At 47.8% G+C, this 72,089-nt stretch overlaps 2 protein-coding genes and 1 non-coding gene across 4 annotated transcripts; 1 reads left to right on the plus strand and 2 right to left on the minus strand.

Annotated features, from left to right (window-relative positions):
- Nucleotides 1–30,110: 30,110 nt before the first annotated feature.
- LOC109780838 (stromal processing peptidase, chloroplastic) lies at nt 30,111–41,360 on the plus strand. 2 transcript variants are annotated; one of them, XM_020339423.4, is made up of 25 exons: nt 30,111–30,467; nt 30,569–30,764; nt 31,199–31,425; nt 32,014–32,212; nt 32,459–32,506; nt 32,835–32,942; nt 33,049–33,237; nt 33,341–33,637; nt 34,010–34,111; nt 34,586–34,720; nt 35,380–35,604; nt 35,723–35,926; nt 36,045–36,212; nt 36,306–36,455; nt 36,829–36,966; nt 37,074–37,301; nt 37,396–37,548; nt 37,867–37,990; nt 38,170–38,278; nt 38,689–38,809; nt 38,887–38,967; nt 39,330–39,431; nt 40,289–40,439; nt 40,619–40,735; nt 40,847–41,360. In XM_020339423.4, the coding sequence occupies exons 1-24, from the start codon at nt 30,262–30,264 to the stop codon at nt 40,699–40,701; spliced, it is 3,744 nt and encodes a 1,247-aa protein (XP_020195012.1). In that variant the 5' UTR covers nt 30,111–30,261; the 3' UTR covers nt 40,702–40,735; nt 40,847–41,360. The 2 variants fall into 2 exon arrangements, with proteins under 2 accessions (XP_020195012.1, XP_020195013.1); XM_020339424.4 differs by having other exon boundaries at nt 30,181–30,467; nt 38,173–38,278.
- Nucleotides 41,361–42,227: 867 nt separating this feature from the next.
- Nucleotides 42,228–42,308, minus strand: TRNAL-CAG (transfer RNA leucine (anticodon CAG)). The gene has a single exon. It is a non-coding gene; the product is annotated as a tRNA-Leu (tRNA).
- A 377-nt stretch (nt 42,309–42,685) lies between these two features.
- Nucleotides 42,686–43,591, minus strand: LOC109780830 (uncharacterized). The gene has a single exon (XM_020339417.4). It carries the CDS (start codon nt 43,528–43,530, stop codon nt 42,934–42,936), a length of 597 nt encoding a protein of 198 aa, XP_020195006.1. The 5' UTR covers nt 43,531–43,591; the 3' UTR covers nt 42,686–42,933.
- Nucleotides 43,592–72,089: the final 28,498 nt, after the last annotated feature.

The following is a 72,089-nucleotide window of genomic DNA, read 5'->3' on the forward strand; positions in this document are numbered from 1 at the left end:
CAAGATGTGAGTGAGTTGCAATCTCGTGTATTTAGATTCATCCAAGTACCTACAAGGGCTAGATACCATGCAAGGGTGCAAAGACATATGAATAGCATCATGAAGGAAATATCAAGGATTAGTCATAGGCTCATGCCTTGCATGTATCCAAATGGAGTTCCTACTCCAAGTTTGAAGCATCAATGATGTTCAATTCTCCTCTCAACCGGCAAAAGATTTTCTCATCAAGCAGTTTGGCGAATATATCCGCCAATTGCTTATCGGTACGAACATGCTTAAGATCAATATCCCCTTTAGCAACATGATCTCGAATGAAATGATGAGGAACTTCAATATGCTTAGTCCGGGAATGTTGCACGGGATTATGAGCAATCTTAATGGCACTTTCATTGTCACAAAGCAAAGGAACATGTTTCACATATATCCCATAATCTTTAAGAGTTTGGGTCATCCAAAGTAACTGAGCACAACATGAACCGACGTCAATGTATTCCGCTTCGGCGGTGGATAAGGATACCGAGTTTTGTTTCTTGGAAGACCAAGACACAAGAGATCTACCCAGAAATTGACAAGTACCTGAAGTGGACTTTCTATCAACCTTGTCTCCGGCATAGTCTGAGTCGGAATAGCCAACAAGATCAAAAGAGGACCTCTTAGGATACCAAATGCCAAAGTTTGGTGTATGTATTAAGTATCTCACTATCCTTTTCACAACCTTAAGATGACATTCTTTGGGGTCCGCTTGATATCGTGCACACATGCACACGCTTAGCATAATATCGGGACGAGAGGCACATAGATATAACAATGATCCAATCATAGAGCGATAAACCTTTTGATCAACTGGTTTACCATCCTTAGTCAAGTTAAGATGTCCACTAGTAGGCATGTGAGTTTTCATACCTTTGCTTTCTTGCATGTTGAACTTCTTGAATAAGTCCTTGGTGTACCTTGTTTGAGAAACAAAGGTGCCTTCCTTAGTTTGCTTGATTTGCAAACCAAGAAAGAACTTGAGTTCACTCATCATAGACATCTCAAACTTCTTTGACATTAGCATTCCAAACTTTTCACTAAAATGAGGGTTAGTTGAACCAAATATGATATCATCAACATAAATTTGGCATACAAATAATTCACCATTAACCCTTTTAGTGAAAAGAGTAGAATCTATCTTTCCAATCTCAAAGCCTTTTTCAATAAGGAACTTGGTCAAGCATTTATACCACGCTCTAGGAGCTTGCTTAAGACCATAAAGGGCTTTGTGAAGTTTGTAAACATGATCGGGTTTCTTGGGATTTACAAAGCTGGGAGGTTGTTTAACGTAAACTTCCTCCTCAATTTCACCATTTAGAAAAGCACTTTTAATGTCCATTTGGTATAAAGTGATATCATGGTGATTAGCATAGGCAAGTAAGATGCGGATGGACTCAAGTCTAGCAACGGGGGCATATGTCTCACCGTAGTCCATACCTTCGACTTGAGTGTAGCCTTGGGCGACTAGACGAGCTTTGTTGCGGACGACTTGACCATCTTCATCTTCCTTGTTGTGAAACACCCATTTGGTACCGATGATGTTATGGTTGTTGTCGGGCTTCTCGACCAATGTCCATACTTGATTTCTCTCAAAGTTGTGTAGCTCTTCATGCATGGCATTTATCCAATCCGGATCTTCCAATGCTTCTTCAACCTTCATAGGTTCAATGCTAGAGATGAATGAATAATGTTCACAAAAGTTGGCCAAACGAGATTTAGAGCGAGTGATTCTCCCGGTTCGAATGTCATTGTAGATTTGCTCGACGGGATGGTCTCTGGCGACTCTTGCTCTAACTCGTGAGAGCTTTTGCTTGGGTCGGGGTGGAACATCTGCTTCTTCTTCTTCTTGGCCTTCTTCATTGTTGGCGTTGTCGTTCTCTTGTCGCGGTGGAGAAGGAGGTTGTTGATGTTCATCTTGGTGTACTTCCTCGTTTTCTTCGTCTTGGTGTGTCCCACTTGTGGATGCTTCCGTATCAACTCTTGGTTCACCTTGTCGTGAGGTAGAAGCTTCCACTGGACGGACGAGGTACTCTCCTTCACCTCCGTTGGATGAATCTTGCCAATAGACAAGTCTTGGATTGCTTCCGAAGGATCTTTATCTCCTACATCAATTGGCAATTGCTCTACTTGCGAGCCGTTAGATTCATCAAACTTCACATCTACCATCTCTTCAACCTTTCGGGTGAAACTGTTGTAGACACGGTAAGTGTGAGAGTTTGAGCCATAACCAAGTAGGAAACCCTCATGAGATTTAGGAGCAAATTTAGAACGATGTTGCTTATCAAGAATGTAATACTTTGAGCCGAATACCCGAAAGTATCCAACTTGGGGTTTGTTACCGGTAAGAAGCTCGTATGCCGTCTTGCCGAGTAGCTTGTGAAGATACAAGCGATTTGTTGCATGACAAGCCGTCTCAACCGCTTCCGCCCAAAAGTGTTTTGGAGTCTTGTACTCATCAAGCGTCGTTCTTGCCATCTCAATAAGAGTCCGGTTCTTCCTCTCAACAACTCCATTTTGTTGAGGCGTGTACGTAGCCGAGAACTCGTGTGAAATCCCTTCTTCGTCAAGAAAGGTATCCACATTTGCGTTCTTGAACTCCGTTCCGTTGTCGCTCTGAACCTTTTTGATCTTCACTTCAAATTGGTTTTGGGCCTTCCTAGCAAATTTTTTGAAGATCTTTTGGACCTGCGATTTATCATCAAGAAAGAACACCCACGTAAACCACCGAGACTCTTGTAGGCATTGGGACCAAAGAGATCCATATGAAGTAGCTCGAGCGGTCTTCTTGTGGTCATAATGTTCTTCACGGGGTGGCTTCCTCCAACTTGTTTTCCTGCTTGACAAGCACTACAAAGTCTATCCTTGTCAAATATAACATCTTTTACTCCAAGGATATGATCACCCTTAATAAGCTTATCAAGATTTCGCATGCCCACATGACCTAACCTTCTATGCCACAACCAGCCTTTTGAGGATTGAGCAATTAAGCAAGTTCTAGGTTGAGCCTTTTTAGTGAAATCAACAATGTAAAGATCACCTCTACGGATACCGGTAAAGACCATTTTATGATTATCTCTACGAAACACTTGGCAATCTACTTCAGTAAATAGGACGTTGAAACCAAAGTCAGCAAGTCTAGATACGGAAAGTAAATTGTAGCCAAGCGATTCAACGAGCATAACATTTTGTATGGAGCTGTCATGTAAGATGGCCACCTTACCAAGGCCAACCACCTTACCCTTTGAGTTATCACCGAAAGTGACGTACTTTCGAGGGCCGTCGTTTTTAGCAAGCTCGCGAAACATATCTTTGTCTCCGGTCATATGATCAATACATCCACTATCAAGGACCCATTCCTTTCCTCCAGCCATGTAGCCGCGAAGATTTGCCATAAGCCCAAAGTGTCTCATAGCATCATCAAGATCATAGTCACTATCATCATCCTCATCATAGTATCCATGTTCCATATTGTCTTGTGATTGATCAACTCCTAGAGAGGGTAATTCATTAGAAGTATGACCGTAACAATGTTCATCTCTATGAATTCTAATGACTTCAGAGTGATAAACCACTTGAGTTGTTCTTGTTGAAGTTGGGCCTTGTGTTCTTCTTGCTCCAAAATTGCCTTGAAGCAAGAGCCATGTGTTCATGATAAGCATACTTTGTATCTTCGGGATTGCTCTCCTCTTCTTCCTCTTCGTCCTCTTCTTCCACACTAACCTTGGCCTTCAAGGCAAGATTGGGCTTCTTTGCTCTTTGAGAACATAACACCGCATTGTCGGCAGTCTTGTCCAAGATACTCATTGCCACAAACTCATCCAACACTTCACTTGAGGACAAGGTGTGGAAATCCGGCCTTTGATGAATGACGGAGGACATGGCCTTGTGGTAAGGCATCATGGCCTTGAGGAATTTGCGCTTGATCCAATTGTCATCCTGTGACGCCCCCGATTTGACCGTACACTAATCATGCACGCAAATGTGTACGACCAAGATCAGGGACTCACGGGAAGATATCACAACACAACTCTAAAACATAAATAAGTCATACAAGCATCATAATACAAGCCAGGGGCCTCGAGGGCTCGAATACAAGTGCTCGATCACAGTAGCGTCAGCGGAAGCAACAATATCTGAGTACAGACATAAGTTAAACAAGTTTGCCTTAAGAAGGCTAGCACAAACTGGGATACAGATCGAACGAGGCGCAGGCCTCCTGCCTGGGATCCTCCTAACTACTCCTGATCGTCGTCAGCGGGCTGCACGTAGTGGTAGGCACCTCCAGTGTCGTAAGTGTCGTCGTCGACGGTGGCGTCTGACTCCTGGACTCCAACATCTGGTTGCGACAACCAGATAGAAAGGAAAGGGGGAAAAGAGGGAGAGAAGCAACCGTGAGTACTCATCCAAAGTACTCGCAAGCAAGGAGCTATACTACATATGCATGGGTATATGTGTAAAGGGGCATATCAGTGGACTGAACTGCAGAATGCCAGAATAAAAGGGGGATAGCTAGTCCTGTCGAAGACTACGCTTCTGGCAGCCTCCATCTTGCAGCATGTAGAAGAGAGTAGATTGAAGTCCTCCAAGTAGCATCGCATAGCATAATCCTACCCGGCGATCCCCTCCTCGTCGCCCTGTTAGAGAGCGATCACCGGGTTGTATCTGGCACTTGGAAGGGTGTATTTTATTCAGTATCCAGTTCTAGTTGTCATAAGGTCAAGGTACAACTCCGGGTCGTCCTTTTACCGAGGGACACGGCTATTCGAATAGATAAACTTCCCTGCAGGGGTGCACCACATAACCCAACACGCTCGATCCCATTTGGCCGGACACACTTTTCTGGGTCATGCCCGGCCTCGTAAGATCAACGCGTCACAGCCCCACCTAAGCACAACAGAGCGGTCAGCACGCCGGTCTAATCCTAAGCGCGCAGGGGTCTGGGCCCATCGCCCTATGCGCACCTGCACGTTGCGTACGCGGCCGGAAGCAGACCTAGCCTAGTGGCGTTCCAGTCCAATCCGGCGCGCGCCACTCAGTCGCTGGCGTCAAGAAGGCTTCGGCTGATACCACGACGCCGGGATACCCATAACTACTCCCGCGTAGATGGCTAGTGCGTATAGACCAAATGGCCAGACTCAGATCAAATACCAAGATCTCGTTAAGCGTGTTAAGTAACCGCGAACGCCGACCAGGGCCAGGCCCACCTCTCACCTGGGTGGTCTCAACCTGCCCTGTCGCTCCGCCACAAAGATCCACTTGCGGGTACTCCTACGAGCCGACCCGACTTTAGTCATCACATGTGTCATGTATAAAGTATATAAGTATATACCCGTGATCACCGACCAGGTGATCACGGCCCGATAGTATAGCACAGCAGACGGACAAGAATGTAGGGCCACTGATGGAAATCTAGCATCCTATACTAAGCATGTAGGATTGCAGGTAAAGGTAACAACAGTAGTAGCAAGGATAGGCTATGCATTAGGATAGGATATCAGCAAACAGTAACATGCTACACTACTCTAATGCAAGCAGATTAGAGAAGAGTAGGCGATATCTGGTGATCAAGGGGGGGCTTGCCTGGTTGCTCTGGCAAGTAGGAGGGGTCGTCGACTCCGTAGTCGAACTGGGCAGCAGCAGTGTCGGTCTCGTAGTCTACCGGAGAGAAGAGGGGGGAAGAAACAGTAAATACAATGCAAACATAAGCATGACGATGCGTGACATGACAATGAACGGTGCTAGGTGTGTCCTAACGCGACAGTAGGTGGTACCGGCGAAGGGGGGAACATCCGGGAGGTATTCCCAATGTTTCGCGTTTTCGGACAGATGGACCGGAGGGGGAAAGTTGCTAGTTCGATAGGTTAGGGGGTTGTGGTGGACGAACGGACTGCGTATTCGGATTCGTCTCGTCGTTCTGAGCAACTTTCATATAGAAAACATTTTCATCCGAGTTACGGTTTAAAAGATATGAATTTTCAAAGTTTATTTGAATTTCTGGAATTATTTAAATTAAGCAAAAATGAATTATGACGTCAGCATGAGGCAATGCTGACGTCAGCAGGTCAACAGGTCGGCTGACCAGTCAAACCAGACAGGTGGGTCCAGTGGGACCCACATGTCAGCCTCTGTTAGTCTAATATTAATTTAAACTAAACTAACAGTCTAATTAGAGGGGTGGGCCCCATATGTCAGTGAGTGATTAGTTAATCTAATTATTTTTATTTATAAAACATTTTTCTTTTTCTCTTTTTTTTTTAATTTTGCGGCGGGGCCCGCATGTCAGTGGCTGGGCCTGCCCAGTCAGCAGTTGACTGGGTCAACCCAGTCAACTGGGACCCACGGGGCCCACTGGCAGTGGCCCTGGGGTGGCCCCAGGCCGGCCACGTCGGCGGCCGGCGCCGGAGCAACTCCGGCGACCAAAACAGCGGCGGCCCCTCGCCGGAGTTGGCCGGAATCGCGCTACGGGGCTCGGGGAGGAGCGGGGCTAGGCCCATTCGAAAGGGCTCGCAGCGCCGCATCCAGGGGTGGCCGGGGCTTCGCCGGACTTGGCCGGAATCGGCGCCGGCGAGCGGCGGAGGCGGCGGCGCGCACGGGTGCCCGACGGAAACGAGGCTACGGCGGGCTATCGAGCAAGCGGAGGGGCTGGGGGGCATCTACGCGAGGTGGGGAGTGCAACGGGCTTGAGCCCGTGACCAACAGGTCGCCGGAGCCTCGCCGGCGGCGAGCTCCGCGGCGCGGCGTTCGGGCGCGCGTGGGGAAGCAGCTAGGGGGCGCGCGAGAGAGAAAAGACAGGGGAGGAGGGGGGAAGGCTCACCGCGCGGCACACGGAGGCCGGTGAGAGGCTTAGGAGCAGCAGGTCGGCGCCGGGGAAGAAGGGGGTCGCCGGCGTCCGAAGTTGAAGACGAGCTCGGTGTGCTCGTTGTAGGGGCTCCAGTCTCCAACGGGCTGCACCAGACAAAGCAGCGGGCGACGGCGGTCCTTGGAGACAACGTGGGGCGGCGAGGTGGGCACGGTGGCCGTGTGAACGACGGGAACGGCGGCGACCGCGTCGGGCGTGGGGAAGGAGAGAGCGGCGCGGATCTGGGGGGGGAGAGAGAGGCGCAGGGGCCGAGAGGAGAGCGGGGCGAGTGGGAGAGAGGCCCGAGGAGGCGGGGGTGCTGGCGCCCTTATCCTCCCCGTCGCCAGCGAGGTGGTGCGGCGGGGACTGCCCCTGTTCCGACCCCGGTCGGGGGAACAGGGAAGGGGGCGAGCGGGAGAGGTGGGCTGGGCCGGGGGTCGGCCCAGTCGGGCCAGGGGTCCAGTGGGGGGGGAGGGCCTTCTCCTTTTTTTCTTTTTTTTCTTTGTCTGTGTTCTTTTGCATTTTCTTTTTATTTGTTTATTTTCTTTTTTGTTTTATTTCATTTAAAGGTATTTAGGTATTTTATAAAAATGTGTTTTCTCCACCATAATTACCAGTGTAATTTCTGGCAGGGCCCGAACATTTTTGTTTAAATTTTTGAAAACTTTTATTTTCCACTTTTAAATTTAATTGAAGTTTGAATTAGGAGTTTGAAAAGGAATGTGATTCAAATGTGATCAAGCCCTGTTTAGCAACATGATTAGCTTAATCACAGGGAGTTACTGTAGCATGATTCTCGGGGTGTTACAAATCTCCTCCACTACAAGAAATCTCGTCCCGAGATTTAGGAGGTAGAAGGAAACAGTGCGGGGTATTCTTCGCGCAGACGATCCTCTCGTTCCCAAGTGGCCTCATCTTCAGAATGGTGCGACCACTGGACTTTGAGAAACTTGATCGCCTTCTGACGTGTGCGGCGTTCAGCTTGGTCGAGAATGCGGACCGGATGCTCCTTATAGGAGAGGTCTTGCTGCAATTCGAGCACTTCATGATCCACAGCTCGGATTGGGTCCTTGAAGCAACGGCGGAGCTGTGACACATGGAACACATCGTGAACCTGAGAAAGGTTCGGCGGTAGCTCCAGTTGGTATGCCACTTTTCCACGCCTTTCGAGAATAGTGAATGGGCCAATATAGCGAGGAGCTAGTTTGCCCTTGATCCCGAAGCGGTGAGCACCCTTCATAGGTGTGACTCGAAGATAAGCCTTTTCGCCAGGTTGATAGACCATGTCTTTATGATGACGGTCATACTGACTCTTCTGACGTGACTGAGCAGTCTTGAGATTCTCGCGAATAATGCGGACTTGTTCTTCGGCATCTTGGATAATATCCGGGCCGAAGAGTGGACGTTCCCCAGTTTCTGACCAGTTCAGAGGGGTTTGACACTTTCGTCCATATAACACTTCGAAGGGGGCCATCTTCAGACTAGCTTGATAGCTATTATTATAAGAGAACTCAGCATACGGGAGAGATTCCTCCCATTTCTTGCCGAAGGAAATAACGCAAGCTCGTAGCATGTCTTCGAGAACTTGGTTGACGCGTTCAACTTGTCCTTGCGATTGAGGATGAAACGCAGTACTGAATGACAGATGAGTTCCCATAGCTTCTTGGAAACTTGCCCAGAATCTTGAAGTGAATAAGCTGCCACGGTCTGAACTGATAACCAATGGAATACCGTGGAGTGAAACAATCCTGGACATATAGAGTGTTGCCAACTGGCTAGCAGTGATCGTTTCTTTGACTGCCAGAAAATGTGCAACTTTGGAAAGCCGGTCAATGACGACAAGAATAGCATCATTACCTTTCTGTGATTTGGGAAATCCAGTGACGAAGTCCATCTCAACATGGTCCCATTTCCATTCAGGAATAGAGATAGGTTGCAGAGTTCCAGCAGGCCTTTGATGTTCTGCTTTGATACGACGGCAAACGTCACACTCAGCAACATAACGAGCAATGGCTTGCTTCATATTAGGCCACCAGAATCTCTGACGGATGTCTTGGTACATCTTTGTACTACCAGGATGGATACACAGAGGTGTATCATGAGCTTCTTTCATAACTTCCTGTGTCATATCCAGGTTTTTCTCTGCACATGGCACCACTAGGCGGCCCTTGAAGTATAAGGTGCCATCTTCAGCAATAGTGAAGAATGAGGGCTTTCCTTCTGCGAGGTAGCGCTTAATCTTGTGGGCTTCAGAGTCATACTTCTGTAGCCTTTTGATGTTGTCCTCGAGATCTGGTTTAGCAACTAGGGTATTGAGGGAACCCTGGGTAACAACGTGGAGGTTCACCTTGCCAAACTCCTTAGGAGGGGGAGCGAGTGCACCCGGAGGAACAATATGGAGGTTCAGCTTCCTGAATTCTTCAACAAGCGAGGGCTGAACTTTGTGAACCTGGAGGTGGTTGCAGTAAGACTTGCGGCTCAAGGCATCAGCCATTACATTAGCCTTGCCTGGCGTATAGGAAATACCCAAGTCAAAGTCTGCAACAAGCTCCATCCATCTCTGCTGACGGAGGTTCAGATCTGGCTGAGTAAACAGATACTTCAGACTTTGGTGGTCAGTGAAGATCTCGCAACGATTACCGAGAAGGTAATGTCGCCACTGCTTCAGCGCATGAATGACAGCAGCAAGTCCGAGGTCGTGAACTGGGTAGTTCTCTTCGTGAGGGCGCAATTGCCGAGAGGCATAAGCAATCACTTTGCGGTCTTGCATTAGGACACAACCTAATCCTTGACGGGAAGCGTCGCAGTAAATGATAAAGTCCTTCTTAGTATCAGGTGGAGCTAGAACTGGAGCAGAAGTCAACTTGTCTTTGAGTGCCTGGAAACTTTCCTGACATTTGTCTGTCCATTGGAACTTGACACCCTTATGCAACAGGTTAGTCAGAGGCCTGGCGATCTTAGAGAAGTTCTCGACGAATCGACGGCAATAGCTGGCGAGACCGAGAAAACTTCTGACTTGCTTAACGTTCTTGGGAGGAGTCCAATCAAGAATAGCCTGAACTCGCTCGGGGTTGACGGCAATACCATCCTTAGAGATGACATGCCCAAGATAGGTTACTTCCGGTAGCCAGAATTCACATTTGGAGAACTTGGCATATAGTTGATGCTCTCGTAGCTTCTCCAGCACAAGTCGAAGATGTTCGGCATGTTCTTCTTCGTTCTTGGAAAATACCAGGATATCATCCAGATAAACCACGACGAACTTGTCGAGGTAATCCATGAATATATAGTTCATCAGACGAGAGAAGGTGGCTGGAGCATTGGTTAAACCGAAAGACATGACGGTGTACTCGTATGAACCATAGCGAGTCACGAAGGCGGTCTTTGGGATATCCTCTTCTCGAACACGGATCTGGTGGTAGCCCAACCTCAAGTCGAGCTTAGAGAACACTGACGAACCCGCCAGTTGATCATACAGATCATTGATCCGAGGAAGAGGGTACTTATTCTGAATGGTAGCTTGGTTTATAGGACGGTAGTCTTGAACTAACCGGTTTGTCCCATCCTTCTTCTTGACAAAGAGAGAAGGTGCTCCCCAAGGAGAGCAACTTGGGCGAATGAATCCTTTGCGAAGAGATTTGTCGATTTCCTCCTTAAGCTCAAGGAGTTCATGCGGCGGCATTTTGTAGGGTCGCTTGGCTATAGGAGTGGTGCCTGGTTTCAAGTCGATGATGAATTCGACAGCTCTAGCAGGGGGAATCCCTGGAAGTTCTTCAGGGAAGACGTCGAGGAATTCACGCACGACGAGAATGTCCTCAATGCCCTCGAGTGGTGCAGTGTTCAATGCATTCAATGCATAGAGCCTTGCCTCGGCATTTTGCACCAGATGAGCTTGGTAAGCAACTATTTCATCTGAAGGGTGTAGCAGATGGACGGTCTTAGTGGCGCAAACTATAGAAGCAGTATGCGCTTTCAACCAATCCATACCCAAAATGAGGTCGATGTTAGACGACTTCAGGATAATGGGAGAGGCATAGAATTCCAGCCCTTCGATTTCCACGGGGACATCGATGCCAACCAAGGAGGTTTGACACTGTCCCACGGGGGTTTTGACCAATACAGAGGTGTTCATCTCCTCACATTTAACGTCGTGCTTGTATGCAAAATCTTCTGACATGAATGAATGCGATGCACCTGTATCAAATAAAACGGATGCTGGTACTGAATTTACGAGGAGTGTACCCATCACAGTAGCAGGCTGGTCTTGAGCTTCATTGAGATCAACGTGGTTGGCATGAGCACGACCATAAGACTTAGCATTGTTGTTGCGGGGCTGATTGTTACCACGGCCAGTTGCTGGAAGGGCCAGTTGATTCTGGTTCTGGTTGCATTCTTTAGCACGGTGTCCTGGTTGACCACACCTGAAGCACAAGCCATTATTCGGAGTGGGAACAGGAGCTTGGGATGGTGGAGCTGGAAGTCTTGACTGCCTAGATGGTGGTGGAGGCAGACGAGGTGCGGCATATGTCTGCCTTGGGGCAGATGCATTTGGACGGTACATGCTGTTCGGGATCCATATCTTACGCTTCTGTGAGGGCGGGCCCGAAGATGAGCCCGTGTCACGGTTGCGCCTGTGAGAGCTCTGGTATTCCTGCAGACCAGTTTCGACATTGATGGCCTTGTTCACCAAGGTGGAGAAATCAGCAAAGTCATGCACTAGAAGTGCGAGCTTGATGTCAGCTTGAAGGCCATCACGGAACTTCTCCTGTCTGCGTGCATCAGTTGCAATGTCTTCTTCAGCATAGCGGGACAAGTCCAGAAACTCCCGCTGATAAGCTTCGACAGTTTTGTTGCCTTGGGTGAGGTTGCGGAACTCACGCTTCTTCCGGTCCATGACTCCTTGAGGAATGAAGCGGGCACGGAAAGCAGCTTGGAAGTCTGGCCATGTGATGATTGTTCCAGCTGGCAGAGTACGCCTGTGGCTGTCCCACCATTGAGCTGCGGGTCCCTTCAAGAAGAAGGAAGCAAAGGTGACATAGCTGGCAGGGGCTACATCAGCAGACTCCATCTCATAGGTGATGTCACGGAGCCAGTCATCAGCATCCAGAGGCTGAGTTGAGCTGCGGTAGATGGTTGGGTTGAGGCGTATGAAATCTTGAAGAGTCACTTGAGCTGGCTGCTGGTTCATATTGGGGCGAGGAAACTGGGCCATCATATTTTCCATGAATTGGCGGTTCAGTTCAAACTGTTGGATCATACCAGCCATGTACTCAGGTGGTGGTGGGGCATCGCCACCACGACCACGACCACCTGGTCTAACCATCATGCTAATATATAACAGGGGTAGATCAGCATTGAGAATATGTGCTAAGACAAGAATCATTCATGATGAAACATGCATAACGAAAGGAGCACGATAGCTACTACATAGTAGTCGGCATAGCTTACAAAAGGGGTCATGCACAGAGTTCAGTACACAGAGTTCAGTACATAGACTAATACATCATAGGCGGCACACAGGCTCGCGGCGACTGCAACTAATACAACTAGCAAGCCTACATCAGTCCCAAGAGGTACTGTGGAGGTAATCGTAGCCCGACAGCTGGTAGTGAGGCAACGGATAGCCCTCCACGTCAGCAGACTGGGGGCCGCGGATACTCAGGTGTAGAGCCCGACGCTCAGGTGGCAGAAGAGGACCAAGTGCGGGGGAGTAGCCTCCCACCTCTGGCCAACCGACACCGTGGGGCATCACGGTCCTGGCTGGGTAGATCGCAGTACGCGGTACCTGTCCAGATCGGACAAAGGGGTGCAGCAGCGTCAGAGCACGGTAAAGGTGCTGACGGGTGGTGTACATCTCGTGGCGAAGAGCTCGGTTAGCTCGATCCAGCCCATCAGCATGCAGAACCAGGTTCTGATGGTAGAAGGACTCTCGGGTGACAGTGGAGTAGGCAGCAGTATAGTATCCCTCCGCACCATCATCGGATGCGATAGCAATGTGCCTGAAAGGGGAGGTGTCCAACTCCCGATACTCTCCACGAAGACGTGTCAGAGCAGCATAGGCAGCATCGTGGACAGCCATATCGATGGTCACACCAACTCCATGTGCGGTGTGAAGCACAGTAGTGGAGTCATACTCCCGAGAGTAGAGGTGGACGATGGCACGGTACTGCTCCTGGTTAAAGTCCTGGTACTCCTCGTAGACGGTGTACTCAGGGTGCCAGCGATAACCCAGATAGGTCATCATCTCAGCTAGCACCGCAGGTGATCCCGAGGCACCAATGGCCGTCGTGTGGCGAACGACCTGCCTCGTGGGTTCCATCTGAAAGCAAAGACGTTTCAAAGGAGTCAAATGACAGTGTGTGAATTGTTCAAAATACTATTCTAAGAAACAACTATGGCTTATCCAACTTTGGGGTGAATGTGGTCACGGGATCCTAGTGTTAGAGTTAGTAAATTCGTTTAACCCGAGTAGAAGAGAGTTCAGAGTCCCAGAGTAAAGGTCGAGGAGTAAAAGATCCTAGTACCACCCAATGGCGACGTGGGCCTGTAAGACACACAGCCATGTTTGTAAAAGTTTTGTAATGTCTAGACTCGACTTCGGCCAAGGAGTGTGGAAAGGGGGATTCCTACAGGCAGTCGGCTCTGATACCAACTTGTGACGCCCCCGATTTGACCGTACACTAATCATGCACGCAAATGTGTACGACCAAGATCAGGGACTCACGGGAAGATATCACAACACAACTCTAAAACATAAATAAGTCATACAAGCATCATAATACAAGCCAGGGGCCTCGAGGGCTCGAATACAAGTGCTCGATCACAGTAGCGTCAGCGGAAGCAACAATATCTGAGTACAGACATAAGTTAAACAAGTTTGCCTTAAGAAGGCTAGCACAAACTGGGATACAGATCGAACGAGGCGCAGGCCTCCTGCCTGGGATCCTCCTAACTACTCCTGATCGTCGTCAGCGGGCTGCACGTAGTAGTAGGCACCTCCAGTGTCGTAAGTGTCGTCGTCGACGGTGGCGTCTGACTCCTGGACTCCAACATCTGGTTGCGACAACCAGATAGAAAGGAAAGGGGGAAAAGAGGGAGAGAAGCAACCGTGAGTACTCATCCAAAGTACTCGCAAGCAAGGAGCTATACTACATATGCATGGGTATATGTGTAAAGGGGCATATCAGTGGACTGAACTGCAGAATGCCAGAATAAAAGGGGGATAGCTAGTCCTGTCGAAGACTACGCTTCTGGCAGCCTCCATCTTGCAGCATGTAGAAGAGAGTAGATTGAAGTCCTCCAAGTAGCATCGCATAGCATAATCCTACCCGGCGATCCCCTCCTCGTCGCCCTGTTAGAGAGCGATCACCGGGTTGTATCTGGCACTTGGAAGGGTGTATTTTATTCAGTATCCAGTTCTAGTTGTCATAAGGTCAAGGTACAACTCCGGGTCGTCCTTTTACCGAGGGACACGGCTATTCGAATAGATAAACTTCCCTGCAGGGGTGCACCACATAACCCAACACGCTCGATCCCATTTGGCCGGACACACTTTTCTGGGTCATGCCCGGCCTCGTAAGATCAACGCGTCGCAACCCCACCTAAGCACAACAGAGCGGTCAGCACGCCGGTCTAATCCTAAGCGCGCAGGGGTCTGGGCCCATCGCCCTATGCGCACCTGCACGTTGCGTACGCGGCCGGAAGCAGACCTAGCCTAGTGGCGTTCCAGTCCAATCCGGCGCGCGCCACTCAGTCGCTGGCGTCAAGAAGGCTTCGGCTGATACCACGACGCCGGGATACCCATAACTACTCCCGCGTAGATGGCTAGTGCGTATAGACCAAATGGCCAGACTCGGATCAAATACCAAGATCTCGTTAAGCGTGTTAAGTAACCGCGAACGCCGACCAGGGCCAGGCCCACCTCTCACCTGGGTGGTCTCAACCTGCCCTGTCGCTCCGCCACAAAGATCCACTTGCGGGTACTCCTACGAGCCGACCCGACTTTAGTCATCACATGTGTCATGTATAAAGTATATAAGTATATACCCGTGATCACCGACCAGGTGATCACGGCCCGATAGTATAGCACAGCAGACGGACAAGAATGTAGGGCCACTGATGGAAATCTAGCATCCTATACTAAGCATGTAGGATTGCAGGTAAAGGTAACAACAGTAGTAGCAAGGATAGGCTATGCATTAGGATAGGATATCAGCAAACAGTAACATGCTACACTACTCTAATGCAAGCAGATTAGAGAAGAGTAGGCGATATCTGGTGATCAAGGGGGGGCTTGCCTGGTTGCTCTGGCAAGTAGGAGGGGTCGTCGACTCCGTAGTCGAACTGGGCAGCAGCAGTGTCGGTCTCGTAGTCTACCGGAGAGAAGAGGGGGGAAGAAACAGTAAATACAATGCAAACATAAGCATGACGATGCGTGACATGACAATGAACGGTGCTAGGTGTGTCCTAACGCGACAGTAGGTGGTACCGGCGAAGGGGGGGAACATCCGGGAGTTATTCCCAATGTTTCGCGTTTTCGGACAGACGGACCGGAGGGGGAAAGTTGCTAGTTCGATAGGTTAGGGGGTTGTGGTGGACGAACGGACTGCGTATTCGGATTCGTCTCGTCGTTCTGAGCAACTTTCATATAGAAAACATTTTCATCCGAGTTACGGTTTAAAAGATATGAATTTTCAAAGTTTATTTGAATTTCTGGAATTATTTAAATTAAGCAAAAATGAATTATGACGTCAGCATGAGGCAATGCTGACGTCAGCAGGTCAACAGGTCGGCTGACCAGTCAAACCAGACAGGTGGGTCCAGTGGGACCCACATGTCAGCCTCTGTTAGTCTAATATTAATTTAAACTAAACTAACAGTCTAATTAGAGGGGTGGGCCCCATATGTCAGTGAGTGATTAGTTAATCTAATTATTTTTATTTATAAAACATTTTTCTTTTTCTCTTTTTTTTTAATTTTGCGGCGGGGCCCGCATGTCAGTGGCTGGGCCTGCCCAGTCAGCAGTTGACTGGGTCAACCCAGTCAACTGGGACCCACGGGGCCCACTGGCAGTGGCCCTGGGGTGGCCCCAGGCCGGCCATGTCGGCGGCCGGCGCCGGAGCAACTCCGGCGACCAAAACAGCGGCGGCCCCTCGCCGGAGTTGGCCGGAATCGCGCTACGGGGCTCGGGGAGGAGCGGGGCTAGGCCCATTCGAAAGGGCTCGCAGCGCCGCATCCAGGGGTGGCCGGGGCTTCGCCGGACTTGGCCGGAATCGGCGCCGGCGAGCGGCGGAGGCGGCGGCGCGCACGGGTGCCCGACGGAAACGAGGCTACGGCGGGCTATCGAGCAAGCGGAGGGGCTGGGGGGCATCTACGCGAGGTGGGGAGTGCAACGGGCTTGAGCCCGTGACCAACAAGTCACCGGAGCCTCGCCGGCGGCGAGCTCCGCGGTGCGGCGTTCGGGCGCGCGTGGGGAAGCAGCTAGGGGGCGCGCGAGAGAGAAAAGACAGGGGAGGAGGGGGGAAGGCTCACCGCGCGGCACACGGAGGCCGGTGAGAGGCTTAGGAGCAGCAGGTCGGCGCCGGGGAAGAAGGGGGTCGCCGGCGTCCGAAGTTGAAGACGAGCTCGGTGTGCTCGTTGTAGGGGCTCCGGTCTCCAACGGGCTGCACCAGACGAAGCAGCGGGCGACGGCGGTCCTTGGAGACAACGTGGGGCGGCGAGGTGGGCATGGTGGCCGTGTGAACGACGGGAACGGCGGCGACCGCGTCGGGCGTGGGGAAGGAGAGAGCGGCGCGGATCTGGGGGGGAAAGAGAGAGGCGCAGGGGCCGAGAGGAGAGCGGGGCGAGTGGGAGAGAGGCCCGAGGAGGCGGGGGTGCTGGCGCCCTTATCCTCCCCGTCGCCGGCGAGGTGGTGCGGCGGGGACTGCCCCTGTTCCGACCCCGGTCGGGGGAACAGGGAAGGGGGCGAGCGGGAGAGGTGGGCTGGGCCGGGGGTCGGCCCAGTCGGGCCAGGGGTCCAGTGGGGGGGAGGGCCTTCTCCTTTTTTTCTTTTTTTTCTTTGTCTGTGTTCTTTTGCATTTTCTTTTTATTTGTTTATTTTCTTTTCTGTTTTATTTCATTTAAAGGTATTTAGGTATTTTATAAAAATGTGTTTTCTCCACCATAATTACCAGTGTAATTTCTGGCAGGGCCCGAACATTTTTGTTTAAATTTTTGAAAACTTTTATTTTCCACTTTTAAATTTAATTGAAGTTTGAATTAGGAGTTTGAAAAGGAATGTGATTCAAATGTGATCAAGCCCTGTTTAGCAACATGATTAGCTTAATCACAGGGAGTTACTGTAGCATGATTTTCGGGGTGTTACACATCCGTATCCTTGCTCCCATGATCTCGGAGTGAGACCGCGAGAGTAGTTAATCTCCGATAAAGCTCACGAGATTCTTCATCTTCTTTCATTGCAAACTCATCGGCTTCATCTTGCACCACTTCATAGTTGGAGCGTTGAATGCTTGCGCTTCCCCTCTAGAGGGACACAACATGGCGCCATGCATCCTTGGCCACGGTGAAGGGCCGGAGATGAGCAAGATCTTCGGGTGGAATTGCATCTTGGATGATGAAGAGAGCATTCTCATTGAATTGATTATTCGCGGCTTCTCTAGGGGTGAAGTTGCATCGGTCATGTGGATAAAAACCTTCTTCAATGATTCTCCAAAGAATAGTATTAACATGGTTTAAATGACACTTAAAGCGATAAACCCAAGAATCAAAGTCCTCATTTTTCACAATCTTAGGGGGAGGACCGGCATGATTCAAATGAGTGGAAGGAATCGGTCCACCATAAGTAAGCGGAGGTTCCACATGGGCAAAGATGTCGTTGCCATTTTTACCACTAGATGAAGGAGCCTTTTCACTAGTAGCTTCCCCCTTGTCGGAGTTAGCATCCGTCACCTTGTTAGTGGGATCACCCACTTTCATCGATGCGGTGGATAATTTAAGCCCTTCTAAGAATTTGTTAAACATGCTTTCAACCTCGGTCGTCATGGAGGTTTTCAATGTGTCCAAAGCCACATTGAATTCCTCACAAGAGACCGCGGTTCCCCCATCGGCCGTAGACGAGACCAGATTCACACCGGAGAGCTCCTCCCCACCGTCTACGGTGTCAACCATACTCTTCGGACGGCAAAGTCCTTAATAAAGAGACGAGGCTCTGATACCAATTGAAAGGGTCGATATAGTTGACTAGAGGGGGGGTGAATAGGCAACTAACAATTTTTAGCTTTTCTTTACCAAATTAAACTTTGCATCAAAGTAGGTTGTCTAGATATGCAACTAGGTGAGAAACCTATATGATGCAACAACAACAAGCACACAAGCAAGCAAGGGATATAAAGCAAATAAGCTTGCACAAGTAAAGGCACGAGATAACCAAGAATGGAGTCGGTGAAGACGAGGATGTGTTACCGAAGTTCCTTCCTTTTGAGGGGAAGTACGTCTCCGTTGGAGCGGTGTGGAGGCACAATGCTCCCCAAGAAGCCACTAGGGCCACCGTATTCTCCTCATGCCCTCACACAATGTGAGATGCTGTGATTCCACTATTGGTGCCCTTGAAGGCGGCAACCGGACCTTTACAAACAAGGTTGGGGATCTCTCCACAACTTAATTGGAGGCTCCCAACGAAACCTCGGAGCTTCACCACAATGGAATGTGGCTCCGAAGTGACCTCTTCCGTCTAGGGCACCCAAGCACCCAAGAGTAACAAAAACCACACAAGAAAGTATGGGGGAATCAAATATCCTTTGGTGGAAGTGTAGATCTAGGTCTCCTCCTTCAATCCCTAGCAAATCAACGAGTTTGAGTGGCTAGAGAGAGAGAGATCGGGCAAGAGAGCTTTAATGGCAGCAATGGACGAGAGAGAGAGGCAAGAGGTAGGTGGGAGGTAGGAGAAGCACCTCCTTAATTAGGCCCCCCACAGATCCAACCGTTATGTGTAGAAACGCATAGGAGCGGTACTTCTGCAATAGACACCGGTACAATCGGTGAATGCGGGAAACCCCTGCTAGGGCACCAGGGCGGTACTTCCGGAGGCGCACCCGGTAGTACCAGTTTATCGGAATAAACCGGAACTACCGCACAACCACCGCTCAATGATACGTCTCCAACGTATCTATAATTTTTGATTGTTCCATGCTATTATATTATCTGTTTTGGATGTTTAATGGGCTTTACTAAGCACTTTTATATTATTTTTGGGACTAACCTATTAACCGAAGGCCCAGTGCAAATTGCTGTTTTTTTGCCTATTTCGGTGTTCCGCAGAAAAGGAATATCAAATGGAATCCAAATGGAATGAAACCTTCGGGAGAGTTTCTTTTGGACAAACGTGATCCAGGGGACTTGGAGTGGACGTCAAGAAAGAAGCGAGGAAGCCATGAGGTAGGGAGGCGCGCCTGCCCCCCCTCGGCGCGCCCCCCACCCTTGTGGGCCCCTCGCAGCTCCACCGACCTACTTCTTCCTCCTATATATACCCATATACCCCAAAAACATCCAGGAGCACCACGAAACCCTATTTCCACCACCGCAACCTTCTGTACCCGTGAGATCCCATCTTGGGGCCTTTTCCGGCGCTCCGCCGGAGGGGGAATCGATCACGGAGGGCTTCTACATCAACACCATGGCCTCTCCGATGATGTGTGAGTAGTTTACTACAGACCTTCGGGTCCATAGTTATTAGCTAGATGGCTTCTTCTCTCTTTTTGGATCTCGATACAAAGTTCTCCTCGATTCTCTTGGAGATCTATTCGATGTACTTCTTTTTGCGGTGTGTTTGTCGAGATCCGATGAACTGTGGGTTTATGATCAAGATTATCTATGAACAATATTTGAATCTCCTCTGAATTCTTAATGTATGATTTGTTATCTTTGCAAGTCTCTTCGAATTATCAGTTTGGTTTGGCCTACTAGATTGATCTTTCTTGCAATGGGAGAAGTGCTTAGCTTTGGGTTCAATCTTGCGGTGTCCTTTCCCAGTGACAGCAGGGGCAACAAGGCACGTATTGTATTGTTGCCGTCGAGGATAAAAAGATGGGGTTTATATCATATTGCTTGAGTTTATCCGTCTACATCATGTCATCTTGCCTAATGTGTTACTCTGTTCTTATGAACTTAATACTCTAGATGCATGCTGGATAGCGGTCGATGTGTGGAGTAATAGTAGTAGATGAAGAATCGTTTCGGTCTACTTGTCGCGGACGTGATGCCTATATACATGATCATGCCTAGATATTCTCATAACTATGCACTTTTCTATCAATTGCTCGACAGTAATTTGTTCACCCACCGTAATACTTATGCTATCTTGAGAGAAGCCACTAGTCAAACCTATGGCCCCCGGGTCTACTTTCCATCATACAAGTTTCCAATCTATTTTATTTTGCAATCTTTACTTTTCAATCTATATCATAAAAATACCAAAAATATTTATCTTATTATCTCTATCAGATCTCACTTTTGCAAGTGGCCGTGAAGGGATTGACAACCCCTTTATCGCGTTGGTTGCAAGGTTCTTATTTGTTTGTGTAGGTACGAGGTGACTTTCGTGCAATCTCCTACTGGATTGATACCTTGGTTCTCAAAAACTGAGGGAAATACTTATGCTACTTTGCTGCATCACCCTTTCCTCTTCAAGGGAAAACCAACGCAGTGCTCAAGAGCTAGCACTCAACTACCGGGCCACTTACAAAAAGTAAACCCCTCAGGCCGGTAGTTGGAGCGGAGGTTGGGCCGGAACTACCGCTGGGCCAGCAGTCCCTGGGTGGTGGGGTCCGAGGCGGTACTACCGCCCTGAACACCGGTAGTACCAGTTTGTCAAGACAAACCGGAACTACCGTTCCACCACCAGTCTATCACCGTACCCGGTACAGAAGGGAGTCACCCCTAAGCGGTACTTGGAGCGGTGGTGAGACCGGAACTACCGGCCAGCAGTACTACCGCTCAAGGGAGCGGTACTACCGCCATGGACAGAACTGCAGAGGACAGAGGATGGGGAACCTCTCTCTCCTCGAACGGAGGGTATATGGTGGGTGCAAAGAATTTGTACATGAAGTGATTCACCCAATACCTTTCGATGATGATTCCCTCTTAATAGTACGGATATCCTACGACCAAAGGAATAAAAACGTCGGAAACTCCGTCTTCGATCTTTTCCGCACACAGGGAAATCCTAACCGTCTTGCGCCACACAATGTGTACCTGAGAAAACTATGGTGCACGATTAGTCCATACGTGTGTTGTCATCATCACCAAAACCCTAAGGCAGAAGATGCCCTTACATTCGGTCAATAACCAATAGCGGAACCTGGATGCTCATATTAGTTCCTACATATTCTACGAAGATCTTTATCGGTCAAACCGCATAACAACATACGTTGTTCCCTTTGTCATCGGTATGTTACTTGCCCGAGATTTGATTGTCGGTATCATCATACCTAGTTCAATCTCGTTACCGGCAAGTCTCTTTACTCGTTCCGTAATGCATCATCCCGCAACTGACTCATTAGTCACACTACTTGCAAGGCTTATAGTGATGTGCATTACCGAGAGGGCCCAGAGATACCTCTTTGATACACGAGTGACAAATCCTAATCTCGATCTATGCCAACTCAACAAACACCATCGGAGACACCTGTAGAGCATCTTTGTAATCACTCGGTTACATTGTGACGTTTGATAGCACACAAGGTGTTCCTCCTGTATTCGGGAGTTGCATAATCTCATAGTCAGAGGAACATGTATAAGTCATGATGAAAGCAATAGCAATAAAACTAAATGATCATTAATGCTAAGCTAACGGATGGGTCTTGTCCATCACATCATTCTCTAATGATGTGATCCCGTTCATCAAATGACAACACATGTCTATGGTTAGGAAACTAAACCATATTTGATTAACGAGCTAGTCAAGTAGAGGCATACTAGGGACACTCTATTTGTCTATGTATTCACACATGTACTAAGTTTCCGGTTAATACAATTCTAGCATGAATAATAAACATTTATCATGATATAAGGAAATATAAATAACAACTTTATTAATGCCTCTAGGGCATGTTTCCTTCAGTCTCCCACTTGCACTAGAGTCAATAATCTGGATTACATAGTAATGATTCTAACACCCATGGAGTCTTGGTGCTGATCATATTTTGCTCGTGAGAGAGGCTTAGTCAATGGGTCTGCAACATTCAGATCCGTATGTATCTTGCAAATCTCTATGTCTCCCTCCTTGACTTGATCGCGGATGGAATTGAAGCGTCTCTTGATGTGTTTGGTTCTCTTGTGAAATCTGGATTCCTTCACTAAGGCAATTGCTCAAGTATTGTCACAACAGATTTTCATTGGACACGATGCACTAGGTATGACACCTAGATCGTATATGAACTCCTTCATCCAGACTCCTTCATTTGCTGCTTCCGAAGCAACTATGTACTCCGCTTCACATGTAGATCCCTCCATGACGCTCTGCTTGGAACTGCACCAACTGACAACTCCACCATTCGATATAAATACGTATCCAGCTTGTGACTTAGAGTCATCCAGATCAGTGTCGAAGCTTGCATCGACATAACCATTTACGACGAGCTCTTTGTCACCTCCATAAACGAGAAACATATCCTTAGTGCTTTTCAGGTATTTCAGGATGTTCTTGACCGCTGTCCAGTGATCCACTCCTGGATTACTTTGGTACCTCCCTACTAAACTTATAGCAAGGCACACATCAGGTCTGGTACACTGCATTGCATACATGATAGAACCTATGGTTGAGGCATAGGGAATGACTTTCATTTTCTCACTATCTTCTGCAGTGGTCGGGCATTGAGTCTGACTCAACTTCACACATTGTAACACAGGCAAGAGCCCTTTCTTTGACTGATCCATTTTGAACTCCTTCAAAACTTTATCAAGGTATGTGCTTTGTGAAAGTCCAATTAAGCGTCTTGATCTATCTCTATAGATCTTGATGCCCAATATATAATCAGCTTCACCGAGGTCTTTCATTGAAAAATTCTAATTCAAGTATCCTTTTATGCTATTCAGAAATTCAGTATCATTTTCGATCAACAATATGTCATCCACATATAATATCAGAAATGCTACAGAGCTCCCACTCACTTTCTTGTAAATACAGGCTTCTCCAAAAGTCTGTATAAAACCATATTCTTTGATCACACTATCAAAGCGTATATTCCAACTCCGAGAGGCTTGCACCAGTCCATAAATGGATCGCTGGAGCTTGCATACTTTGTTAGCACCTTTTGGATCGACAAAACCTTCTGGTTGCATCATATACAACTCTTCTCTAAGATATCCATTAAGGAATGCAGTTTTGACATCCATTTGCCAAATTTCATAATCATAAAATGCGGCAATTGCTAACATGATTCGGACAGACTTAAGCATCGCTACGGGTGAGAAGGTCTCGTCGTAGTCAACTCCTTGAACTTGTCGAAAAGCTTTCACAACAAATCGAGCTTTGTAGATAGTAACAGTATCGTCAGTGTTAGTCTTCTTCTTGAAAATCCATTTATTCTCTATGGCTTCCCGATCATCGGGCAAGTCAACCAAAGTCCACAGTTTGTTCTCATACATGGATCCCATCTCAGATTTCATGGCCTCAAGCCATTTCGCGGAATCTGGGCTCATCATCGCTTCCTCATAGTTCGTAGGTTCGTCATGGTCAAGTAACATGACCTCCAGAACAGGATTACCGTACCACTCTGGTGCGGATCTTACTCCGGTTGACCTATGAGGTTCGGTAGTAACTTGATATGAAGTTTCATGATCATCATCATTAGCTTCCTCACTAATTGGTGTAGGAATCACTGGAACTGATTTCCGTGATGTACTACTTCCCAATTCGGGAGCAGGTACAATTACCTCATCAAGTTCTACTTTCCTCCCACTCACTTCTTTCGAGAGAAACTCCTTCTCTAGAAAGGATCCATTCTTAGCAATGAATATCTTGCCTTCAGATCTGTGATAGAAGGTGTACCCAACAGTCTCCTTTGGGTATCCTATGAAGACACATTTCTCCGATTTGGGTTCGAGCTTATCAGGTTGAAGCTTTTTCACATAAGCATCGCAGCCCCAAACTTAAAGAAACGACAACTTGGGTTTCTTGGCAAACCACAGTTCATATGGTGTCGTCTCAACGGATTTAGATGGTGCCCTATTTAACGTGAATGCAGCCGTCTCTAAAGCATAAACCCAAAACGATAGCGGTAAATCAGTAAGAGACATCATAGATCGCACCCATATCTAATAAAGTGCGGTTACGATGTTCGGACACACCATTACGCTGTGTTGTTCCAGGTGGCGTGAGTTGCGAAACTATTCCGCATTGTTTCAAACGAAGACCAAACTCATAACTCAAATATTCACCTCCACGATCAGATCATAGAAACTTTATTTTCTTGTTACGATGATTTTCCACTTCACTCTGAAATTCTTTGAACTTTTCAAATGTTTCAGACTTATGTTTCATCAAGTAGATATACCCATATCTGCTGAAATCATCTGTGAAGGTTAGAAAATAACGATACCCGCCGCGAGCCTCAACACTCATCGGACCGCATACATCAGTATATATTATTTCCAACAAGTCTGTTGCTTGCTCCATTGTTCCGGAGAACGGAGTCTTAGTCATCTTGCCCATGAGGCATGGTTCGCAAGCATCAAGTGATACATAATCAAGTGATTCCAAAAGTCCATCAGCATGGAGTTTCTTAATGCACTTTACACCAATATGACCTAAATGGCAGTGCCACAAATAAGTTGCACTATCATTATTAACCTTGCATCTTTTGGTTTCAATATTATGAATATGTGTATCACTACAATCGAGATTCAATAAAAATAGACCACTCATCAAGGGTGCATGACCATAAAAGATATTACTCATATAAATAAAACAACCATTATTCTCTGATTTAAATGAATAACCGTCTCGCATCAAACAAGATCCAGATATAACGTTCATGCTTAACGCTGGCACCAAATAACAATTATTCGGGTCTAAAACTAATCCCGAAGGTAGATGTAGAGGTAGAGTGCCGACGGCGATCACATCGACTTTGGAACCATTTCCCACGCGCATCGTCACCTCGTCCTTAGCCAATCTTCGCTTAATCCGTAGCCCTGTTTCGAGTTGCAAATATGAGCAACAGAACCAGTATCAAATACTCAGGCGCTACTACGAGCATTAGTAAGGTACACATCAATAACATGTATATCAAATATACCTTTCACTTTGCCATCCTTCTTATCCGCCAAATACTTGGGGCAGTTCCGCTTCCAGTGACCAGTCCCTTTGCAGTAGAAGCACTCATTCTTAGGCTTAGGTCCAGACTTGGGCTTCTTCACTTGAGCAGCAACTTGCTTGCCGTTCTTCTTGAAGTTCCCCTTCTTCCCTTTGCCGTTTTTCTTGAAACTAGTGGTCTTGTTAACCATCAACACTTGATGCTCCTTCTTGATTTCTACCTCCGCAGCCTTTAGCATGGCGAAGAGCTCAAAAATTGTCTTATCCATCCCTTGCATATTATAGTTCATCACAAAGCTTTTGTAGCTTGGTGGCAGTGATTGAAGAACTCTGTCAATGACACCATAATCAGGAAGATTAACTGCCAGTTGAGTCAAGTGGTTGTGGTACCCAGACATTCTGAGTATATGTTCACTCACAGAACTATTCTCCTCCATCTTACAGCTGTAGAACTTATTGGAGACTTCATATCTCTCAATCCGGGCATTTGCTTGAAATATTAACTTCAACTCCTGGAACATCTCATATGCTCCATGACGTTCAAAACGTCGTTGAAGTCCCGGTTCTAAGCCGTAAAGCATGGCACACTGAACTATCGAGTAGTCATCAGCTTTGCTCTGCCAGACATTCATAATGTTCGAAGTTGCTCCTGCAGCGGGTCTTGCACCTAGCGGTGCTTCCAGGACGTAATTCTTCTGTGCAGCAATGAGGATAATCCTCAAGTTACGGACCCAGTCCGTGTAGTTGCTACCATCATCTTTCAACTTAGCTTTCTCTAGGAATGCATTAAAATTCAAGGGAACGGTAGCACGGGCCATTGATCTACAACAACATAGACATGCAAAATACTATCAGGTACTAATTTCATGATAAATTAAAGTTCAATTAATCAAATTACTTAAGAACTCCCACTTAGATAGACATCCCTCTAGTCATATAAATGATCACGTGATCCAAATCAACTAAACCATGTCCGATCATCACGTGAGATGGAGTAGTTTTCAATGGTGAACATCACTATGTTGATCATATCTACTATATGATTCACGTTCGACCTTTCGGTCTCAGTGTTCCGAGGCCATATTTGCATATGCTAGGCTCGTCAAGTTTAACCCGAGTATTCTGCGTGTGCAAAACTGGCTTGCACCCATTGTATGTGAACGTAGAGCTTATCACACCCGATCATCACGTGGTGTCTCGGCACGACGAACTGTAGCAACGGTGCATACTCAGGGAGAACACTTATACCTTGAAATTTAGTGAGAGATCATCTTATAATGCAACCGCCGTACTAAGCAAAATAAGATGCATAAAAGATAAACATCACATGCAATCAAAATAAGTGATATGATATGGCCATCATCATCTTGTGCCTTTGATCTCCATCTCCAAAGCACCGTCATGATCACCATCGTCACCGGCTTGACACCTTGATCTCCATCGTAGCATCATTGTCGTCTCGCCAACTATTGCTTCTACGACTATCGCTACCGCTTAGTGATAAAGTAAAGCAATTACATGGCGATTGCATTTCATACAATAAAGCGACAACCATAAGGCTCCTGCCAGTTGCCGACTTTTACAAAACATGATCATCTCATACAACAATTTATATCTCATCACGTCTTGACCATATCACATCACAACAAGCCCTGCAAAAACAACTTAGACGTCCTCTACTTTGTTGTTGCAAGTTTTACATGGCTGCTACGGGCTTCTAGCAAGAACCGTTCTTACCTACGCATCAAAACCACAACGATTTTTCGTCAAGTGTGCTGTTTTAACCTTCAACAAGGACCGGGCGTAGTCAAACTCGATTCAACTAAAGTCGGAGAAACTGACACCCGCTAGCCACCTATGTGCGAAGCACGTCGGTAGAACCAGTCTCATGAACGCGGTCATGTAATGTCGGTCCGGGCCGCTTCATCCAACAATATAGCTGAATCAAAGTAAGACGTTGCTGGTAAGCAGTATGACTATTATCGCCCACAACTCATTGTGTTCTACTCGTGCATATAACATCTACGCATAGACCTGACTCGGATGCCACTGTTGGGGAACGTAGTATTTCAAAAAAATTCCTACGATCACGCAAGATCTATCTAGGAGAAGCATAGCAACGATCAGGGAGAGTGTGTCCATGTACCCTCCTAGACCAAAAGCGGAAGCGTTTAGTAACCCGGTTGATGTAGTCGAATGTCTTCGCGATCCAACCGATCCAAGCACCGAACGTACGACACCTCCGCGTTCAGCACATGTTCAGCTCGATGACGTCCCTTGAGCTCTTGATCCAGTTGAGGATAAGGGAGAGTTCCGTCAGCACGACGGCGTGGTAACGGTGATGATGATGTTACCGGCGCAGGGCTTCGCCTAAGCACTACGACGATATGACCGAGGTGTGTAACTGTGGAGGGGGACACCGCACACGGCTAAGACAATTGATCTTGTGTGTTCTAGGGTGCCCCCCGCCCCCGTATATAAAGGAGGGGAGGGGGAGGCCGGCCGGCCCCTGTAGGGCGTGCCAAGGAGAGGAGACCTACTAGGACTCCAAGTCCTAGTAGAATTCCACTTGGTGGAAGGGGAAGGAGGAAGGGAGAGGGGGAAGAGAAGGAAAGGGGGGCGCCGCCCCTTCCCCTAGTCTAATTCAGACCCAAGGGGGGGAGGGCAGCCCCTTGTGGCCCTTCTCTCTCCCCACTAAGGCCCATGAAGGCCCATTAGTTCCCCCGGGGGGTTCCGATAACCCTCCGGCACTCCGATAGTTATCCGGTACCTCTCAGAACTCATCCGGTGGCTGAATAACATCGTCCAATATATCAATCTTTATGTCTCGACCATTTCGAGACTCCTCGTCATGTCCGTGATCTCATCTGGGACTCCGAACAAACTTCGGTCATCAAATCACATATAACTCATAATACAAATCGTCATCGAACGTTAAGCGTGCGGACCCTACAGGTTCGAGAATTATGTAGACATGACCGAGACACATCTCCGGTCAATAACCAATAGTGGAACCTGGATGCTGATATTAGTTCCTACATATTCTATGAAGATCTTTATCGGTCAAACCGCATAACAACATACATTGTTCCCTTTGTCATCGGTATGTTACTTGCCCGAGATTCGATCGTCGGTATCATCATACCTAGTTCAATCTCGTTACCGTCAAGTCTCTTTACTCGTTCCGTAATGCATCATCCCGCAACTAACTCATTAGTCACACTACTTGCAAGGCTTATAGTGATGTGCATTGCCGAGAGGGCCCAGAGATACCTCTCTGATACACGAAGTGACAAATCCTAATTTCGATATATGCCAACTCAACAAACACCATTGGAGACACCTGTAGAGCATCTTTATAATCACCCAGTTACGTTGTGACGTTTGATAGCACACAAGGTGTTCCTCCGGTATTCGGGAGTTGCATAATCTCATAGTCAGAGGAACATGTATAAGTCATGATGAAAGCAATAGCAATAAAACTAAACTATCATTAATGCTAAGCTAACAGATGGGTCTTGTCCATCACACCATTCTCTAATGATGTGAACCCGTTCATCAAATGACAACACATGTCTATGGTTAGGAAACTAAACCATCTTTGATTAACGAGCTAGTCAAGTAGAGGCATACTAGGGGCACTCTGTTTGTCTATGTATTCACACATGTACTAAGTTTCTGGTTAATACAATTCTAGAATGAATAATAAACATTTATCATGATATAGGAAAATATAAATAACAACTTTATTATTGCCTCTAGGGCATATTTCCTTCAACTCATTAGTCACTTTGCTCGCAAGGCTTCTTCTGATGTGTATTACCGAGAGGGCCTAGAGATACCTCTCCGATACTCGGAGCGACAAATCCTAATCTCGATCTATGCCAACTCAATAAACACCTTCGGAGATACCTGTAGAGCATCTTTATGATCGCCTAGTTACGTTGTGACGTTTGATAGCATACAAGGTATTCTTCCGGTATCCGGGAGTTGCATAATATCATAGTCAAAGGAATATGTATTTGACATGAAGAAAGCAACAACGATGTATTTAAGTTTCCGGTCAATACAACTCTAGGGCATATTTCCATCAAGCTATACAGGTAGCGATCGAGCACGGGGTTGAGAGGGTACCTGGAGCTTGATAACAAGACAGTGGTGCAAATGATCAATGATTCACAGATGAACCTAGCTGCAATCGGGCCGTGGATTCAAGAGATAAAGTAGATGCTCAACACGCGCGTGGATTTTCGAGTTGCATGGGTTCATCGTTCTGCTAATATTGCCGTGCATAAGTTAGCAAAAGTAGGCGTAGAAGATGAGATTTGTAAGATTTGGTAAGGGACTCCCCTGGATTTTGTTTTAGATGTAATTTCAGATGATATTTTTAGCCATGTTTTTTTTGAAGGGAAGCCTCAAGGCACTTTATTGCGAAATTATCAAAGTTTCATCCTTCAACACGTGGAAGAAGACTAGGTGGTTCATCATCCCATCAATACACCAATTGAATATCGTAAGCATGCCTAGCTATATAGTGTGCCAAATTATTGGCTCCCCTCGAACAATGCAGAAAACGAATCGAAGATACACCGTGTGCGAGTCGGAAACAATCCACAAGAGTAGCATCATATATGGTGCCAATATATCCGAGACTTCATTGCACTCATCAATTACCTTCAAGCAGTCAGATTCAACAATGATCCTTTGAACACCCAATTTGAATCCTAGCCAGCTAAATAAAGCGGCAACATTAACCTCAAAAAAGAAAGTCTGTTGATCCTCAACCTCAAAAAAATGAAAAGAAAGTCTGTTCACGCTTTAGCGCGGCCCGGGCCGAACCCGAATGCAAACTCGGGTGCCTTCGGGCACCAACTCGCGAGTCAGGAGGATATTTGCGTCTCCACCTCTCGCAGCCGCGAAAGCCGCCGTGCCGGCCCCCAACTCCTCGATAGGCCCCAGCCTATTTTACCCTCACAAAAAACACCAAAATACCCAGAAAAGACTAGTAATAGAGGGAGAGAGCAGCGTTCTCTCGCTCTCCTATCCTCCCCTCCCCTCCCCTCCGGGCCATCCCACCCCCATGGCCTCCTTCCCCTCCCCCTCCATCGTCGCCGCGGCAGCGGCCGCGCCCCCGCGCCTCGCCCCGGGCCTCTCCCTCTCCGCCGCCGCGGTGCACCACTCCTCCCACGCCTTCCGCCCGCGCGCCTCCCTCGCCCTGCGCCCCTCCGCCACCGCCTCGCCGGCCAACCCCCTCCGCTGCTCGCACCGCCGCGCCGTCACGCCAAGGTGAGTACGGACGGACGAACTCACCCACGCCGCCTGCGAGGGTTCACCGGGTTTGTTAGCGAATTGCTGATTCGCGTCGCTGCGTGTCTGTGCGCCTGCAGGTCGAGGAGGCGGACGCAAGGGCTCGGCGCGGCGTCGGCGTCGGCGGCTGGGATTCTCGGCGAGGAGAGGGACGGGTGCCTCTCATGCTTCCCGAGGAGCCGGAGGCGGGGACGACCGGGGCTCGCCAGGTTCGCGCCCTGCGCGCTCCCGCACACCTCGGGCTTATCGCTGCACAGCCGGCGGAGCGGGCCTAAGGTTCGTTTCATCTGAGTTGATAGATTATTAGGCAGCTATTTTTCCCTGTTATGGATTGCACGTGGTGACTGCTAGGAAAAGTGCTTTGTTCCTTACTTCTCTTGGAGTATAGGTTCTGCTTGGTTCCTTAATTAGTGGTGCAAATTATGGAGGGTATATGAGCAGCACAATTAATGTGGACCGACCATCAGTATAGAAGTGTAAAAGATTTAAGCATTAGTTTTTGCACTAAAAGGATTCCCTGGTTTCTATGTCCATAAAGCCTGCACATGTTTGTTTTTTCATTAACTGTCAAGCTAAATGTTGAGCTTCACTAGTGGGAGGCAAATGTTTGTACCAAGCAACATATAGCGAGAGGGCTGTTGCTTGTCGGTATTTGAGTATGCAGCAAGCTAAATGTTCAAGGCATTGACTTAACTATTTGATGTTTTCAGACCAGGCGTAGTCATATATTACGTGCTGCTGGACCTGACGAACCACATGTGGCAAGTCCAACGTGGTCTGAGGCAGCTCTTGATAAACCTTATGATCCCACGATAAGAAACGAGGCGCTTGAAGATGTCCTGGACACTCCTCTTCCGTCCCATCCAAAGCTAATACGGGGTCAATTGAAGAATGGACTCAGATATCTTATTTTACCTAACAAAGTTCCAGCAGACAGGTGAGGAAACTTCATTTTCACCTCATTTTATACACTGTAATACAATTACCAGAAGTGGGTATGACATGGCCATACTGCCACAATCATTTCCCTTGCAACTGAATTTTTATTGAACCCTTTCTACATTCACGACCACAATTTCCCAGTGAACTAGCAATTTGTGTTGTCTTTTCTGTTTCACTTCAATGCAGTTTCAAAGATACATGGCAGAATAATTGCTGAAACTCTTAAATAGTTGAACAAGCACATAGTTTCAACCTGTCTTGATTTCTTGACCTTAAAATTCTCATGCTTGTATTGTATATGGATACATCATCATACATTGTGGTTTCCATTGCTCTCATTTTATTTTTAATTTACTTTAGAGACATTTTAAAGAACTATAGGTGAATCCGTTGGAGAATTAACCAGGACAGTGTTGAGTTCAGGAAATTCTGCTCCAGTATATGGTTACGCAGCAGCCAGTAAATATTGAGCAATGCTTAATTCATGCCACACTTAAACTTTAGTTAAGTCAGACTAAGCAAAATTACTTTGATATACATATTTAAATATGTGCACTATGGTTCTAAGTATTTTAGTTTGCAGGTTTGAGGCTCACATGGAAGTTCATGTCGGATCGATTGACGAGGAAGAGGATGAGCAGGGAATTGCACATATGATCGAGCATGTTGCATTTCTTGGGAGTAAAAAGCGCGAGAAACTCTTGGGGACAGGTGCAAGGTCTAATGCATATACAGACTTCCACCATACAGTCTTCCATATCCATTCTCCAACTAAAACAAAGGTCCTTACTTTTGTGGCTTTTCTCAGTGTCAATTTTGGGTTGGAAATTAACTCTTGGTGGTTTGTTCGAGGCCATCGTTACTTTCTTATTTGCATATTTTCTTTGACAAGCACTTTCATTGAATGGATTTGAAAATGTATATGTTAGCTGCCATAGACTTATATTCTGTGAATACTGATGGTTGAAATTAGATGTCTTCTCTTGTTTGTCTAGGGTCTGACATTTAGTTTGTCTTCCGTGTGGCAGGAATATGGTGAATCCTTACTCCCTTCTGTGTTGGATGCTTTGAATGAGGTAAGATCTTACTCAATTGCATTCCTATTTGGAGTTATAGGATGTATGCCAACCATAGGCTATTTTTTTGTTAAAGATATTTGAAACCACAAGCATATTCATTCTTTCTGTTAAAGATATATGAAACAGCAAGCATATTCAAAATGGTCGGAGCAAATTAGACTACCCACCGCTGTCATTTAATGTTATTTTATACAACATCATCTTCAAACTGGTACCTAAAATTTTGATGCATGCTGCAATGGCATGATATTAGTCTGTTTGACAAATCTCTTCATGCTATTACGTAGATATATGATGAACAGGTTCTTCAATTTATTCCTTTCAGATAGCTTTTCATCCTAAGTTTTCATCGTCTCGCGTTGAGAAAGAGAGAAGAGCAATTCTTTCAGAGCTCCAGATGATGAACACAATCGAATACCGTGTTGATTGCCAGGTAAGTTTTTGTTTTTATTCTTTTTGGCCATGTTCCTGGGACAGTATTGAATCATTAAGACACTATCTTTCTGTACAATCAGTAATTGTGGTTCCTATGGTTGTAGTTGTTGCAACATTTACACTCCGAAAACAAATTGAGCAACAGATTTCCTATTGGACTTGAGGAGCAAATACTTAAATGGGATCCTGATAAGATCCGCAGATTCCATGAGCGATGGTATTACCCTGCCAATGCCACTTTATACCTGGTAGGAGAAATTGATGATATTCCCAGAGCAGTGCGGGAGATAGAGGTAGTTAGAAATTACATCCTTTTAAGTATTGTTGTTGATTATTTAGCTGATTTCCCCTATAGGATTAAGTTGCAAGCTGGTTAGCTGACCCATTTCAATGCAGGCTGTGTTCGAACATACACTTTCAGGAAACGAAGGAGCCCCTATGTCGACTGGAAGTCCATTTGGTGCCATGGCAAGCCTCTTTGCACCAAAGCTACCAGGTGGCTTGGCCGCAAGCCTAACTGGTGAAAGATCACCTGCCACAGATAAACTAAAACCTATAAAAAGGGAAAGACAGGCAGTCAGACCTCCTGTAGAGCATAAATGGTCTCTTCCTGAGGTTGATCAGGCTGCCAAGCCTCCAGTGATTTTTCAACATGAGTTGATTCAGAGTTTCTCTATTAACATGTTCTGTAAGGTATGGTTGCCTGCTACTCTTTACTCTTACAGTTATGTTCTGCGCCCTGTGGCTAGTTTACCACCAATCATTCCATTCGTGTTCCTAGGGACTGGTTTCCGTTATAATATTTAATAGATATAAGCAAGCTGTATCAGCATTGCTGTAACGTGCACCACATATGTTTCGATAGTGCATTTTTTTTGCTAGGGTTAGAAGGTGTCATGTTGACAATAGTGCACTTAATTGTTCACCTTTAAAGATATTTGAATGGATTGTCTTTTTATCGCTACGAAAAAAATAGGAGGATTTCTGCAGTCAGGTTACTGCTTCTGTCTGTGAAGTTCCTTAACCATGCTTCGTATGTCTGACTTGCTTTCCATTTTTGGACAGATACCTGTCAACCAAGTTCGTACATACAAAGACCTGCGCAGTGTACTGATGAAACGGATATTTTTATCTGCTCTGCACTTCCGAATCAATACACGATACAAGGTTTGTGGTTTGGAGAAACGTTCATGATATATGCATAAGTTTTTCCATTTTGTTTGTTGCATGAGAACATAATATTTTCTGTGGTTTATAACTTTGTATCCTCGCATAAGCAGATTAATTCAAGCACTTCATACTTTCATATGTATGCACATTTGCACATGTTATTTTCTCGTTGTTAGGATCTTTACGCCCACCAGTCTACTACAGCTCATATTAAATGTCACTCCATACAAAATAGAATTCATACTTGTTTTGGTCTTTTAGGCTTTTAGCTGAGCTATTAGCTACTCAGGATGCATTATACTGGATATTGGACTTGAAATGCGAGTCAAATATCCAAGATTTCCAGTGAGGAATTTGCACACGTTAGCACTTAGCACACTATTATGTATTTTATGAGGAAATGGAACATATGAGTTAGTTACATGGTTTCTCTGATTGAATAAAGTTTTTTTTCCTTCTTTTATTATACAGAGCTCAAATCCTCCCTTTACATCAGTTGAGCTGGATCACAGTGACTCAGGAAGGGAAGGATGCACTGTCACTACTCTAACAGTAACAGCTGAACCCCAAAATTGGAAGAGCGCCATCAAAGTTGCTGTTCATGAGGTTTGTTTGTGCCTTCATGGCTCAATCTGTATGTTTTACAAATATAGTTTGAGCTGACTGTATTATGTCATTCAAATATGGATCAATTACGTTGAGAACATGAGTTTGAATCAGTACACTACTATCTATATTCATCTATTGCAATTGGCATATGAGGAAAGTCCTGTGAAATTTAAGTGTTGGTTTAGCACGTACATCAAGAACATTACCCTTTTAGCTACAAGAAATGTTTTAGGACAACATTTGTTGAAGAGAATAAATGATAATTGAATGGAAAATATTACAGCAAGGTTGTCCTAGCATGACAGCTTCACAAGTCAAGCCTAGCTTGGTCTGTGACCTGCCTAAGCCTACTAGCCCAGTCTAATATGGCACAATCCAAGTTCAATCTTGGAAATCCGGGCCAAATGCGAGCTTTGAACCAACTGTAGCCAGTTCAAGTTTGACATTAACCCAGGTCAAGCTTGAACTCAAGCCAACTCAAGAATTTGTAGAACTGATGGATGTGCAGGTAAACGGTTTCTACTGGTTTGACACAATGCACAAAAGTTTCTTGACAGTGAGATTTGTGCTGCAGAAGTGCCTTTTACCTTTTACTTGAGCCATTTTGTCGCAGATGTTTCTTTACTGTTTACCAACTTCTCCTTGTGCTGTTTTAGGTTCGGAGACTCAAAGAGTTTGGTGTCACAATGGGAGAAATGACCCGTTATATGGATGCACTGATAAAAGATAGTGAGCAGCTGGCTATGATGATTGATAGTGTTCCCTCAGTTGATAACTTGGACTTCATTATGGAGAGTGATGCACTTGGCCATACTGTCATGGATCAGTTGCAGGGACATGATAGTTTGCTTGGGGTTGCCGAAACTGTCACACTTGAAGAGGTGCTAACATGATCATTTCTCATATATATGTCATATTAGAAACAAATGACATAAATGCATTTTACTGTCTGTTAGCTTTTAATGATACTATAATTAAACACATTTTTACCATATGTAGGTCAACACTGTTGGTGCAGAAGTACTTGAATTTATTTCGGACTTTGGGAAGCCCAGTGCACCACTTCCTGCTGCTATCGTGGCGTGTGTACCTAAAAAGGTCCATATCGATGGAGTAGGTGAAAGTAGTTTTGAGATATGCCCAGAAGAAATAACCGAGTCCATGAAGGCAGGTCTTGAAGAACCCATTTACCCAGAGCCTGAGGTATGCTAGTTATTTCTGATTTCTTTTCTTGGTTCTGAAACTATACTAACTTGGCTGGAGATGTATTTTGGTGTCACTCTGTAAAGTAACATGTTATTGATTTTTATTCTGATTGCAGCTTGAGGTGCCAAAAGAGTTGATTACTCAATCAGAACTTGAAGACTTGAAAGTGCAACACCGACCATCATTTGTTCCTTTCAAAGAGGATGATGTGGTGAAAGTATTTGACAATGAAACCGGTATAACACAACGTCGCCTTTCTAATGGAATTTCCGTCAACTACAAGGTACTTTAGTTCACTTCTAGAGATGGAAGTTCTGATGTAATTTAGCTTTTATCTCACGTTCCAGACTAACATTTTAATGATGATTGATGACAGATCACACAAAATGAGGCAAGGGTTGGTGTCATGCGGCTGATAGTAGGTGGCGGGAGAGCCACCGAAGATTCTGAATCGAAGGGATCTGTTATAGTTGGTGTTCGTACTTTGAGTGAAGGTGGCTGTGTTGGTAACTTTTCGAGGGAACAGGTAGCCCCTACTATTCAGTTTTATGTTCATGCCAGTCAAGCTTCCCAAACTTCAGACTTACTGATTATCTATGTATAACATTTAGACTACTCACTAGTCACATGATATAGTCTTTTATGTAATTCTAGCTTCAAATTATAATTCATAAATCATATAATAAATAATATACAATGCCCTATGGTTTAATTTTATTACAATATCCTATGGTTTTTGTTTATATCTACCCCGTTCATCCCCACTAGCCTTAATAATATTCATATTCATGCATGTAATCCACTTGTGATGTTCACATATTGTTTTCCTTTCGTCTTATTAATGCTGAGAAATCGTTTGATAACATTTTCTTATAATCTGCATATGATTTTTATTTCAGGTTGAACTTTTCTGTGTGAATAATCTTATAAACTGCTCGCTGGAATCCAATGAGGAGTTCATATTTATGGAATTTAGGTTTGCTTTGAGAGATAATGGCATGCGTGCTGCTTTCCAGCTCCTCCATATGGTCCTTGAGGTGTGGGTTTAACTTGCTACATATGTCACCTGTCTTGCTATAAAAATACAAGTTTTCTGAAACATGTAGGTCTTCCCCTTACATATATATTTCACTTTGTGTTACAGCATAATGTGTGGCTAGAAGATGCATTCGATAGAGCTGCTCAACTATATTTGTCTTACTACCGGTCTATTCCCAAAAGTTTGGAACGTGCCACGGCTCACAAACTTATGGTAGCCATGTTGAACCATGATGAAAGGTTTGTAGAACCATCACCACATTCATTGGAGAAGTTGACTCTTCAATCAGTTAAAGAAGCTGTCATGAACCAGTTTGTGGGTAGCAACATGGAGGTTTGTTGAGTAGTTTGTCCATTCTGAGTCTCCTTTCTCTACATCTCTTTGTTCCAACATTTTTTTAACTTAATGTTGAAAATATTTTTTTCAGGTCAGTGTAGTTGGTGATTTCACAGAAGAAGAGGTAGAATCTTGTGTTCTTGATTATCTTGGGACTGTAAGCGCTGCAAAATCTTCAAACAAAGAGGAACATATTGAGAAGATTTCCTTCCTGCCATCCCCATCGGATCTGCATTTCCAGCAAGTATGAACTGTCATGCAGCCTTCACAACCATCTTTTTAATATATTGAAGCATTCATGAAAAAAAGATGGATATTTTGGCACTTCATTGAAATCATGTGTTTTAAGCCTCAGGGCATGTTTGGTTCTAGCCCAAGCTTGCCCTGCCAATTTTTTTGCTAGACCAACTTTTGGTTGAGCTTTTGGTTGCCATGAGCTGGCCAACATTGGCAAGAAAAATGAATTTTATAGGCAAAGAGCAATTAACATGCCAAAAAACAGTAGCCATCCTAACAAAGACCAAATCTAGACATATTCGTTTAACCGTGGATTCTTTCCCAGGTATACATAAAGGATACAGATGAGAGAGCTTGTGCATACATTGCAGGCCCGGCACCTAACCGATGGGGGTTTGCTACTGAAGGAAAAGATCTCTTCAATGACATTCGAAGTTCCAGTGCAGATGGTAACTATAATTTAATATGTGCTATTCTCTGACATGAGCCACATGACTGACTCCATCTCAAGTGCCATATCTTGAATTAGACCTAATTTTTGCTTTTGTTTGAGGATTTTTCCACTACTCATCTGTTAATGACCTTGTGGGTATGAACATGTGAACTGATATTTGTCGTACCATCATAGCAGAAATCTCTGCACCGGCTAACTCGGGGAAGACACATATTAACGTTCGCAACCATCCTCTTTTCTTTGGCATCACTTTGAGTTTGCTGGCTGAAATTATAAATTCCAGGTAAAGCATTTCAGTGCATTTTTTTGTTACATCATTGTAAAGCTCTTCCATACACAGTATGCGCATAATTCATTTTTGTTAAATTATTGTGAAGCTCTTCCATACACAGTACATGCTAATGTGCTATAAAGTGCATGGTGTGCTTACTTTCGTGTCCCACCTTTGGATAACTGGGTCATGAGTTGTTGCTTATGCAAAAATCTTGATGATGCCCTATGTATTCTATTAAGCGACATACTACATGGTTTCACGTCTTATTGATGTCCCTGCTTCATTAGTCTTGACCAACTTTTCTATTAAGCTCTTCCATAGAACGAGATGCTTGGTTGCGTGTCATGATTTTCACTTTGATGTTCTGTTGGTTTTTACCTGATAGGACTAACATGATGGGCTGCACCTTTTTCTCTCAGGCTATTTACAACAGTGCGAGATTCAATGGGATTAACCTACGATGTTTCTTTCGAATTAAATCTTTTTGACAAACTGGATCTTGGTTGGTATGTGATTGCGGTAACTTCAACTCCGAGCAAGGTAAAAGCTGTGATCTTGAGCTTGTCTTACTTTGTTCTTCTGCTGCTAATATCCACATTTTGCGATCTTGATGCTAGGTCCATAAGGCTGTTGATGCGTGCAAAGGTGTTCTCAGAGGTTTACATCACAACAAAATTGTTGAAAGGGAGCTGGATCGGGTTAGTCAAAATTTCGTACCACCTCCGAGCCATAAGTGTCGCAGTTTTGAACTAACCCCAGTTCAAAACCGCGACAGTTATTTTGTATCGGAGGGAGTACTATTTTTCATCTGTGACAATCCTTGCTAATCAGGGCCATGTTGCTTAAATGGTAGTCTAACAGAAGTGCACATTTTAATGATTGCATATGTTGTTCAATTTTTCTGTACTCAAGTTGAATCCACATCTTAAAGAAATGCATATATATTGTAGTACTAAGCTCAGAGCTTTAAACGTAACTTTGCAGCTCTAATGTGAACCCTTGACTATGAGAACATACTTCTTTGCTTGTTAATTTGGTTAGCATTTTTTGCATGTTTCAGGCAAAGAGGACACTGCTGATGAAACATGAGGCAGAGACAAAAACAAATGCCTATTGGCTTGGTTTGTTAGCCCATCTGCAGTCTGCATCCGTGCCGAGAAAGGTATTCTGTATGTGAGGTTTATAAGTGCATATTCTATAGGAAACTAGAACAGAAATAGACTGACTCTCCAAGCCTTGGTTTCACGGAGACTCCGGCTGCATCATCCTTGTGCCACTTTACTGTGGTGAACTCCACATAGTTACTCTGACTAGATTTTCTTGATGCAAGTTTTCTAGACGAACTTCTGAAAGCCTGCTGACCCACGACCATCTCGATGATAGTTATGATCATGTAATTCTGGGTTGAGAAGTTTGTTGATATATCAAGAAGTTCCAGGGGTTGCTGTATGAGTAGCAGAAGGAAAACAATAAATCTACTCCCTCCGTCCCAAAATAAGTTGTACTAAATCGGCGACACTTATTTCTTTTTTTCGAGAAAACGCAGAGGACCTTTGCATTTCATTGCATTGAAAAGATAGGGAGGGGACAGAGGGAGTATGTTCTATGCTCTTGGTTATACTCCACCAGGCTGCAAGTATAACTCTATGGTTTGGCTGACACTTGACCATGCACTCGGGGCATTCAGTGTGTTTACTGAACCAAGTATAACTTAACCTTCTGCTTAAAAAAATTGCTGACTTGGCCAGGACCCTGCCTCTGAATAATTCGGGCTGTAGAGCCTTTCCCAGAGGAAATTTTTAACAGCAGTTTGCGTTACATGTATCTGCTAATGTATGATCACATGTTAAATCTGCATAAATTGTATTTTTTTCGTGTTAGATATTATTATTTGTTGGATCCCAGTCCATATCTTATCCTTCATTAGTTTTTTGTGCTATTATTTTCCATACTAGTTTCTTTTCCTCTTCCCTTGTTGTATCAGTCTTACTGTAGTTCATCTCTTCCAATTAAATGCAGGATATATCCTGTATTAAGGAATTGACGACATTGTATGAAAGTGCCACAATTGAGGACTTGTATCTTGCATATGAGCACTTGAAAGTTGACGATTCATCTTTATTTGCCTGCATCGGGATTGCTGGTGCCGAATCTGGTGAAGACGTGAACGGTACGTAATAAGAACATTGATGATAAAGTTGCGCAGTTTGTATGAATCTTGTTTGGATTTGAGCAAAGTTAGTACATGAAAATGGCAGTGTATTGTTTATTTGTTTGATATATGGTAGGTGCGTTTTTACATCAGAATTTGTAGTTCCATCCATTTATTTTTCATTTAATTGTCAGCAGATGATGAGCCTGAGTTGGGGCTTCCTGGTATGGTTCCCATGGGAGGCCGGGGTCTATCTACTATGACCAGACCAACCACATGATTTCTACACATTTTCACGCCCCAACTTTCTCAAGGTGTGTTACATTGTTATCAGTTGAATCATTCTATATCCAGTGTTATACAATGCTTTTGTGAAACCCGCAGACTATTTTTCTTCTGATTATTATAACTGGCCCCATACACAGGTATCAAGTATCAACCTAGCTCCTGAAGAGGGGATCTGTATTGCCATGTGGAGACTAGACTGATGGCAGTCGTTTGCTAGCGGGTAATGTCCACCAGCTGGTTCATTGGATCAGGCCGATAGTTATTCAATGCACATTGCAACAGAAAGCTTTGGTTGTTGCATTTTGTCAGAGAAACATTGAGTTGATTTGGTGGCAAGGGTCTTGAAATGAAAGATTTACTTGCCAGGCCATGTCCACATGTATAGTGTTGAACGATTTGATTCTTGCAGGTTCCTCGGTTGTTGTAACTTGTAACTAGGATTCTTCAGGTCATTGCAGAAGATATAGGATGACAGTAGAGAATCAATCACTCATAAGATATGGTGCAACGGCTAAGTAGCACAGGTCATTGTAACACAATAACGGTGAAATAATAAATAGCGTAGGCTTGTAAGTTTTTGCTACCGTTGTTTCTTGTCACAGTTGTAATACTTGAGGTATTTATAATGAGAAAGATACGCAGTTTTGGTTATAGCTCATCTGGTTCCATTAGTTTGGGAGCCTTGGCTGAATTATGTTTTGAGCCGGAGGTGTCCAAATGAAAATACTCACGGCCACGGGAGTCCCTCGGGGGCATCCGATAAAATACTAGCTCAGGGAAAAGGTCAAGTTGATTAGAAGAGATTCGCTGACGGAGTTTCGTCCAAAAGCTGGGGTTGACGGGGAGAGACGACACTGATGGTTTGCTGAAGTGGTAGGTTGTTATGCACGTAGTTGATCCTGTTGGCCACATGAACGCTACCTGATGCCGCCGCAGTCCACGGTCCGCGTGGTCCATGCTGGGACGGGAGCCGTACCCGTACGCCTGCCTTTTGTCCACTCACCGTGGTCCATGCCAGGGCTTCCAGAACAACGCCCGCCGTGCAAGCATCCTGTGTCTGTCCGACGACCAAGTCTGGAGTCTCCCTCTCGCCAGCACGAGCAAGGGCAATGGACATGAAAGAGAAACCCAGTCGGAGAACGGGCAATTTGCAACTCGCTCGTTCAAACTTCTCTCGTGTCCAGTTTTTACAAAAAGAATTAGCATGTTGGGAAGGCCAGGAGCTGTTGCCACTGGCACTGCGACTTTGTGATCACGGAGGGAGGCCTTCTTTTACAGCTCAGACTTCCAGTTGGATGCCTTTAGTATACAGCGTCGGTGAGATGCTCGTGTCCGTTCAGCCTAGCACCGAATTTTCTCAGCCGGAGTCGTATAATCTGGTCGGCAACAGACGGCACAGACCAATTTAAAGTCAAACAAATGGATATGGTACCGCACAAAACGGGGGCAGAGCTGGCCAGGGACCCGTTGTATGTAGAAAATAAAAGGTTCAGCAAATTAACGCAGGAAAAAAGAATTTGTCAAGAGTGGGATTTGAACCCACGCCCTTTCGGACCAGTACCTGAAACTGGCGCCTTAGACCAACTCGGCCATCTTGACTTTGTGTCTACTTTGCGCATGAACTATATTTATTGAGTAACAGCCTGTGCGCTCCACCGATGATGCACACCTGCCGTTTGGCTGACCAGTGACCTTCTCTGTCAGTTGCAAGTCCACAAGATGATTTTGACATAGCTAATCCGTACTCACCAGAAATTTTGCCGCGAGAGACGCTCAATGCTTCAACCTTTTCCCCTTTCTAAAGTTTCCTCTAACATATATAAGTACAAAATAGGGAAATATTCTTAGGCATCACAGCGGTGACAAAAAGAAGACATGCGCGATAGTCAACCGAATATTATCACATGATCTAAAGCCGACGCCTTTGACCACTAGCCCAACACATTTAACAAAAGTAGAAGTATGAACAAATCATATACTGTATATGGGACCACATTTCAATTCCCTTCGTTACCAAATACTACTACTACATGTACAATGGCAAATCAACCAAACGACATCCTTATCTACCTTTTTTGAATTTTCCTCACCAACACCACTGTTCCAAAAAATGGGTAATGCGAAAACAATTGTACACAAAAAATTAATCCTATCACAAAATCTTGTGATTTCCTTCCATTTTATCACTCGGCGTCGCCTGGCTTTTTTTCTTATGAGCATTGCGTCACTCCGCATCTTCTTGGATGGTGCTGAGCGGCTTGAGCACCTTCTTCGCCGGCGGAAACGCCGCCACGGCAGCCTTCTTGCCAATTCTCGCCGGACTACCAGAGGCTTTCACAGAGTGCTCTCCAAGGGTCCTCTCGTTCAGCTTCGCGTTGACCTGGGCGTCCACGTCGCCACGCCCACCCTCGGCGTGCACCGGCGCGACGCGCACCTTCCTGATGCCGGCGCCGCGCCCACGCGGCCGCGCTCTCGCCGCCAGCGCCTCGCTGGCCCGCACCGCCATGGCCGCCATGTCGGCGCTCGACAGAGGCCGCCCGAGCATTGCCTGGGGGAGCACGAAGTATATCTGGCCGGGACGGAGCAGCTCGCCGCCGCCGAGCGCCGGCACGTCCTCGTCGAAGTAGAGCGCGTCGGAGCTGCACAGGAAGAAGGGGCCGCCCGCGCCGGCATTGCCTGCGGCGAGGACTTCGGAGACGCTGACGGGGGAGGAGGTGGCGAACTCCGTCAGCGAGCCGTCGGCGGCGATGACGCGGGCCGACGACGGCTGCTGCTGGGGCGCGACGCTGCTCCGGTGGTTGTGAGAAAGACCTGATCCCATCCACAGTTTTTTGAATACGGGTTGAATGGTTTTGGTGTTTGGTGACGACGGGACGCGGAAAGACGATGTATATATAGACTGTAGGAGCCTAGGAGGGACAGGGTTGAATCTGGAAACGAGTTGACATGCATTCGCATTTCGATCCCTTGGTTTTCTGTTATTGTGAGCTTGCTGCGAACTTCTTCTCGATTCAGATTTTCTTATTATGGCGATGAGTTGGTGACGGAGGGAGGAGAGTGCTCGTCCTTTCGTTTTGTTCTGTGCCAAAGCAATCTTGTTTTCTGCCACTTAACTGATGAGTAGATTATTTTCTCAATCGGTAACATTTTTTCACTTACTACTCATAGTAAAAATGGCGTGCTTGCACCCAATAAATTCATACTGTGAAAGATAAAGACTTTCTTGAGAGTGAAAACCAGCTCATAGACTAAGTTCAAATGATGGTCCACCTCTATTCTCCAAATATATGACAGTGCATATATTTACACTATGACACGATATGTTCTGCGGCTAGCTGAACCCAATGCCTTGTAGCTGTCTCCACCCTGCAACAAATAATATAACAAAGCACAAAAAACCATGAGAAAATACCAGGTGATACCACCCTTCATATGCTACCATGATACCATTTTTCAAAAATCCAATCTAGACGTTCAAAAAATTCTGAATTTTTTTTGTGGATGTTTAGAAGACATATGTCTACAACCCCTAAAAAAACCAGATCCAAATTCGAAAAACATATCGAATAGTGTCACAAATCTAGGATGAATAGTGTCAAAAGGGGACAAAACATGAACAGTGTCAGAAATGACACTATTCATATACAGATTTGTCCTTTTGTTTCTCAATGTATATTTTGAATTTTGACCTGAATTTCTCAGGGGTTATAGAATATGTCTTATGAACTTCCATAATCTTTTTCAAATTTTTTTGAACGAAATATGTATGTGGCAACTGTTGGGGAACGTAGCAGAAATTCAAAATTTTCTACGCATCACCAAGATCAATCTATGGAGTAATCTAGCAACAAGGGGAAGGGGAGTGCATCTACATACCATTGTAGATCGCGATGCGGAAGCGTTGCAAGAACGCGGATGAGGGAGTCGTACTCGTAGCGATTCAGATCGCGGTTGATTCCGATCTAAGCACCGAAGAACGGTGCCTCCGCGTTCAACACACGTGCAGCCCGGTGACGTCTCCCACGCCTTGATCCAGCAAGGAGAGAGGGAGAGGTTGGGGAAGACTCCATCCAGCAGCAGCACGACGGTGTGGTGGTGATGGAGGAGCGTGGCAATCCCGCAGGGCTTCGCCAAGCACCGCGGGAGAGGAGGAAGAGTGAGAGGGGTAGGGCTGCACCGAAAGAGAGACGTTCTCGTGTGTCTTGGGCAGCCCAAACCTCAACTATATATAGGGGGGGAGGGGGCTGCGCCCCCCTCTAGCGTTCCCACTCCAAGAGGAGGCGGCCAGCCCTAGATCCCATCCAAGGGGGGCGGCCAAGGGGAGGAGAGAGGTTGATGGAGATCCAGCAGCACGACGGCGTGGTGGTGGAAGTAGCGGGATTCCGGCAGGGCTTCGCCAAGCGCAAGCGGGGAGGAAGAGGTGTCACGGGAGGGAGAGGGAGGCGCCAGGGCTTGGGTCTTGCTGCCCTCCCTCCCCCCCACTATATATAGGGCCAAGGGAGAGGGGGGGCGCAGCCTTGGCCCTTCCTCCAAGGAAGGGTGCGGCCAGGGAGGAGTCCATCCTCCCCAAGGCACCTCGGAGGTGCCTTCCCCCTTTAGGACTCTCCCTTTTCCTTATCTCTTGGCGCATGGGCCTCTTGGGGCTGGTGCCCTTGGCCCATATAGGCCAAGGCGCACCCCCTACAGCCCATGTGCCCCCCGGGGCCGGTGGACCCCTGGACCCCTTTCGGCACTCCTGGTACAATACCGATAAACTGCGAAACTTTTCCGGCGACCAAAATAAGATTTCCCATATATAAATCTTTACCTCCGGACCATTCCGGAACTCCTCGTGACGTCCGGGATCTCATCCGGGACTCCGAACAACTTTCGGGTTACCGCATACTAATATCTCTATAACCCTAGCGTCACCGAACCTTAAGTGTGTAGACCCTACGGGTTCGGGAGACATGCAGACATGACCGAGACGACTCTCCGGTCAATAACCAACAGCGGGATCTGGATACCCATGTTGGCTCCCACATGCTCCTCGATGATCTCATCGGATGAACCACGATGTCGAGGATTCAATCAATCCCGTATACAATTCCCTTTGTCTATCGGTATGTTACTTGCCCGAGATTCGATCGTCGGTATCCCGATACCTTGTTCAATCTCGTTACCGGCAAGTCTCTTTACTCGTTCCGTAACACATCATCCCGTGATCAACTCCTTGGTCACATTGTGCACATTATGATGATGTCCTACCGAGTGGGCCCAGAGATACCTCTCCGTTTACACGGAGTGACAAATCCCAGTCTCGATTCGTGCCAACCCAACAGACACTTTCGGAGATACATGTAGTGCACCTTTATAGCCACCCAGTTACGTTGTGACGTTTGGTACACCCAAAGCATTCCTACGGTATCCGGGAGTTGCACAATCTCATGGTCTAAGGAAATGATACTTGACATTAGAAAAGCTCTCAGCAAACGAACTACACGATCTTGTGCTAGGCTTAAGATTGGGTCTTGTCCATCACATCATTCTCCTAATGATGTGATCCCGTTATCAACGACATCCAATGTCCATGGTCAGGAAACCGTAACCATCTATTGATCAACGAGCTAGTCAACTAGAGGCTTACTAGGGACATGGTGTTGTCTATGTATCCACACATGTATCTGAGTTTCCTATCAATACAATTCTAGCATGGATAATAAACGATTATCGTGAACAAGGAAATATAATAATAATAACCTATTTATTATTGCCTCTAGGGCATATTTCCAACAGTCTCCCACTTGCACTAGAGTCAATAATCTAGTTCACATCACCATGTGATTAACACTCATAGGTCACATCACCATGCGACCAACACCCAAGAGTTTACTAGAGTCAACAATCTAGTTCACATCTCTATGTGATTAACACTCAATGAGTTCTGGTTTGATCATGTTATGCTAGTGAGAGAGGTTATTAGTCAACGGGTCTGAACCTTTCAGATCCGTGTGTGCTTTACGAATATCTATGTCATCTTGTGGATGCTACCACGCGCTATTTGGAGCCATTTCAAATAATTGCTCTATTATACGAATCCGGTTTACTACTCAGAGTCATCCGGATTAGTGTCAAAGTTCGCATCGACGTAACCCTTTACGACGAACTCCTTTTCACCTCCATAATCGAGAAAATTCCTTAGTCCACTAGTTACTAAGGACAAGTTCGACCGCTGTCATGTGATCCTTTCCCGGATCACTATTGTACCCCTTGACCAACTCATGGCAAGGCACACTTCATGTGCGGTACACAGCATAGCATACTGTAGAGCCTACGTCTAAAGCATAGGGGACGACCTTCGTCCTTTCTTTCTCTTCTGCTGTGGTCAGGTCTTGAGTCTTACTCAATACTCACACCTTGTAACACAGCCAAGAACTCCTTCTTTGCTGATCTATTTTGAACTCTTTCAAAATCATGTCAAGGTGTGCGTTCTTTGAAAGTATCACCAGGCGTCTTGATCTATCTCTATAGATCTTGATGCCCAATATGTAAGCAGCTTTATCCAGGTCTTCCTTTGAAAAACTCCTTTCAAACAACCCTTTATGCTTTCCAGAAATTTCACATCATTTCGGATCAACAATATGTCATTCACATATACTTATCAGAAATGTTGTAGCGCTCCCACTCACTTTATTGTAAATACAAGTTTCTAACAAACTTTGTATAAACCCAAAAACTTTGATCACTCCATCAAAGTGTATATTCTGACTCCGAGATGCTTGCTCTAATCCATGGAAGGATCGCTGGAGCTAGCATACACTTTAGCATCCTTAGGATCGACAAAACCTTTCTGATTGTATCACATACAACCTTTCCTTACGAAAACTGGTAAGGAAACTTGTTTTGACATCCATCTGCCAGATTTCATAAATGCAGCTAATGCTAACATGATTCCGACGGACTTAAGCATCGCTACGGATGAGAAAATCTCATCGTAGTCAACTCCTTGAACTTGTGAAAATACTCTTTTCCACAAGTCGAGCTTCATAGACGGTAACATTACCATCCATGTCCGTCTTCTTCTTAAAGATTCATTTATCTCGGATTTCATGGCTTCTAACCATTTGTCGGAATATGGGCACACCATCGCTTCTCCATAGCTCGTAGGTTCATTGTTGTCTAACAACATGACTTTCAAGACAGGATCACGTACCACTCTGAAGTAGCACGCATCCTCGTCGTCCTACGAGGTTTGGTAGTGACTTGATTCGAAGTTTCATGATCACTATCATAAGCTTACACTTCAATTCGTGTAGGTGCCACAGGAAACAACTTCTTGTGCCCTGCTACACACTAGTTGAAGTGACGGTTCAATAACCTTATCAAGTCTCCACCATCCTCCCACTCAATTCTTTCGAGAGAAACTTTTCCTCGAGAAAGGACCTGTCTCTAGAAGCAATTACTTTTGCTTCCAGATCTGAAATAGGAGGTATACCCAAATGTTTTTGGGTATTCTATGAAGATGCATTTATCCGCTTTAGGTTCGAGCTTATCAGCCTGAAACTTTTTCACATAAGCATCGCAACCCCAAACTTTTAAGAAACGACAACTTAGGTTTCTCTAAACGGTGTCGTCTCAACGGAATTGCGTGGTGCCCCTTTTAAAGTGAATGCGGTTGTCTTTAATGCCTAACCCATAAACGATAGTGGTGATTCGATAAGAGACATCATGGTATGCACCATATCCAATAGGGTGCAGCTATGATGTCCGGACACACCATCTCACTATGGTGTTCCAGGCGGTATTAATTGTGAAACACTTTCCATAATGTCTTAATTGTGTGCCAAACTCGTAACTCAGATACTCATCTCTATGATCACATCACAGACATTTTATCCTCTTGTCACGACGATCTTCAACTTCACTCTGAAATTACTTGAACCTTTCAATAATTCAGACTTGTGTTTCATCAAGTAAATACACTCAGCATCTACTCAAATCATCTGTGAAGTAAGAACATAACGATATCCACTGCATGCCTCAGCACTCATTGGACTGCATACATCAAAATGTATTACTTCCAATAAGTTGCTCTCTTGTTCCATCTTACTGAAAACGAGGACTTTCAGTCATCTTGCCCATGTGGTATGATTTGCATGTCTCAAGTGATTCGAAATCAAGTGAGTCCAAACGATCCATCTGCATGGAGTTTCTTCATGCATATATACCAATAGACATGGTTCGCATGTCTCAATCTTTTCAAAAACGACTGAGTCCAAAGATCCATCTACATGGAGCTTCTTCATGCGTTCTATACCAATGTGACTCAAATTGCAGTGCCACAAGTATGTGGTACTATCATTACTATTTTATATCTTTTGGCACGAACATGTGTATCACTACGATCGAGATTCATTTTAGGTGCAAGACCATTGAAGGTATTATTCAAATAAACAGAGTAACCATTATTCTCCTTAAATGAATAACCGTATTGCGATAAACATAATCCAATCATGCTCAACGTAAACACCAAATCTCGATGGTAGAGGGAGCATGCGATGCTTGATCACATCAACCTTGGAAACACTTCCAACACATATCGTCATCTCACCTTTAGCTAGTCTCCATTTATTCCGCAGCTTTTATTTCGAGTTACTAACACTTAGCAACCGAACCGGTATCTAATACCCTGGTGCTGCTAGGAGTACTAGTAAAGTACACATTCATATAATGTATATCCAATATACTTCTGTCGACCTTGCCTGCCTTCTCATCTACCAAGTATCTAGGGTAGTTCCGCTTCAGTGACCGTTCCCCTCATTACAGAAGCACTTAGTCTCGGGTTTGGGTTCAACCTTGGGATTCTCCACTAGAGCAGCAAATGATTTGCTATTTCATGAAGTATCCCTTTTGCCCTTGCCCTTCTAGAAACTAGTGGTTTTACTAACCATCAACAATTGATGCTCCTTCTTGATTTCTACTTTCGCGGTGTCAAACATCGCGAGTTGCTCAAGGATCATCATCTATCCTTGATATTTATAGTTCATCACGAAGCTCTAACAGCTTGGTGGCAGTGATTATGGAGAACCATCACTATCTCATCTGGAAGATTAACTCCCACTCGATTCAAGTGATTGTAGTACTCAGACAATCTGAGCACATGCTCAACGATTGAGCTTTTCTCCCTCAGTTTGCAGGCTTAAGAAACTTGTCAGAGGTCTCATACCTCTTGACGTGGGCACTAGTCCGAAATCCCAATTTCAGTCTTCGGAACATCTCATATGTTCTGCGACGTTTCAAAAACCGTCTTTGGTGCCACAATTCTAAACCGTTAGCATTACTCACTGAACTATCACGTAGTCATCAAAACGTGTATGTCAGATGTTTCGCAACATCTACAGACGATGCTGAGGTTCAGCACACCGAGCGGTGCATTAAGGACATAAGCCTTCTGTGCAGCAACGAGGACAATCCTCAGTTTACGGACCCAGTCCGCATAATTGCTACTACCAACTTTCAACTAAATTTTCTCTAGGAACATATCTTAACCAGTAGAACTAAAGCGCAAGCTATGACATAATTTGCAAAGACCTTCCGACTACGTTCATGATAATTAAGTTCATCTTATTAATGAACTCCCACTCAGATAGACATCCCTCTAGTCATCTAAGTGATACATGATCCGAGTCAAACTAGGCCGTGTCCGATCATCACGTGAGACGGACTAGTCATCATCGGTGAACATCTCCATGTTGATCGTATCTACTATACGACTCATGTTCGACCTTTCGATCTCTTGTGTTCCGAGGCCATGTCTGTACATGCTAGGCTCGTCAAGTCAACCTAAGTGTTTCGCATGTGTTCCGAGGCCATGTCTGTACATGCTAGGCTCGTCAACACCCGTTGTATTCGAACGTTAGAATCTATCACACCCGATCATCACGTGGTGCTTCGAAACAACGAACCTTCGCAACGGTGCACAGTTAGGGGGAACACTTTCTTGAAATTATTATAAGGGATCATCTTATTTATGCTACCGTCGTTCTAAGCAAATAAGATGTAAACATGATAAACATCACATGCAAATCATAAAGTGACGTGATATGGCCAATATCATCTTGCGCCTTTGATCTCCATCTTTGAGGCGCGGCATGATCACCTTCGTCACCGGCATGACACCATGATATCCATCATTGTGTCTTCATGAAGTTGTCTCGCCAACTATTACTTCTACTACTATGGCTAACGGTTAGCAATAAAGTAAAGTAATTACATGGCGTTTTCATTGACACGCAGGTCATACAATAAATTAAGACAACTTCTATGGCTCCTGCCGGTTGTCATTCTCATCGACATGCAAGTCGTGATTCCTATTACAAGAACATGATCAATCTCATACATCACATATATCATTCATCACATCCTTTTTGGCCATATCACATCACATAGCATACCCTGCAAAAACAAGTTAGACGTCCTCTAATTGTTGTTGCATGTTTTACGTGGCTGCTATGGGTTTCTAGCAAGAACGTTTCTTACCTACGCAAAAGCCACAACGTGATATACCAATTTCTATTTACCCTTCATAAGGACCCTTTTCATCGAATCCGATCCGACTAAAGTGGGAGAGACAGACACCCGCTAGACACCTTATGCAACTAGTGCATGTCAGTCGGTGGAACCTGTCTCACGTAAGAGTACGTGTAAGGTCGGTCCAGGCCGCTTCATCCCATGATGCCGCCGAATCAAGATAAGACTAGTAACGGCAAGAAGAATTGGCAACATCAACGCCCACAACTGCTTTGTGTTCTACTCGTGCATAGTAACTACGCATAGGCCTGGCTCATGATGCCACTGTTGGGGAACGTAGCAGAAATTCAAAATTTTCTACGCATCACCAAGATCAATCTATGGAGTAATCTAGCAACGAGGGGAAGGGGAGTGCATCTACATACCATTGTAGATCGCGATGCGGAAGCGTTGCAAGAATGCGGATGAGGGAGTCGTACTCGTAGCGATTCAGATCGCGGTTGATTCCGATCTAAGCACCGAAGAACGGTGCCTCCGCGTTCAACACACGTGCAGCCCGGTGGCGTCTCCCACGCCTTGATCCAGCAAGGAGAGAGGGAGAGGTTGGGGAAGACTCCATCCAGCAGCAGCATGACGGCGTGGTGGTGATGGAGGAGCATGGCAATCCCGCAGGGCTTCGCCAAGCACCGCGGGAGAGGAGGAAGAGTGAGAGGGGTAGGGCTGCACCGAAAGAGAGACGTTCTCGTGTGTCTTGGGCAGCCCAAACCTCAACTATATATGGGGGGAGGGGGCTGCTCCCCCCTCTAGGGTTCCCACCCCAAGAGGAGGCGGCCAGCCCTAGATCCCATCCAAGGGGGGCGGCCAAGGGAAGGAGAGAGGTTGATGGAGATCCAGCAGCACGACGGCGTGGTGGTGGAAGTAGCGGGATTCCGGCAGGGCTTCGCCAAGCGCAAGCGGGGAGGAAGAGGTGTCACGGGAGGGAGAGGGAGGCGCCAGGGCTTGGGTCTTGCTGCCCTCCCTCCCCCCCACTATATATAGGGCCAAGGGAGAGGGGGGGCGCAGCCTTGGCCCTTCCTCCAAGGAAGGGTGCGGCCAGGGAGGAGTCCATCCTCCCCAAGGCACCTCGGAGGTGCCTTCCCCCTTTAGGACTCTCCCTTTTCCTTATCTCTTGGCGCCTGGGCCTCTTGGGGCTGGTGCCCTTGGCCCATATAGGCCAAGGCGCACCCCCTACAGCCCATGTGGCCCCCCCGGGGCTGGTGGACCCCCTTGGTGGACCCCCGGACCCCTTTCGGCACTCCCGGTACAATACCGATAAACTGCGAAACTTTTCCGGCGACCAAAATAAGATTTCCCATATATAAATCTTGACCTCTGGACCATTCCGGAACTCCTCGTGACGTCCGGGATCTCATCCGGGACTCCGAACAACTTTTGGGTTACCGCATACTAATATCTCTATAACCCTAGCGTCACCGAACCTTAAGTGTGTAGACCCTACGGGTTCGGGAGACATGCAGACATGACCGAGACGACTCTCCGGTCAATAACCAACAGCGGGATCTGGATACCCATGTTGGCTCCCACATGCTCCTCGATGATCTCATCGGATGAACCACGATGTCGAGGATTCAATCAATCCCGTATACAATTCCCTTTGTCTATCGGTATGTTACTTGCCCTAGATTCGATCGTCGGTATCCCGATACCTTGTTCAATCTCGTTACCGGCAAGTCTCTTTACTCGTTCCGTAACACATCATCCCGTGATCAACTCCTTGGTCACATTGTGCACATTATGATGATGTCCTACCGAGTGGGCCCAGAGATACCTCTCCGTTTACACGGAGTGACAAATCCCAGTCTCGATTCGTGCCAACCCAACAAACACTTTCGGAGATACATGTAGTGCACCTTTATAGCCACCCAATTACGTTGTGACGTTTGGTACACCCAAAGCATTCCTACGGTATCCGGGAGTTGCACAATCTCATGGTCTAAGGAAATGATACTTGACATTAGAAAAGCTCTCACCAAACGAACTACACGATCTTGTGCTAGGCTTAGGATTGGGTCTTGTCCATCACATCATTCTCCTAATGATGTGATCCCGTTATCAACGACATCCAATGTCCATGGTCAGGAAACCGTAACCATCTATTGATCAACGAGCTAGTCAACTAGAGGCTTACTAGGGACATGGTGTTGTCTATGTATCCACACATGTATCTGAGTTTCCTATCAATACAATTCTAGCATGGATAATAAACGATTATCGTGAACAAGGAAATATAATAATAATAACCTATTTATTATTGCCTCTAGGGCATATTTCCAACAGCAACTGTGTGGCAGATTGCAAAAACGACCACACGAACTGAGAACGCTTCGATCGTGATCACGCGGCTGCTGGCGATTTGCACAGGAGAAGAAGGAAAACTGACAGGAGCCTTATCTCCTCGCTCGCACCCATTTCCTCTCCTGCCCAGCTCCGCCATCGCCACGCACCCATCTCCTCCCCTGCTCCCGGCCGGCGCCGTCCCGCCCCCATATGCTCCCGGGCTTCTGCCGTGCCGCGACGACCGATCCGGTGCACAACCGCCGTCAGCCTCCTGTCGCACGACCGCAGCGTCCATGCCCACCGCCGCTGCTCTCTATCCCCAACCTCCCACCATCTCCCCGAGTCCACAAGTCATCGTCGGGCCAACCCCGCGCGTCGTGTGCCTCTGCCACCCCATCCGCCACCTCTGACCACCGCCGCCGCTCATCAAATGGAAGATCCACCATCGCCGCCTACTACATCGACAGGTGAGCTTATGGTGAGTGCCTCCTTTGACCATTCCGAGGAAAGTTTCCACTAGCGAAATCATCCTCTTTTCTCTCTCAATTTTGTTCAAACAATATAGCATGGAATCAGTTACTATGGAAATTGAAAAATTCCTTCTCTGAAGTCCTAGTTTGATGGACAGAAGTCTTCAAAAATTCCAATTTGTCATCTATTTTTGTCGTGGTATGAGTGCCCTCAACTTGTTTGTAATTATACCTATGAGACTGAATAAATTATTTTCAATTGTATGTGTATGTGACAGGTTCCTGATCATGGTGCCGTAATTGCGCTCATCCTTTATGGGGTCCATCAGAACTGAAGTGCGTTGCTCGATCAACCCATTTGGTTGCTATTCTTAAATTGTGTGATATGTGGTAATCGATTGTACATCACCAATGGCCTGAGATTGACATCGACGTGCACCGTTTCAGCTACATATCGTTAAAGGGCCTCAAGACCTTCTGAAAGCTGCACAAACATGGCGCCATCGATCTTGGGGCTGACCATTCAGGTACTTGCGTTTCCTTCCGTTCTTGGCCTTGAGACCAGTTGACATGAGGAGTATTTTGTTCCAAGGAAGTATAAAGTCTGAACCTTATAACTTACAGTGTCAGCTTGGTCACTTCTAGTGGGTCAGCATGATAACGATCACTTTGCTAACCTGTCTAACTCATTTTATTTTTCAGCATAGTAATTCAATTACTTCCACCTAATAATTAATATTGATTTAGCTTGATAAATTATATCGTGCCAACAGTTTAACTCGAACCGCTTTGAATACTTATTCTTTTTTATTTTAACCAGATAACTTATGAAACTTCAGCCTGATAACTTGTGATGTATCAAAATGTTTAACTCTAACTGGTTTGAACACTCATGTTTTACTTCAACTTGATGACTTATGCGGCTTGAACCTGATAATTTATAGTACGTCGGCCTGAATAAATTCTAGTGTGTCAACATGGTAAGAATCACTTTGTTAGCCTATTAACTCATTCTATTTTTTCAACATGGTAACTTGAATTTTTTGATTGATAATTCATATTGTTTTATCCTGATAATTTATACCGTGTCAACATTTTTAATCCGATCTGCTTTGAACAGTTTTTTTACTTTCAACCCGATAAGTATGCAAACTGAGCATGATAACAATATGTCAGCTTCATAACCTTGAAGTGCCACCACATTTAACTCACACTTTGTCAACATGTTGAACTCATTCTATTTTTTGGCATGGTAACTTCATTTTAGCATGATATTTTATGATGTGTCAGCACAATAACTTGTATTTGTTTTGGCCGATAACTTTGTATTGTTTCGACCTGATAAACCACATTTCTCTTTATCTTATCAGATGGCGGAGAGCCTCATTAACACGGGCTTCTCCAGCCGCCGGATGGCCATCCCCCAGCATTCCTTCGTGCTCGTTATAGTCACCCGCTCCGAGTCGCTCAACCTCAGGGCGGCCATCGGCGCCACCAAGCTCGCCAGCACGCTCGTCTCGCTAGACGGCGCCATGGTGATCACCTTCTACATAGGTGTGGTATTCAGCTTCATCTAGGTCACCGTGCAGCGCAACCTCGCCGGCTAGACCATCTCCAGCAAGTTCCAGATCATCACTTTCATGTACTCCGTAAGAAACCAACCAACCATCATGCTTTTGAATTGCTTGCTACATTATGCACAACATGGCTTGCCGCTGATCGACTTTGATTGATTTTACCTGAATTCGGGTTGTGGTCGCATCTGGCATGTCCTTCGTGATGATGCATTCCTTCGTGATGCTGACATGGTGCATCGACCCATGACCTAGCCTGGTCAGTGTGAAATTCTGACCACGCTAACCAGGTCAGCTACATCATGCTTGTGCTAAGATTGACCAATCCATGTGGTTGTTCATTCATGGAACTAGTGAATCAAAAAACAAAATCATAGAAGACCCAAAACTCATGGAATCGACCCATAGATTATATAAAAATAGCATGTGGTTGTTGAAAAACATACTCTGGATAACTTATATAAAAATAGCATGGTAATATATGAGCAACATACTTGATAACTTAGGTCAAACACCACGGTAACTCTGTCCAAGGAGGGGAACAAGTTGTTGAAAAACATAGTCCCAGTAACTTATGTGAAAATAGCACAGTAATTTATGAACCGATACCCGATAACATACATGCAAACACCGCGGTAACTTTGAATAGTGGAAAAATGTTATTGAAAATATACCCTTGGTAGCTTTTGTGAAAATAACATGATAATATATGAACCATATACCTGATAACTTAGGTACAAATACCATGATAAATTTGACCAAGAAGGGGAAAAAGTTCTTGAAAAACATACTCCTAATAACTTATGTGAAAATAACACGGTAATGTATGAACCGCATACCCGATAAGTACGTATAAACACCGTGAGAACTTCGAGCAAGGAGGGGGAAAAGTTATTGAAAAATATACCCCCAGTAAATTATGTGAAAATAACACGGTAATACATGAGCCGCATACCCGATAAGTTACTTACAAACACCATGGTAAATTTGATCAAAGGGGAAATATTAAAAAAACATACCCCGGTTACTTATGTGAAAATAGCACGGTAATATACAAACCACATACCTGATAACTTACATAAGACACCGCGTTAAATTTAACCAAGGGTGAAAAAGTTGTTGAAAAATACCCCTCATTGACTTCTATGTAAATAACATGGTAATATACGACCAACAAAGTTGATAACTTAGGTGAAAATATTGTGGTAATTTGCATCTGAAAAGGAGGGAAGGGGATGATCAGGTTTGTGAAACATGTGAACCCGCGTGAAACGTGCAGAAAAAATGATGGAACTAGGGCGTATAGTCCTAAAACCCGGACAAATGAGGCCACTGGTTTGGATTTTCAGTTATCGACCGCTGTCTTTTTTTTTCAATCTCGTCTCAAGAAGATACAACTTCTATGTAACTCTTGCGGAATCAGCAAAGGGAGCTAGATCAGCTGGGTGTTGTTGTTACATTTAGTACAGTAGGTTGTCGGTTCGATTCCCTTGTAAGGCCTGTGTTTTGCCTTTTTTTAAACTGCTGATAGTGCGGGTGCAGCGACCCAGAAAACCGGGGAGAGCACGCAACCTCGTGTGCGGGGAGGAGAAAATCGGATCGAAGGAGGGGGTTTGTTCGGGAGGTGCGGTACTTTTTGCAATCTGCCACATGGTTGACACTTATCACAATCCTTTTTTGAAACATGTAAATGTGACTTTAAAAATTTGTAGCATGGGAGCATGTAATATACTCCCTCTGTTTTTAAATATTTGTCTTTCTGGATATTTCAACAAGTGACTACATACGAAGTAAAATGAGTGAATCTACACTCTAAAATATGTCTATATACATCCGTATGTGCTAGCCATTTGAAATCTCTAAAAAGACAAATATTTAGGAACGGAGGGAGTAGATGGTATCATCTGATATCCAACTCATCCCATCCCATCCCATGAAGCTCTACCATTAGTTAATAATTATTCTAAAGTCAGCCTATAACCAGCAAATATATTTTGTGTCCAAGTCAAGCTGGTGAATTTTTAGTATAGTCTATTTCATCAATCGTCAAAGGCTTAAAGCACTTCGAGAAAATTAGAAATTTGCCTAGCCTCTCCCCCAAGAAAGAAAGCCCACCTGCTTTGTCCTATATGTAAAATAGTAGCTTCACAGGGACCGGGCCGCAAAGTTTCTAGTGACGAAGCGCGAGCCAACCAGGACGGACGGGGAGTGCGGCCGGCTGGGGTCGGGGCGTGGGCGCTGACGCGGCGGTGAACCGAACGCATCGCCGCACGTTGTTTTGGATATGTATATATACGTACGTACCATACGACCTACTCCTACGTATACCACGTATAAAATGTTTTCTGTATGTATCATAATTACCGTGCGTTTCGCTTGGTCCGCGTGAGTGACTCACGGGCCCGTCACGTAGATGTAGAGTAGCATTTTTGCGCACGAAACCGCGGGTTCTCTCCCTCTCTCTCGCCTCCACCGCACCGCACGCCTCTGATGCCGCTGTGCGATGCGCTCTCCACTAGCGCGTATCGTATTTTTTTTGCGAATACGCGCGTACGGCGTATCGTATTCGTATCACTGCATGAGCCTACCCGACGCGACGGGTTTTTCTTTCACTTTCCGGCCGGTTCTCTCCTGTTTCGGGGAGAGATGCCACCTCAAAAAAAAAAAAGGGGAGAAATGCCATGCATGCGGTGCGGTGTTGCTACTGCTGCGCCGCATCTCTCAACTTGTGCCACGATCAGCACGGGGGATATGCGGTGCGGCTCACAGGCTCGTCGCCGTAGGCTTTTGCGCGTCCGCCGCTGTAGGCTAGGTGGCGCTGGAGGTCACTGCCTGCCTGTAAACCGTGTGCCGCGCGAAACGTACTGGGAGAGAGAAGCGGAAAGCACGGGATGTACATTTGGTTTGCTCGTGTATCCTCCGGCTCCGGGTGGGTTTCTTCTTCGTGCGCGCGTGGTGGTGTCTGCGTGCTCGTGCACTCGTACCAGTGCTTCGCAACCTGCAAAAGCATTATGCAGGGGGCACTGGATTGGAGTACAGTCGGTGCGTCGGGTCGGGAGCCGGCCGGGAGATCGCGCGAGATCCTCGTACCACGTGCAGCACAGGCTTGATCGATATTGCGGTGCGAGGACACAACGGAATGAGCGTACTCTACTATACGTCCTCGCGTCGTGCTCCCTGTCCCCGACCGATCGTTTCGCTCGTTGGTTCGTCGACTCCGATCATCACAGACAGCCTAGCGCGGCTGTCGCGGATCCCAGGGCGAATGAAGCAGGTCTCTTGGCGTGGTCGCATTCCACGTTTTTTTCGTTGCCAACATACAGTAGAAGGTCCAGTCCAGTGTTCGATCAACGGCAACAATATAATAATATAAACCGTACCCGTACGTACGCGCTCCTACGTTTGTTTCCCACCTGGGGCATGGGCTACAGGTGTGGCCCGGTCGTGCTTCTCAGCTTCGACAATGGAACTTTTTTAACGTTTTGACCCATTGTCGAAAGTTGAGCACGATTTGACCCTAGTTTGAAACTTTTTTAAGATCTAACCTATTTCAAAACCACGGTAACCATGGCTTTTTGGTTACATGAAAGACGCTTCTGGCCATGGCCCATTTTTTGATCAGTTTTTTCAGTGCCGGATGTGGCAAATGGCAGACGCCATCAATCATGGCGTTTAGGTCTGAAACGTTAATTGGCATAGCATGCACGCATGTATAATTCCTGTGGGGTGGCTTGCTCACTTGGGCATGCCATGCATGACGTACGCACGCACACATCACTCTCATTGAGGGCTATCTAGCACTCATTGAGATCTATCTACTGGCAGTTTATAGGTATTTCTGCCTCTGATTAAACCAGATCAGATGAATGTGATTTTCAGTTCGCCTAAAATAATGATACTCTAGTTTTTAGATGATATATTTGAATGTGTGATACATCTTTTTTCTTTTTTCTCGAAACCTAAACCTCCCACCCTCTCCCCCACGGCGGGGGGGGGGGGGGGGGGGGGGGCTGATCTGCGCCGTCGGTCGCCTCCACCTGCCTCCTCATCCATCGCCGCCGCCCAAGGGCCCGGCCGGCGGCGGGGGGGGGGGGGGGGGGGCTGATCTGCGCCGTCGGTTGCCTCCACCTGCCTCCCCATCCATCGCTGCCGCCCAAGGGCCCGGCCGGCGGGGCGTCTTCTTCCCTCACGCAATGGGGCGGCGTGGCCGGCCTTCTCAGGCCTGGGCGCGGAACAGGGCACCACGACGCGGTGGCTCGCCGACGTGGGGGTGCCTGCGGGGGTGATGCGGCGGCGGCCCTGGAAGGTGGTGGCGGGTGAAGCCTAGGCCTCTCGCGGCGACATGGCGTGTCGATGTCCCTGTTCAAGGCGGATCTGCGCCAGCGATCTGGTGACTTTGGCTCCGGATTGGATCGGATCAGCGACGGTGGCGAGCGCACGGGTTTCCTCTCGGCGGCTTGGAGGTTTGGCGAGGTGGGGTGGCGACCCTTCTTCCAGGCTACAGTATCCATGATTCTACAATGAACAAAGGATTTTTTTTGGCTTCACGCCTCGGCCCCCCGACCTGGGTCCTGTATCCGCCACTACTTAGGCGAGTCATTGGCTTAAAGCGTCTACAACCGGACTCCTCAAATACACTCTATATGTCCGGGCGGACGACCTAGTTACCGACCGTCAGGAAAACATGACCTAGTAGCACTCTTCATACCGAACCTATACGCATGGCTGACCGGCACTCCTCATATTAGTGGCGGATATGGGGAGGCCTGTACGCGCCCGGGCGCGTCTGCCACGTTGGATCTGGCCCACGCTACCCCACCCCAACCCCAGATATATTCGTCTTCATCTGCATCCCAGACCAAACTCTAGACACTCCTCTCCACTCCACTCAACTCCACTCCGTCCGCATCCTAGACGGGGCGCCTCAAACCGACCTCAATCGCCAGGACTTACTGGCACCCCTCACAGTCAGTCCAAATATGAGGCGGATATAGAGTGGCCCGGGTGCGACCTGGTGTCCGTCACGTCGGAGCGGCCAACGCTGCCCACCCGACCCCACATATATTTGTCCCCATCTGCTCCCTACCCACACCACTCCACTCCTCTCCAAGCTCCCGTCCGAAGATCTTCGGGCTTCTCCGGCATGACGGCAGCGGATCCAAGTCCGTCGTGAGTCGATCCGTGAACTCGGACCTCATCCCAGTAGAGCCTGACGAGGAGATGGCCGTCTGCATTGCACGCTGCCGTGCCCGCGAGGAGAATGCCCGATAACGGTCGGACTCGATTCGTCGCGAATCCATCGCATCCGCCTAAATGGGGCGTGGATCCGGCATGAGGCAGGTCGTCGCTGCCTCGCCGGAGGCATGCGCTCTGTCTGGCGTCTGAGCGTTGTGACGGACGTGCAACCCCTTCGTTGTTGCGGCGACGACGAGGCCATCTGTGGCACGCCCGCTGAGTGTATGGCACGTCGTGCCCGCCGTGCGAGGCAGAGGGTGCGGGAGGCCGCGACAGGCGTTGGCGAGGCGGAGTTGCACTCTCTGGTACCTCAACGGATGGGTTGCAACCCCGGGCGCTGCAGACACGTTGTGGTGGACGTGGCCTGCGACGACAACTGATTCGACATCGACCCTACATCGACCGGCACTGTCAAGGCTCCAGACTTAGACGAGGAAGAATGGGGCTTGGGAGATGGCGGCACCTCGAGTCCCGTGAGCCAGTGTGTGTCCCATGTACTACTCTATCTCGCCGACGACCGGAGCAACACTTCGAGGGACGCAGCCAGCAGCCAGACATGGGCACAGCGGAGCCGGACGGCTCCGCTTAGTTTAGGTTTCATGTTGTATGTAATAGTATGAATTTGAGATATTTTTTATTGAGATATCCAGTTATGTAAGAGATTATTTGAGACGTAGCCGGTCATAGTCCGCCAACACTGTGGGCGTTTGGTCAAATTGTTGTATCCGGCTGTAAATGCTATAAGCTACTTTAGCATATCCACGGAGGCAACAGGTCGGACGATGTTGGTTGCTCGTCGGAGCAACTGATGGGGTGGCACGTACGTGCACGCATGAGGTGCTTCCATCCATCAGTACATGATCGATCCACCAATCCACAATTGATGAGAGTGCTCGTGCCGGTGTGGGCGTGCATGCATGCGCGAGTGAGCAAGCCACCCCACAGGAATTATACGTGCGTGCATGCCTTAACGTTTCAGACCTAAACGCCATCGTTGATGGCGTCTTCCATTTGCCATGTCGGGCAGTAAAAAAAATTTGATCAGAAAGTGGGCTAGGACCAGACGTAGGAGACTGTGGCGTCTTCAATGTAACCAAAACGCCTGAGACCGTGGCGTCTTCAATGTAACCAAAACGCCGGAGACCGTGGCGTCTTCAATGTAACTAAAACGTCATGGTTACTGGCATCTTGAAATGGGTCAGATCTTAAAAAAGTTTCAAACTAACATTAAATCGTGCTAAACTTTCGGCAATGGGTCAAAACAGTAAAAAGCCCTCGACAATGCACAACTGTCCGTACTCTGCATGTACGCGCAGGTATCACACCGTTCACACGTTTTCTTCAGTCGCACCACTCTCCGCTTCCAAGTACGGACGGACCTCCTACTGGAGGTGGTACATTTCCAATGGTATTTGTCCACCTGACGCCGTGACGCGACTCATAACAAGGACCGCCGGCCGTCGTCGACTCGTCGTACCACCTATGGCACGGAGCTCCCTGGAAACTGAAGGTTCAAAAGCTGTGTCTATTCCAACACCGCTTCATCGTGGGGTTTCTTTGAAACAAAACCTCATCGTGTTCAACAGACGGTTTAAAGGTAACAGCGATGAAAAGCTCAATGCAACTGGAGCCACGTGAATGAAAGGAAAAATAATACCAGAACGGATAGCTCATAGTCGAGCCCCGTCGCGTCTCCTGCTGCTGCCAGTGGACGTGACCACATGCTCTGAACCCGCACTTGACCGCACCAAAGTTTCTCTCGGCCTCCGCCTCCGAAATTGATCAACTCCCCAGCTTACCTCGCGTCGTTCCTACGCCGAATTTAAAACAAAATTCAAATCAATCCCCAAACCCAAAGGTCCAAAGGCAAACGCGGTTCTGCAGCATGCTGATAGCAGCGGTTTATGCAGCACCCATTTGGAGCATACTGAGTAATTAATTGGGTCTGCTGATCCCTATCTGAAAATGTTACTCCGCGGCCGCCAGTGACCTCAACGGCTCCGAAGGCTGACGGCTCCTGCCAGGAACCACACCCTTTTTATTCAGGCTGGGTCAACATCGACCCAATGGTCGCCGCGTCCCCTTCAAAGTTTCTTGGATAGGAAGTGTGCATCTTGTCAATCGGGGATGTCACTTTTCTGGACGTTGGAACCGTTGGGTTCGTCAGTTTAGTTGGTTGGTGTACTTCATTGATTAAGTTCTTAGGATTGCCAAAAGAAAAGAAAAAAGTTCTTGGAACTATATATTGGCCAACTTGTTGATTATTGTAAACTTAGATTTTACATCTAGAAGTTAACCGAGAAGTATCATAGAAAAAAGTTAACTAAGAAGCTCCACAATTTTCTAATCATGTGCCACTTTGCTCTATAGTTCTGCATGTAGGTAATTGCACATAATCTACATGATACCATCCAATGGCGGAGCTAATCAGCTGCGAGGAGGGAAGGAGCCCTCCCCCACCCAACATACATAGCTCCGCTATTAATTCCATCTATGGGATCCAACGACCATACGGATACGAACAGGTACACCTCTAGCAGCAAGAGAAGGTCGTGACTAGGGTTCCTCCATAGGGCTTCCATCGCCGCCTGTTCCCCTCGCCTCTGGGTGCCTTTTAGCGTCGATGAGGCGGGGGGACCCCGGTCTAGGCTTTTTGTATAGTCTTTGGTCGCTTTAGATTTAGTTAGGGATAAGTCTAATTTTGTCTTGGTAGTCTAGATGACGGTGAGGTAGTTGCACTATCGGCCGTTGATACGTCCATTTTGCATCATGTTTTCTTACTGTTATTTACAATGTTTTTATCTATAATAATGCTTTTTGGAGTAATTCTAATGTCTTTTCTCTCATAATTTGCAAGGAACACACCAAGAGGGAGAATTCTCGCAGCTGGAAATCTGGACCTGAAAAAGCTACGTCAGGCCACCTATTCTGCACAACTCCAAATGAGCTGAAACTCCACGAGGATTTTTTATGGAATATTTAAGAAATACTGGAGCCAATAAACACCAGAGGGGGGCCACCAGGTGGGCACAACCCACCTGGGCGCGCCAGGCCCCCCTGGCGCGCCCTGGTGGGTTGTGGCCTCCTCGGCCCACCTCCGGTGCCCAGCTTATGGTATATAAGTCATTTTGACCTAGCAAAAATAAGGCGAAGGCTTTCGGGATGGAGCGCCGCCGTCTCGAGGCGGAACTTGGGCAGGAGCACTTTTACCCTCCGGCGGAGCGATTCTGTCGGGGGAACTTCCCTCCCGGAGGGGGAAATCATCGTCACATCATCACCAACAACTATCCCATCTTGGGGAGGGCAATCTCCATCGACATCTTCACCAGCACCATCTCATCTCAAACCCTTGTTCATCTCTTGTATTCAATCTTGTTACCGGAACTATAGATTGTTGCTAGGGGGTGACTAGTAGTGTTAATTACATCTTGTAGTTGATTACTATATGGTTTATTTGGTGGAAGATTATATGTTCAGATCCATTATGCATATTAATACCCCTTCGATCATGAGCATGTTCATTGTTTGTGAGTAGTTACCTTCGTTCTTGAGGTCACGAGATAAATCATGTTGCAAGTAATCATGTGAATTTGATATGTGTTCGATATTTTGATGGTATGTATGTTGTGATTCCCTTAGTGGTGTCATGTGAACATCGACTACATGACACTTCACCATATTTGGGCCTAAGGGAATGCATTGTGGAGTAGTAAATAGATGGTGGGTTGCGAGAGTGACAGAAACTTAAACCCCAGTTTATGCACTATTCCGTAAGGGACCGATTGGATCCTAGAGTTTAATGCTATGGTTATGATTTATCCTTAATACTTTTCTCGTAGTTGCAGATGCTTGCGGGAGGGTTAATCATAAGTAGGAGGTTTGTCGAGGGAAATCGACACCTATGGGATCACTGGGATCCCTTCTATGGTTGGCGGGCGCGGGGTTGTGCAAAGAGCGGGTCTGACAGGAAGCAGACGGATCGTTTACCCAGGTTCGGTCCGCGAAGATGCGTAATACCCTAGTCCTGCTTTGGTGGATGTATTAGAGTGTTCTTGTGTTCTTGAGCTAGCTACAGGGTGTAACTTGCCAAAAAGATCCTAATCCTTCTCTTGGTCGCCTCGGGCCTCCTTTTATAGGAAAAAGAGGTTGCCACAGTGGCACACAGGAGGTGGAAAGGTCTACAGTGGATGAGTCTATCCTCTGGCACCGTCGGACAAACGCATTTAATGCGCTGCCGACGTGCCCCCTCACTTTATCGGGGACGGTAAGGAAGCACGTCCCAGCTGTCGCCGCCTCGCCCGGCTTCGACACGCGTCCGAGCTGACGGGGCGTCGCGGCACCACGTTGGCTGGCTGCTGGGCTGGCGCGGTGGTGGAGTCTTCACGAAGATCTGCATGCCACCACGCAGGTGCTTGCTGGGTCGGTGTAGAGGTCGCCCGTCGCCACGCAGGTGCCTGCCCAGCTGGGTGAGCTAGCAGCTGCTTGGGGACGGCGATGGAGTCTTGGCTGGTGCGGGCCTAGCTGCGGCCCCACTGGTGTCCTCGGCAAGGGTCTTGCCGGGCCCTGGTAAGGGTCTTGCCGTGGCGTCGTGGTCGTCCTCGGCAAGGACCTTGCCGGGGGTCTTGTGGATTTCCTCGGCTAGGATCCCGCCGAGGGTCGTCGTCTTCTGGTCCTTATCTGATCTTGTATGTTTATGATCTTGACGAAGATCTGCATGCCACCACAGAGGCGCCTCCCGAGCCTTGGTTCTGATGTGGATAGTTGGTGGTGTTGTAACCTGTGGGCTCAAGGGTAGCTTGCTCTGCTGGCGTCGGGCAAGTTGCCCCGGCAAGGCTCTTGCCGGGGCCGCAGAGGCCGCCCCGGCAAGGGTCTTGCCGAGGGAGTCCACCTCGCCTCTCTGCTCTTTAGTGCTTCTGGTCTTGGCATTGCCTTGTTCGCCTTGTGCTTCGGTTTCCCTCCGGCTTCCCTCCCCTGCCTTGTTAAGTGTGGCCGCGGGCGCGGCTCTGACTGCCCGTGCACAAGTAAAGGGGTCAAAAGGAGAGCCCCTATTTTTGTACACCGACAGGAGCCCCCGGGCCTGGGCCACACATAAGCGCGACGCGTTGTTGGGCTAGGCCCAGAACGGTGCGCGGGCAGGTGGGGCGGATTTTACCGCAGTAACTTTTCGTTTGGTGCGCTTCCCCATGACCCGCATTGAACGCGTGACATGGAGGGTCGTGCGTGACGTGGGGGTCATGCGTGGGGCGGTTCCCGCACGCATGCATCACATCTTGGTAAAGAGGCGGCTCGCGTCTTCCCCAAAAAAGAGGGAGGCGCAGAGGCGCGACTCATTTACTCGGGCGGACTCGGGTCGTGGCCTTCAAGGCATCCGTGCCCCACGATCACGGGGTGGGGAACAGTCGTCTCACCCGTCCCCTCAATTCTGCTTGCTCTCCACGTGTCCCCCATGCAGGTGGCAGGTGGTGGAGGCGGGAAACCGGGCCATCGCTGATTGGGGCAGCGGGTCGGTCTCGATTCCCTGCGCCCCCGATGGCTGGATTGGCCGAGCGGGGCGGCCGAGCCCCGACCCCGCCCCTTTATAAGAAGGGGGATGGGGACGGCATCCCACATCCTTTCATCATCCATCGCCATTCACTTCGGCTCCTTTCTTCCGTCTGCCATGGCGAGAAGAGGCGCCGGCCCTTCAACGGTGGCGGCGAGGGTCGCTACTCGACAGCGCGTCCCTCCTTCCCAAGAACTCATGGCGGCGGAGCCGGCCACGAGAGGAAGGGGGAGGGGGCGAGGCCGAGGTCGCCGTGGCGCTCGGGGAAGAGGGGACGGGGCGGCGCTCCGGCCTCGCCCCCCGCCAGCGATGCCTCCCCCGATGGAGGGCCACTTCAGGGACCAGCCCCGCGAGTTCTTCATCGGGCTGCACCGGCCACCACGTCGCCGCCTCCGTCTCCCTACCCCATTTGCTCGGGAGATGGAGCTCGATCCACCCTAGACCCTCAGGTTGCACATGAGGGGCTGTGAGAACGGCGGCACGCGGGTCGATGTCGACTTCCCCGCTCCTCACATCATGTACCTCCGTCGCGGATGGAAAACGTTTGCTCGCGTCCACAGCCTGACGGCGGGGCTCGTTCTCTACTTCAAGTTAATAGAGAACGGCCTGCTCTCCGTCAAGGTCTTTCGAGATCTTGGAACTCGCCCGAAGTGCTGCGTGGAGAGCTCCTCCGACGACGAGGATTCCTCCTCGAGCGGGAGTGACGAGGAGGATAGCGACAGCAACGACGAGGGCGTCGAGCGGCGGGACGCCGACTAACCGCGTCGCCCCTCCCTCGGCCATGCACCCTGCCGAGGGCCTTCCTCGTCAAGCTCTCCATTGGCGCGTTCCCCATCGCCTCCTTGGGCGGCTGGCGTAGGAGGGCCGGAGAAGGCGAAGAAGGCTGGCGGCGGCCGTCAAGTCGGAGTACGCGGGCACCGACGCCTTCGTCGCGTATTGTCGGGCCGCTGCCTCATCTTCCAGCTCCTCTCCCGGCACCGGGATGCTCTCTTGGTGCCTTCTGCTTCTCGCACCTCGCCTAGGCGCTCCTTTCGCCCTCCTGCTACCTTGTTCCATCTTCTGAGGAGAGGGACAAGAAAGGGATTACGGGCATCTTATCTTTTCTTAATTTGTAAGCCTGCGGGCACTTGTTAGATTTAAAACATGTAATCCCCTTGCTCATGTTTTTCATCCCGTATGAACTGTACCTGTATGGGACGTTTTTAATGAAAAAGGGTGTTTGCCGGGGTCTTTGTGCGTGAGCGAGGCCCATGCGAAGGAATGAATCCTTGTTATTCTTAAGATAAACATTGTCGCCTGGCAACAGGCCTTGCCGTCCCCCTACTTCAGTCGACCATTCTCACGCCCTCGACGGAGGCAGGGGTGAAGTAGAGTTAGGCCCCTCGTTTATTTCCTCGCCATCGCGACTACAACCCGGTTCCGACCCAGGGACTTGGGTACAGGAAGAAGGGGGAGCACGGTGGTCTAGGAGCAAAACGTGGTTTCATATGTCCCAACTTCATACGGAAATGCATAAAAGAGGATAAAAGACTTATCTGAATCTGCAGCCACCGGCAGCCTTGGCTTGCCGTGGTTGGATTCCTTGTATCTGCAGCCCCCGGCAACCTTGGCTTGCCGAGGTTGGAGCGTCGGCTCGTTCTCTTTCTTCCAAACAGCTCAACAGAAACGTCCATGTATCCTGCGAACCAAAGAGGACGGAAAGGAACAGAGAAACGCACACTCGACCTCTATGCTAGGGGTTAGTCGCCGCTAAGCACTATCAACCCTAACCGAGGGAGAGACTTAACCTAGCCTGCATGCTAAAACTTAGGGCGCCAGTGCTTCATTTATTTATGCTCAGGGTCTGCGCCTGGCTTTGTACAAAGGGTTACATGCCTTGCCGGCAAGGCTTGTACAAAAGGTGGTTTGTCGGGAGGCCCGGCAACCGCGCCTTATGGGTAAAACTTGCGAAGATGTTCGATGTTCCAGGAGTTGCTCATTGGAATAGCATCTTCGGTCTCCAGGCGGACTGCTCCGTTCCTGGTGACTCGTGTTACCCGATAAGGGCCTTCCCACTTTGGCGTCAACTTGTTGGAATTCTTGGCCGATTGAACGCGCCGAAGAACAAGGTCGCCTTCCTCAAAGCTTCGGGTATGAACCCTGCGGCTATGGTAGCGGCGCAAGGCTTGCTGGTAGCGTGCTGCTCTCACAGCCACCTGAAGATGATCTTCCTCAAGGAGGGTTGCATCATCTTCCCGCAATTGCTCTTGCTCAAGCTCGTCGTAAGAGAGCACTCGAGGTGACCCGTATATGAGTTCCGTGGAGAGAACTGCTTCTGCCCCGTATACCAGGGCAAAGGGTGTTTGGCCGGTGGCTCGATTTGGCGTCGTCCTGATCGACCAAAGAAACCGCCGGCAACTCATCAATCCAGCGACTTCCGCTCTTGTGCAGCCTGTTAAAAGTCTTTGTCCTCAGGCCTCGCAACACTTCAGCATTTGCCCTCTCCGCCTGGCTGTTGCTCTGTGGGTGTGCCACGGAAGCGAAACAGACCTTGTTGCCGAGGTCTTGGATGTATTGCATGAAGGTGTGGCTTGTGAACCGCGTGCCGTTGTCGGTGATGACTCTGTTTGGCACACCAAAACGGCAAACTAGCCCCTTGAAGAACTTGACGACTGACTGTGCTGTCACCTTCCTCATTGCTTCCACCTCCGGCCACTTTGTGAACTTGTCGATCGCAACGTACAAGTACTCAAAGCCCCCGACAACGCGGGGGAAAGGGCCCAGGATGTCGAGCCCCCAGACCAAGAATGGCCAGGAAAGAGGAATTGTTTGAAGGGCTTGAGCTGGTTGATGAAGCTTCTTCGAATGGAACTGACACGCTTCACACTTGGTTACTAGTGCCGTTGCATCCTGGAGGGCAGTGGGCCAGAAGAAACCCTGCCGGAACGCCTTGCCGGCAAGGGCCCTCGACCCTATGTGGGAGCCACATATGCCTCCGTGTATCTCCGCCAACAGCTCCAGTCCTTCCTCCCAGGGAATGCACTTCAATTTCACACCGTTCGGTCTCTTCCTGTACAGGACGTCATCGACGAACTAATACATAGCAGACCGACGGGCTACTTTCTCCGCTTCTTCCTGCTCCTCAGGAAGCTCCCCTGTTTGGAGGAATCAGACGGTATGTTGTGCCCATGCCGGAGCCTGGGGCTCGACGGCAAGGACCCAAGGCATTTCTTCTGCCATGGGAGCGACCGTCTCTACGACCAGGGCTTGACAGCCTGCCGGAGTCAGTCGCTCCTCGGCAGGCTCAGAATCCATGGCAACACCCTTGCCGGCGGCTCCCGGGGGCTCAGCGGGAAAGTACTTGCCGGGGCCTGATTTCCTCCATTTGTTCTGCTCCGTTGATGGTTCGACGGACGGTTGAGTTAACCGAAGCAAAAAAGTACATGGTTCCACAGGTAGCTTGAATGCAGCGCGCTTTGACAGGTAATCGGCGATGTCGTTCTCCGCTCGGGGAACGTGCTCCACTTGTATACCGTCAAAGCACTCCTCCAGCTTCCTCACCTCATCTACGTAGGCCTCCATCAACGGGCTCTGATAATCTTTGTTGACTTGTCTGACGACAAGCTGCGAATCACCCCTGACGATGAGCTTCTTAACCCCGAGGTCTGCTGCGATCCTGGAGACCGGCAAGCAACGCCTCGTACTCAGCAGTGTTGTTGGTGGACATCTCCCTGGGAAAGGGCATCTGGATTACATGCTTGAGGTGCTCTCCGGTGGGTGCGACGAGCAGCACACCAGCACCGGCGCCTTGCAGCGAGAAAGCCCCGCCAAAGCACATGATCTAGTTCTGACTTGCTTCCTTGCCGGGGAGAGTGGTCTCTTGGATCTCCTCGTCAGGCGTTGAGGTCCATTCTGCAATGAACTCCGCCAAGACTCTGCTCTGGATTGTCGAAGTACTTTCAAACTTCAACCCAAAGCTTGATAACTCCAAGGCCCACTCCACAATCCTACCGGTTGCGTCTGGGTTGTGCAGTATCCGTTGCAACGGGAGGCGGGTGACGACGGTGATTTCGTGTGCTTGGAAGTAGTGACGCAGCTTCCTCGAGGCCATAAGGAGGCCGAAGAGCAATTTCTGCACACCAGAGTACCTTGACCTAGTCCCCTGCAGGAGGGAGCTGACAAAGTAAACCGGGTGCTGCATCATCTTCTTCTTCTGCACCACTTCATTTGATTGCATGGGCCCTGGCTTGAACGTACGGTGGGACGGCCACTAGAACTGCCGCAGCTCACGGGTAAAGGCCGGGCAACCCACCTCGTAAGGTAGGCCGCCGGAGCTTCCCGGTGCTGGGTGGTCCATAGCGGGCCCCGCCCGCCTATCTGACTGGTGACGTGTATCGCGCCGACGCTCGATGGTGGTTCGAACGTCTTCATGGGCTCGCTCCCGGAGAACTTGGCGCTGGTCGCGGTGGGTCCGTGGGTCGGACGACGCTATGGAAATGTTATCACAAGCGTCATCACGACGGATCGACACCCGCGGTGGCTGGCGTGGAGGAGGAGAGTGCACCATGGCTGCAGCACCTCCAGTCCTTCCACCGCTGGCATGCGGTGGCTCGACAGAGCGTCAGCCCGAGGGCCCCGCTGGTCGCGGTTCATCTTGGTCGGCGACACCGACTAGGCTCCGGATGGTGGCTCTCCACTCATCGAGCTTCTCTGCGGCGGGAGGGAAGTCGAGGAGCAACTGCGCACGCGCCAAAGCTTCTGCTGGCGTGGGCGTCGGCGAAAGCTGCGTGGACCGTGGCGCGCTCCGACTCCTAACCACGTTAGAAGGAGCTCCACCACGGCCCTGCGGCTGTACGCAATTTCCGCCAGCACTTCGGCGGACATGTTGGCTTCCTCTGTCCCGCGAGTGATGCACGGGACTCTTCCCACGGCGGCGCCCGGGGTCCCCAGCATGGTGGCGCTGCTCGTCGCGCGCACCCTGGGAAGAGCGCGTTGTGGGCGCCGGCGTAGGTGACTTGGAGGTCGCCGCGCCGCCCTTGGAGGGCCCCGCGCCGCCTGCGAGGGGCCCGACTCCGTCTTTGGATTTGGCGGCGGGCGGCCCATCGTCTCGCGCACGAACGGCGCCACTCGCCAGGCTCTGTCCGCGACCGGCCCGCTGCTCGCGCACACTGGTGTGGGCCATCCGGCTCCAGATGAACCGATCACCGTGATCGTCTTCTTCTTGGGAGCCATGGCGATGAAGAACTGCTAGGCTAACCGCTAGACCGGATTTTCACAACTGCGCCGCCTACCTGGCGCGCCAAAGATGTTGGGGGAAATCGACACCTATGGGATCACTGGGATCCCTTCTACGGTTGGCGGGCGCGGGGTTGTGCAAAGAGCGGGTCTGACAGGAAGCACACGGATTGTTTACCCAGGTTCGGGCCGCGAAGATGTGTAATACCCTAGTCCTGCTTTGGTGGATGTATTAGAGTGTTCTTGTGTTCTTGAGCTACCTACGGGGTGTAACTTGCCAAAAGATCCCAATCCTTCTCTTGGTCGCCTCGGGCCTCCTTTTATAGGAAAAAGGGGTTGCCACAGTGGCACACAGGAGGTGGAAAGGTCTATAGTGGATGAGTCTATCCTCTGGTACCGTCGGACACACACATTTAATGCGCTGCCGACGTGCCCCCCTCGCTTTATCGGGGACGGCAAGGAAGCACGTCCCAGCTGTCGCTGCCTCGCCCGGCTTCGA

Source organism: Aegilops tauschii, chromosome 7 (genome assembly GCF_002575655.3).
Source record: "Aegilops tauschii subsp. strangulata cultivar AL8/78 chromosome 7, Aet v6.0, whole genome shotgun sequence".
In the NCBI taxonomy this organism is placed as follows: Eukaryota; Viridiplantae; Streptophyta; class Magnoliopsida; order Poales; family Poaceae; genus Aegilops; species Aegilops tauschii.

Bases quoted from the DNA above. Each gene is read 5' to 3' on its own strand.
- LOC109780830 (XM_020339417.4), bottom strand. From the start codon at position 43,530: ATGGGATCAGGTCTTTCTCACAACCACCGGAGCAGCGTCGCGCCCCAG.
- LOC109780838 (XM_020339423.4), top strand. From the start codon at position 30,262: ATGGCCTCCTTCCCCTCCCCCTCCATCGTCGCCGCGGCAGCGGCCGCG. The intron at 30,765-31,198 runs GTTCGTTTCATC...TGATGTTTTCAG, and splicing joins GCCGGCGGAGCGGGCCTAAG to ACCAGGCGTAGTCATATATT. The intron at 34,112-34,585 runs GTTTGTGGTTTG...TTTATTATACAG, and splicing joins GAATCAATACACGATACAAG to AGCTCAAATCCTCCCTTTAC.